Raw genomic sequence first — 72,089 nt, 5'->3', positions numbered from 1 at the left:
CCTTCTTACCTCCAAGCATGACATTACCCCCGCGTTAGGAAGGCAATGCCATTGTGGCAACCGGACTCCTGGGGTGCCACACCAATTATCAGGCTCATCGTCCACACATGGCTCGGAGGGTGGGTTCCTGTACCAACAGCGGCCAGGTGCGCAATTGTCCAGCCAGGGGACAGTTTTGGAGGATAAACTGTGTTCACAGATGGGTGGCACTGAAAGCAACTCACGGGCATCACTGGACCGTGACTGATGTGATACAGAGGGCCCAGACGATACACCTCCCACTGAGGACAAATTTTTGTTGCTTCTGTGCAGCCCGGCACACATGCGTAAATATATGGTGCTGTGCCTGCACAATGATTGCTAAGTAGCCTGTATTGTTACCAGTGCTGATTGCTGGGTGGCCACCCTAATGGATCCCTGCTACAAGGACAACTTACCATCTTTACTCCCATCACTGGAGTGGGATCAGAAAATGTGATACAGGTAACTTGGCGATCGCTCTGCAGGCACAGCACCAGGTATTGACAAGCGCACTCTGGTAGACACACTACTGGTGGCGTTCCCACCTGACAGTGGGGACTCAGTGGAAGAACAAGGCAGAGGAGAAGGAATTTGCACACAGATGTGGCACCAGCAACGCCTTGGAAGAGAGAGTTAGCCTGGCCAAAATGTGGAAAACCTTCCTCAGCATACCACAACGTCCGGCACCACCATCTGATATGATTCGTATTAGCAGGAGTCAGCGTTTGAACAAAATGGTGGAAGAGTAGGTGTCCACACGTCTCCACATACTGTGTGATGGGTCTTCCCAATTTAACTTCTGGATGTCAAAGTTTGACACAGGGCCTGAGCTTGCACTTTACGCCTCGGATGTGCAGGTCTGGCCAGTAGCAAGTGTACTGTTATAACGTGTGTTCATCATGTCAGTTTGTGTGATCTATCCTAAGCCAATGTTGGCACGCTCACATTCACATGAGGAAGCTAGTGATGTTGGCTTTCCATTAAATATTAAAGGCTTAGCAATAATGTATGTTCAAAATAAAGTACTAGATGAAACGCTAATTTTTAGTTGTGTTTATTTAATTCATTTGTGTGATATTATGAAACAACGGAGTATTACCGAGTGGCCTCTTAGGAAGTCCAATTAATTTGTGCACATCCCTAGTCAGTAAGAATGGGACAGGGAATAGCTTCTTCACACAGGACGAGGTTGATAATCTTTATAAATGGGACAGCAAGGTTTGCAATATAATAAATGGAGGTATATACTGTAGGGAAAGGTTTGTTGTTTTACTGCTGAAATTTCCACATATTACTTATATCTGTGTATATTTCAAAATGTGAAAAGAATTTTCTTGAGATCATGTAATGCCACTTTGTGATATTTCCTGATCATTCCCATTGTTATTTAAATAGTCTTTTATGTTACTTGAATCAATGATAATTATAAAGAATGGGGAGCATGAGTAAAAAGAAAACGTTTGAAGGAGCGATGCAGTAAGGAAGGTTTGTGGGAAACAAAATAGCGCTGTTGAATGAAAAGATCAATCTTCTTCTGAAAACAGGACGTCTGAAGAAGTTTGGTTATTCCAAAGGTCATTTCTGTGTCCAAAAATTTTAAGTGGAAACAAAATGAACCAACCAAAATAGAATCTATAGTCAGGGTGCTACTGCTTCCTTTATTTATAAACACAAAAACCTCAATGACATTTTATAAATGTCACGTATAGGGCTATGCCATTAGCCCATATGTCAACAGACCAAAACAAACCGGCTCTAAATTGTATATCTCAAAAACGGAGATAAATTTAATTTAATTTATTTTAATTTAAAATGTAAATTTTCTATTTTTATTATACCTGATTTCTCTCATGTTCCTCTGTTTTGAGTGCTTCCTTTATTTGTAGTTGTATGTGCAAAGCTTCCTTTACATGGAGTTCCTGCAGCCATGTACTATTGAACCACAAGGGCTTTATGTACTAATAAACAGCTCTTCATTATGGGGTACTTCTGAGGGAACAAAGTCTTACTTTGGAATCTAGAGGTACAAGAGGGCCCAGTACAGGTGTATGGGTGCTGTATTATACATCTTTACAACTCATGAGATTACCGTGTACATGAGCTCTTGGCTGTGCTAGGAAGCTTGCAGAAGTGAATAAGCTATATCAGAGATGCAAGTAGTTTGCACATTGTAAACTGCACACTTTTGGCAGTGTCTCTAGGTAAAGGTATCCTAGATCTACTGTAGTGCAGTAAATTAAGGCATTGTGATGTGTATAGTAATATTCCATGTGCCTGCTTTTTTACTATTAGCTTCATGTGTTGTGAGAACTGGAAAATTAGTGGAAGATGAACGATAGGTGAGTGTGCAGAATGGCTACACATGGCTAAATATTATTTTATACTTCTGTGCTTTGCAATAGCTGAATATACCTGTTATTTGTATAGTATTGGCTATGTCATCATAAATGTGTGACGGTCCAGTGCATACATGTAATACATAGGGTATTTTCAATCTAGTTATTACTATTTATTTAGGCTACATAATGTTTTTTTGTTTTTTTTTACACAGGAATATTAAGAAATTTGTCAATAATAGATATATTCAAACTGATTGACTATTATTTATAATGTTTATATAAATAGGTTGTCAGTTCTGTAATGTTTGTGATGTCATATAAAATAATAACATTACTAATTTTTGTCATTCTGATGCATGCTCCTAATAATAGCACTTTCTAGTGCTACTATGAATCAAACCGTTACCGTTTTTGTTATTTTGGGATTTTCACACTTGGAATCATTGCGATATCCTATCTTTGTAATTTTACTTTTTCTTTATTTTCTAATAATTACTGGAAATTTAACCATAGCTGTTATTGTCTGGGTTGAACCACGTCTGCATACTCCCATGTATATGTTTGCGGCAATGTTGTCCTTTTTAGATTTATGTTATACTGCAGTCACAATTCCACAAATCCTAGTCATATTTTGGGTGGGACGCATCTATATTACCTTCAGTAGATGCCTTTTACAAATGTATGTTTTTCATTCTCTGGGGATAACTGAAAATTATCTTTTGACTGTGATGGCTTATGATCGCTACATCGCCATTTGTAGCCCTCTCAGATACTCTACTATCATGACTTCTAGATTCTGCAAGCATCTTGTATTCATTTGTTGGTTATGTGGTTTTATGAGTCCAGTTACAAAATTAATTTTGGTAAATTTTTTACCATTTTGTGGATCGAATGAAATACACCATCTTTTCTGTGACCTGTCTCCTCTTCTACACCTCGCTTGCGCAGACACTTTTCTTAATGTTATTACAGATTTTATCATCAATTCTTGTATCATTATTTTTACTTCTGCGTTTATTGCTTTGACCTACACTAAAATCCTGATTACAATAATTATGATGAACAGTGCGGAAGGACGCAGAAAGGCTTTCTCAACATGTGCAGCTCACATCACTGTTGTGTTGATATTTTTTGGAAGTGTAGCATTCATGTATGTAAGACCACAGAGAGTATATGCACCTGAATATGACCAGCTGGTAACCATTAACTATACCATTTTGACTCCGTTGTTAAATCCCACGGTTTATAGTTTAAGGAATAAAGAGGTAAAAAAGACAATTAAGAAATATCTTCATCTCAAAAGTACTAGTAGTAAATTGTAAATTATTTGATCTTCGACTTTTGTTGGCTATGAGGAAAGAACATCTTGAAGAACAGTGAGGGTTAAGAAAATTGAGCTCAGCTGAGGAGAAGACCAAAAGGGCTAAATGAGTTGAACTATTTCACAGTATCATTATGTTCTAAATTGTTAATAAAAATACTTGATACTAATTTCCACAATATTGTTTGTCTACAGTACACTGTGTTCCAAATTATTATGCACAAAGAGTTTAGGAGTGATAAGGTTAGATTTTTTTTGTTTGTCATTTAAACTCATTGATGGTGATGTGTGTCAGGGCTTTTTATATCACTGAAAGAAATTGCAGATACCTGTGCAAATTAGTTTGGCAGGGGTGTCCAAATAAAGGCAAAACAACTTAAGAAGGCTGTTCCACATTTGTAAGCAGCCTACATTTTTTGCCAAAATGGGAAAGAAAAAAGATGTGTTGGCTGCTGAGAAGCAACAAATTGTAGAGTATTTAGGTCAAGGCATGACTACAATCAACATTGCCAAGACACTTCATCGTGATCATCGCACAATCAAGAAGTATGTAGCTGATTCCCAGCACACACGTGTGCGTGCTGATAAGGAAAAATTGAGGACTCTTTCCAACAGGCAATTGCGTAAGGTTAAAAGAGCAGCTGCAAAAATGCCTTGTCATAGCAGCAGACAAGTTTTTGAAGCTGCTGGTGCCTCCAACGTCCCCAGAACAACAAGAAGCAGGGTCCTCCAGAGGTTTGCAGCTGTGCCTAAGCCATCCTGTCGACCACCTCTATCCACTGCAACAAGCAGAAATGGCTCCAGTGGGCCAAACGATACATGAAGACTGACTTCCAAACTGTTTTGTTCACCGATGAGTGCCGTGCAACACTCGATCGTCCAGATAGATGGAGTGGAGGATGGCTGTTTGATGGACACCCCATGAAAACACGGCTAAGGCGCCAATAAGGGGGAGGTGGAGTAATGTTTTGGGCCGGAATCAGTGGGAGAGAGATTGTCGGCCCCTTTATGATCCCTGAAGGGGTAATGATGAACTCCATAATCTATGTGGAGTTTCTAAAACAACACTTCCTGCCATGGTTCAAGAGGAAGAACCGTGCTTTCCGCAGCAAGATCATTTTCATGCATGATAATGCACCGTCTCATGCTGCAAAAAACACATCTGCATCTCTGGCTGCTATGGGCATAAAAGAGGACAAACTTATGGTGTGGCCACCATCTTCCCCTGACCTCAACCCCATTGAGAACCTCTGGAGCATCATCAAAAGGAGTGTCTATGATGGCGGGAGGCAGTTCACATCTAAGCAACAGCTCTGGGAGGGTATTCTGTCCACATGCAAAACAATTGAAGCAGAAACCATCCAAAAACTGACAAATTCAATGGACGAGAGAGTTCAGAAGCTTCTTTCGAACAAGGGGTCCTATGTGCAAATGTAACATCACCTAGAAAAAAGTTTTCACTTGAAAACTGTTTGATTTCATTTTGTAATAAGCTGATAATGCTTATAACTTCACAATTGACCATTTTTTTTTGTTCAAAAAAAAAAAAAAAGGTTGAAAACTCTGCTGTGCATTATAATTTGGAACATACATTTTGAGTGTTTATTTTTTTTAAAAAGATAATGTTTTCATAGGCAGTTTGTTCCAAAACATTGCAATTATACTAGAATAGTAGATGACTGGAAAATAACAATGACTGCAATTCAGATAGGTAATTTAGAGAAAATATGAGGAAATATTATTTGCATAATAATTTGGAACACAGTGTATATAGGTTGATACAATGAGGACCTGGTCAGTACTTCTAAACTTGAATACCTGCAAGAATAAGTAAAAATGCAATATTAAAATAATTGGTATACTAAATGTGAGTCTCAAGGGGCACCTGTTATCTGAGTAATTTGCCCAATTCATGGACCACATGAATCAGAGTTCAGCTGCGTCATTGACCTATTTATATTTGATTCTGAAATGCTGCTGCATTTCAGAGGAAACATACTTCTGAGGACTATGCATCTTGGATAGCTTGTTTGAGGCAGGTCCCTAGCATCTCCTTGCTTGATCTCCTTGACCTACCAGTCAAGGAGAACAAGCAGGGAGAAGCCGCTTGGGACCTGTCTTGGACAAGTCAAGTGAGATGCAAAGTCGGCATTCTGACTATTCTAAGTATGTTTTCTCTGTGAAGGCACAGTACATCAATTAACATCACTGGGACTAAAAAGCAGACCTTCCTTACTGCGCAAAATATTAATTTATTTAACCCCTTCAGCTCCCAAGCCTATTTTCACCTTCATGACCAGGACAAATTTTACAATTTTGACCAGCTTCACTTTTTGAGGTAATAATGCTTTAATAATGGAATGCTTCAACAGATCCCACTGAGTCTGAGACTGCCTTTTTATTACATATTGTAGTTCATGATAGTGGTAAAATTTTCTTCAATATGATGTTTATTTGTGAGAAAAACAAAGATTTGGCAAAACATTTGCAATTTTCAACCTTTTAACTTTTAGGCCCTTAAATCAGAGACTTATGTCTCACAAAATAGTTAATAAACATTTCCCATGTTTCTACTTTACATCAGCACAATTTTTGAAATTGGTGCTTTATAGAAATTTATAACATAGAGATGTGAAAATAAAGAAAAACAAAATATTTTTAGCCCCAAATTTTGTATTTTAGCAAGGGTAACAGGAGAAATTGCATCATAAAATTTGTTGTGCAGTTTCTCCTGCGTACACCAATATCCAATATGTGGGGAAAACTACTGTTTGGGCGCATGGCAGTGCTCTGAATGGAAGGAGTGCCATTTGACTTTTTGAAAGCAAAATTTGCTGGAATAATTAGCAGACCAATGTCTCGTTTGGAGGTCCCTTTATGTGCTTAAACACTGGAAACATTGCACAGTTTACACCATTGTGAAAACTAGACCATCAAGAAACTTATCTTGATCTGTGTTGAGCACATTAAACCCCCAGGAGCTTCACAGAAGTTTATAACATAGAGTCGTGAAAATAAAAAATTACATGAAAATTTTTGATTGCTTTCTATTCTAATTTTTGGGAATCAGAATAAACAAAAAACAGTAATTCAGGAATTCTTTTTGTACTCTTGAGGTCAGTTCAATTACAGTGATACCCCACTCATATCTGTTTTTTATGTTTTGGCACTTTTACACAATGAAAACTATGTTATAGAAAAAATAATTATTTTTTATTTTCCACTGATGGAGCTGTTTGGGGCCTTTTTTTCCCTGGACAAGATGATGTTTTCAGCTATACCATTTTTATGGTGTATTGCCCCCTCTGTCATTGATGGTAGAAGGGGCAATACATGGTATTATGAAATGGTGTACGTAAACTTTTGATTTTGGTCATTTGGATGTTTTCAGTTGTCATTATGACTAAAAAAGAGAAAACACAGTAGTTTGACAGTAAGTGGATCACCCAACCGCTAACCATGAGTGGAGAAAAGTTTTAGTGTTATCATTCATATTCTTTGAAAAAAAGCCAAGAAAACAAAAATTCTGCACGTGAATGTAAACTTTTGAGCACAGCTGTATGTACTTTTTTTTCTCAGAAAAATATTTATTTATGGGTACAATACACACTGCTCAAAAAAATAAAGGGAACACTAAAATCCCACATCCTAGATATCACTGAATAAATATTCTAACTAATATCCCACAGAGGTCTGGAGTTGGAATGATTCTCAAAATCAAAGTTGAAAATGAAGTTACAGGCTGAACCAACTTCAGTAGAAATGCCTTAAGACAAGGAAATTATGCTCAGTAGTGTGTGTGGCCTCCACGTGCCTGTATGACCTCCCTACAATGCCTGGGCATGCTCCTGATGAAGCGGCGGATGGTCTCCTGAGGGATCTCCTCACAGACCTGGACTAAAGTATCCGCCAACTCCTGGACAGTCTGTGGTGCAACGTGACGTTGGTGGATTGTGCGAGACATGATGTCCCAGATGTGTTCAATCAGATTCAGGTCTGGGGAACGGGTGGGCCAGTCCATAAGTTTAATGCCTTCATCTTGCAGGAACTGCTGACACACTCCAGCCATATGAGATCTATCATTGTCCTGCATTAGGAGGAACCCAGGGCCAACCACACCAGCATATGGTCTCACAAGGGGACTGAGGATCTCTTCTCGGTACCTAATGGCAGTCAGGCTACCTCTGGCGAACACATGGAGGCTGTGCGGCCCTCCAAGAAATGCCACCCCACACCTTTACTGACCCACTGCCAAACCGGTCATGCTGAACGATGCTGCAGGCAGCAGATCACTCTCCACGGCATCTCCAGACTCTGTCACGTCTGTCACATGTGCTCAGTGGGAACCTACTTTCATCTGTGAAGAGCACAGGGCGCCAGTGGTGAATTTGCCAATCCTGGTGTTCTTTGGCAAATGCCAAGCATCCTGCATGGTGTTGGGCTTGGAGCACAACCTCCATCTGTGGATGTCGGACACTCAGACCATCCTCATTGACTCAGTTTCTAACCGGTTTTGCAGACACATGCACATTTGTGGCCTGCTGGAGGTAATTTTGCAGGGCTCTGGCAGTACTCCTCCTGTTCCTCCTTGCACAAAAGCTGAGGTAGCGGTCCTGCTGCTGGGTTGTTGCCCGCCTGCGGCCCCCTCCACATCTCCTGTTGTACTGGCCTGTCTCCTGGTAGCGCCTCCAGCCTCTGGACACTACGGTGACAAACATAGCAAACCTTCTTGCCACAGCTCACAATGATGAGCCACCCTGGATGAGCTGCACTACCTGAGCCACATTTGTGGGTTGTAGAGTCCGCCTCATGCTACCACGAGTGTGAAAGCACAACCAACATTCAAAAATGACCAAAACATCATCCAGAAAGCATTGGTACTGAGATGTGGTCTGTGGTCCCCACCTGCAAAACGACTCCTCCATTGAGTGTGTCATAATAACTGCCAATAATTTCCATCTGTTGTCTATTCCATTTGCACAACAGCATGTGAAATTGATTGTCAAACAGTGTTGCTTCCTAAGTGGACAGTTTGGTTTAACTGGTTTCCAATGTACTTGGAGTTATATTTTGTTGTTTAAGTGTTCCCTTTATTTTTTTCAGCAGTGTATGTATAAATATATATATATATAATTTTTAGATTTTATTTTATATATATATATATATATATATATATATATATATATATATATATATATATATAATATATATATGTATATATATATTTTAAATTTTTTTCACTTTTTTAAACTTTTTTTTATTTTTTTTTAACTTTGTCCCACTATGGGACTTTGACTTTTTGCAGTAAATATCCCCACACACAGTAAATACACGATCCAGTAAATACACCCATACAATCCAGTAAATACCTCTACACAATCCAGTAAATATCTCAACACTAAATCCCCTCCCCCACCCCATCACATTAAATCTCTGTGTCTTCAGCTCCATTAGTGCGGATTACTTACCAAAAATGCAGTGAGTGATGCCAGCAGTGTGATCACATGACTGAGTCACGCTTCTAATGTCGTCTGAAAGACACAAGTACAATTGATCCCTGGCAGCCGGTGCAATGCATGTTCTATGAGCTGGCTGTCAGCTTGACAGCCGGCTCAGAGAACAGCAGACTCCAAGTCCCAGGGGTGGCAAAATACAGCTGCCGCAGGAGACATTTCGGATTGCCTCATTAGGAGGCCTGACTGTGCCCCCCTGCCGGCTTCCCCAGGGGAACATGCCCCTTCTGCCCCCCCCCCCAGATATACCTCTGGATCTCTGGACAGGTCAATGTGGTGATAGATTCCCTTTTAGAGATTACTGTACCATTGTAGACAGTGCCTTACAGTTGACGTTCTATCTGATGGAGTTTCACATCTTTTCCTTCTGGCCCAGACCGGCATGACAACTTCTGGGCACAACTTGTCTGCAGATTTTACAACAAAGACGCATTGGTCTTCTCACATTTCAACACTGTCCCCCACTATTCCGAACCTGTACAAACTTCTCATCCTACTGATACTACAGTGCTGGTTTGGGTGATGCCATATTTGTCCCTATTACTAGACTTGCTGTGTGACACTTTAAAGTTACTCCCTTTAGTGCCCCACATAGTAATGCTGCCAAATATGCCCATTACATAGTAAAACATCCTTTTTTTGTCCTCTAGATGGTAAAACTGCCTCTTAGAAAATACTAATGCTCTTTGTGAGTGTTCGAGAAAGTAATTTCTTACCTGCTTTTGTGCCTGTTTGATTGTTACAATACCTCTTGAGTTCTCACTGTTCATTTAAGTTTTGTTACAGATACACAACAATTCATTGTCCTCCACTATATTAACTGTAATAGTGATCATGTTGTGTATGTGATTAAATGTGTTACATGTGACAAGTTGTAATGTGGGGTGAACAGTTTGAAAGCTTAAAAAACGCATCTCTGTGCATTTATCTGATGTCTATAATCTGTCTAATCTGTCTGATGCTTACTGCGCAATAACTTACGAATTTAGGTACTTTATCCACACAACCGAGACACTTCCTCCCTGCAGATATTCAGCATAGAAAAGTGTTGGCTAGCCCGAGGAGTGGAGACATTAGAAGGCATCTACTTGATCTGGAGGCGTTCTGGATTTACAACCTAAATACATGCCATCCTAATGAACTAAACAACTGCCAAGAATTTATGTTCCACTCTTATTATATGTCAAGTCTGGGGTTATTTTTCTTCACTTAGAAGTTTGATTTTTTTTCTTTATTTTGCTCTATTACTGATTTTATTATTAAATGTGTTTTTTTTTTAACTGTGCCATGTGACTACCTTTTGTAATCCCATTGGCATTTAGCTCTATAAATAGGTTTGTTCTCAGTATGTGTATTATTATTATTATTATTATTATTTATTATTATAGCACCATTTATTCCATGGTGCTTTACATGTGAGGAGGGGTATCTACTTTATAATTATCTAAGGGTCACTTCCGTCTGTCGGTCTGTCTGTCATGGATATTCATTGGTCGCGGCCTCTGTCTGTCATGGAAATCCAAGTCGCTGATTGGCCGCGGCAAAACGGGCCCACGACCAATCAGTGACGGGCACAGTCCGGCGGCAAAATGGCCACTCCTTACTCCCCACAGTCAGTGCCCGGCTCCCGCTCCATACTCCCCTCCAGTCACTGCTCACACAGGATTAATGGCAGCGGTAATGGACCGCGTGATGCCGCGGGTAACGCACTCCGTTACTGCTGATATTAACCCTGTGTGATCAACTTTTTACTATTGAGGCTGCCTATGCAGCATCAATAGTAAAAAGATCTAATGTTAAAAATAATACAAAAAATAAAAAATAGTTATATACTCACCGTCCGTCGGCCCCTCGGATCCAGAACCGGCCTTTCCTGCTCCTCGCAACGCTCCGGTGACCACTCCATGCATTGCGGTCTCGCGAGATGATGACGTAGTGGTCTCGCAAGACCGCTACGTCATCATCTCGTGAGACCTCAATGCACTCTTGGGACCGGAGCACGAGGAGCATCGGTAAACGCTTCGCCTGGATCCAGGGCCAACGGAAGGTGAGTATATAACTATTTTTTAATTCTTTTTTTTAACAGGGATATGGTGCCCACATTGCTATATACTGCGTGGGCTGTGCAATATACTACATGGGCTGTGCAATGTACTATGTGGGCTGTGCAATATACTGCATGGGCTGTGCTATATACTACGTGGGCTGTTCAATATACTATGTGGGCTGGGTTATACACTACGTGGCCTGTGTTTATACACTACGTGGGCTGTGTTATACACTACGTGGGCTGTGTTATACACTACGTGGCCTGTGTTATAAACTACATGGCCTGTGTTATACACTACATGGCCTGTGTTACACACTACGTGGGCTGTGTTATACACTACGTGGGCTGTGTTATACACTACATGGGTTGTGTTATATACTGCATGCATGGGCTGTTATATACTACGTGAGCTGTGTTATATGCTACGTGGGCTGTTATAAACTATGTGGCTGTGTCATATGCTATGTGGGCTGTTATACACTCCGTGGGCTGTGCGATATACTACGTGGCTGTGCTATATACTCCATGGGCTGTGCTATATACTCCTGTGGGCTGTGATATATACTACGTGGCTGTGCTATATACTACGTGGCTGTGCTATATACTATGTGGCTGTGCTATATACTGCGTGGCTGTGCAATATACTGCGTGGCTGTGCTATTTACTATGTGGGCTGTTATATACTACATGGCCAGCCGCGAACAATCAGCGACAGGCGCAGTCCGGAATTTGAACCACGCTTCGCTAATTGGACACGGCCGGCTGAATCCTGTGTATTCAATGTATTATTCTAAAATCTTCATAAATAAACTACATACATATTCTAGAATACCCGATGCGTTAGAATCAGCTACCATCTAGTACATAATAAAAACAAGTACAATAATCTTAAACAATACAAGTCACGCCTGGTGCAGTAGGAGAGAGGAAGCTGCCCGCATGGGCTCACAATCTACAAGGGATGGGTGATGATACAATGGGTGAGGGTAGAGCTGGTCATGCAGCGGTTTGGTCGATCGGTGGTTACTGCAGGTTGCAGGCTTGTCGGAAGAAGTGGGTCCTCAGGTTCTTTTTGAAGGTTTCAATGGTAGGCGAGAGTCTGATGTGTTGTGGTAGAGAGTTCCAGAGTAGGGGATGATGCGAAAGAGAACTCTTGTATGTTATTGTGGGAAGAGGAGATAAGAGGGGAGTAGAGAAGGAGATTTTGTGAGGATCGGAGGTTGCGTGCAGGTAAGTACCGGGAGATGAGGTCACACATGTATGGAGGAGACAGTTTGTGGATGGCTTTGTATGTCATGGTTATGGTTTTGCACTGGAGTCCCTGGGCAATGGGGAGCCAGTTAAGGGATTGACAGAGGGGAAAGGTCGAGGAATAGTGGGGGGACAGGTGGATTAGTCAGGCAGCAGAGTTTAGAAAAGATTGGAGGGGTGTGAGAGTGTTCGAGGGGAGGCCACAGAGCAGGAGGTTGCAGTAGTCGAGGCGGGAGAAGATGAGGGCATGGACTAGGGTTTTTGCAGATTTGCGTGAAATATAGCTCTGATAAAGACGCAGTGTGAGCGTTCAAAATGAATTGCTGTGTTTATTCAAGATCATGGATCAATTTTACTGTAGCTATTTGGATTAAAGTTTGGAAATCAATGAAGCTGCAATCCTTCCTTTTTTCTTATTTAATATTGTTCTTTGAGTGTACTTAAAAAGTTATGATGTCTCCTGAGTATCCCATTAGCAATTAATAATAATATATCATAATAATAACAATAATGAATAGTAATAATTCACTCTAGGGGCTGAACTGACTGCACAGGTCAGCTGCAATATTTTGATAGTGACCTTACAGGGAGGTGAAGGAGCTGACCCTTTGTATCTTTCCGAACCCTTTCACAGAATATGGCTGCATCCCTTCCCACAAAGAGCCACTGACAATTGAGAGGATATTTTTCTTGCTTCTATAGTGGCCACTATTTAATCAATAATTTGAAGCTAAAACATTAGACTAGATGTGAATCTTTCAATAATAATTTCTCTCTGTGCAGGTTCCACTCCTGATTTTGGCTTAGAAATAATGTTGCAAAATTTTGCAGCACAAAATTACTGAGGCCTTATTTAGACACCCCTTTTTTGGCATGTAAAAAAACAAATGGACTATACTACGTCAGTGTGCTTATCGTTCATTTTTGGTCCTCGTCTCCATTTTTTTAATGCAACAATCAGGCTGCACTTAGTTGACATATTGGTTGCATCTCATTATCATGGATCTCATTATTTTTGAATAGGCAAATTTAATCAGTGACTTAGACATTCCATTGTTTTTGTATTAGGGAAATTCTGTCCAGAAAAAAAGGACATGCCCCCAAAACTATAATGAGTACGTATTCTATCTAGGCACCATTTGGCAGGCAAACATAAATGGGGCCATGACCCATGGGCCAGTGCTGTATGCTCTAGGCTAAAATTTCACACCCAGCCCTGACCTCTCTTACCACATGGCATCAGTCTCTTCAGTGTCAGATCACTATGCAGTATGACCAGGCACAGTTATGGGAATCTATTGGACATGTCGGTCCGCCACTGAAAGTGAACCATCATTCTAACCACAAGATCAGCAAGGGCACTCTTACAGATGAAAATGCAATGTACAATTACAATTACATGACACTATTTTTAATTTATGTGCAATATACTGCTACTTCTTTTCACTTGCTCTTTTGAGTTTTGAAGACTATTTACATGAGACAACCCCTTTAAAGGGACTCTGTCACCTGAATTTGGAGGGAACAATTTTCAGCCATAGGGGCGGGGTTTTCAGGTGTTTGATTCACCCTTTCCTTACCCGCTGGCTGCATGCTGGCTGCAATATTAGATTGAAGTTCATTCTCTGTCCTCCATAGTACACGCCTGCGTAAGGCAAGATTGCCTTGTGAAGGCATGTACTACGGAGGACAGATAATGAACTTCAATCCCATATTGCAGCCAGCATGCAGCCAGCGGGTAAGGAAAGGGTGAATCAAACACCCGAAAACCCCGCCCCTATGGCTGAAAATTGTTCCCTCCAAATTCAGGTGACAGAGTCCCTTTAAGGATCACTGCTTAATAGCAATACAAACCCCTGATGTGACTCTATACTTTAAAGGGGTATCCCCATCTTATAAAATGAAGGAGTATTGCTATGATATGCCATCAATTCAGGATTGTTTGGGGTCCATCTACTGGAATCCCCATGGTTTCTGAGAATAAAGGACCACATCAAGTTTGCTTATGCATCTTTTTTTAATTCATCACAATAGTACAAAAAAAATAAATGTAGCCGTATATTGCAAAGCATTAAGGAAGATTCATTACAGGTACTGTAGCTGCGATTACAAGGATTTGCTTTATGGTATGTCAAATAGATCTGATCTTAACCTTTTTTTTTCTCTAGAAATTAGCGTGCCAAGTCCACAGAGGAAGAATGTGATGCTATACCACACACATTCACATTGCGCCTCATCTTCACATAACCTTTATCACCCCAGTCTTCACCCCAGCTGTAGGAAAAACAGTGAAAGGAAGACATTAGAAAAAGTCTACATTTAGGCAAGCAAACTAATCCAAATCTCCAGTCTCTGCTGATAACACAATTATCTAAACATAGCGCTGACTACTAAGGCCTCTTTCACACTTCAGTTGTTTGGCGTCAGTCTAAATCCGCCATTTTCCTCAAAAAACGGATCCGTTTTTTTTTTCGACGGATCCGTTTTTTTCCCCATAGACTTGCATTAGCGACGGATTGTGACGGATGGTCGTCTGTTCCATCCGTCATGCGACGGATCCGTCAAAATTTGGCGGACGTCATCTAGACATTGACGGTCATTGCAACGTTTTTTGTCTCCGTTGAAATGACGGATCGCGACGGATCCGTCGCGTCCGTCATTCCATAAAATGGCCACCTATGGGCGACGGATCCGTCGCGAGCGTTATTTCGACGGATCCGTCGCCCCAATCCGTTTTTTCAATTTTTTTCAATTGTGCATGCTCCAAAAAGTATATACAACCCCCGAGTAACGGATCCGTCAAAAAAACGGATCCATTGCATCCGTTTTTTCAACAATTGTGACGGATCCGTCGATCCATCACTTTGTCGGAAGTGACTGACGCCAAACGACTGAAGTGTGAAAGAAGCCTAAGATGCTAGAAACAACTACATGTCTACATCTCGAGGTCTAGGAAGATGTCAAATAATGCACAACATCTCAGAACTTGGCAGCTTTATAGTGAATTCCTACACTGCAGATATTGTTGAAAAAATTTCTGTGACTGGAAGTTGTTCCACTCATATGAATATGGTTGCATGAGATGAATGCAGAACTTTCCGCAACGCAATCTTCAGTAAATACTCAATGCCAATGGCCTTGATTTATCAAAGGAATTTTGCCAGAATTCTGACATAAATTGCTTTGAAAAGTTTTGTGACTTTTGGTAGAGATTAGGTGGGACCAGGGGTGCGGCAGATACATGACGCTATAGCTCATCTAATTCATGACAATCTCTGCTGTTACTTACTCCAGAAATCTTACTCCAGTCCAGTCAATGACTGAAGTAAGATTTCTGGTGTGGAGCATGAAGGTGCATGTCACTTGTCATATGCTGCTGATTTCTGACTCCTACATGCGCCCTCATCAAAACTGGTGAGAAAATTGCTGGTCTTGATGATTCGGGGCCAATGTGTGAACATATTCTGTGGCCCCAGAAATGTTACTCCAATCACAGGTTGGAGTAGCATTTCCCATGTAAAGTATGCTATGTCTGATAATGAATTAGTTGGTGGGGCATTGCCGAGCCAGCACCACACATTTTTTTGGCGTTGGGTGGGAAATTCATAAAAACACCAAACATTGAAAAAATATAGGCAACTTCACACTGTGCAAAAATTTGGTGACTCTTCAATGTCTTCTCGTAAAAACTATTATGTATGGGCTGCTTAGAGCACTGATTTTACATTGTAACCCAGGTGCTTCAATCTACACCTATACATTTACCCTGAAAGCTTTATTACTAAATTAACTTGCTTTTACAATGCCACAATCTACACTTTAATCTTACATATCCTTACATTCATTAGTTCTTTTAAAAATTTAAAGACACTGCTTGATTCTGTATGGCCTCTGTGAAAGCATTTACCTGTTCCTTACTATCCAGTAATCTATATCTTCGTTGGACTGCTCGTCATGTTCTGTACCATATCCCACAATAATAACGGCATGATTTGGATACGGACTACAATCACCTTCAAAAATGCCTAAAATCGTAATATAAGTTATCGTTTGTTTCACAAGGATTATTCTATTGATATACAGAATAGTTTACACTCACAGAAAATATTCCTAAGTATTTCATCAATTTATGATGTGAAAAGCTTAATACAAACTGAAAGTTTACAGATTTTCTAAAAATATTTGTGCTTTTTTAAAACTAGTAATTATAAGTTGTTAAAGGCGGTTGATTTTGATTTCTTTTACCAGCTCTAACTTACCATTACAATATTGCTGAAAGTCATGACTTGCATCAATTCCAACTGCTATTGGTCCATTAAAAGCCACGGATAGCGCCATATTGTCTTCTCCAGGCAGCAAGTAATATTTGGTCACATTGAAGTTGACAGCATTATCAGGCTTGTATAAACATTGATCTTGCTGGATAATATAGAAACAGATTTGATTGGCTGGTTATAGATGTGATTCGTTTAGCACAATGAATTATTGGGATACTCTGTTCTCTTAGAATTACAGGCTTCTTTTCTACTGTGATCATTATAAACATGGACTGCATTGGATAATATTTGTAAGTACAAGGAAGTATGAATCCACCAGAATGGGCAACCAGTCTTCTTACAATCAAGTAAGTATAAACTAAAGGATATGTGGTAAAAATTCATGTTAGAGCAGGGAAAAGATCAATGCGTTTCAGGTGCTTGGAGCATGCTTAATCATGATGCATCCTTCCTTGTTCATAGTATTGCACTGTGGCAGAATTGCTATTCATGCTCCAGACTGCAGAGGAAAAATTAACGATGAGCTGGATACTTTCCAATTCAATAATATTTGTAAACTCCTTTTTGCCAAATGCATTTAACTACTGAATTTAAGCACAAACTACTACAAACCTCTCACCGCCCTCTCGCTGCGGCCACCCTCTCCACCTCAATCCGACAACTCGATTACACCTGTATTTGTATAATTCCTTGGGTTGCAGATACTGATGAATAGAATGGTGGAGGATGGAACCATGGGGTCTGGAGGATGGATGACATCATTAGATCAAGGATACCTTTATATTTCTCTCATAGAGAACACCGAATTGGTCAGCTCAATAAGTGCTTCCGTGTATGGGAGAAACAGATGAGATTTTTCCTGGCTTATTAATCGGTCAAGCCATCATCTCGCCGACAGCCATCCAATGTTTATGGTGGGATTTACAGTGCATGTGCAAGGTTAACCCTGGCCTGGAAATCCCCTTTAAATTGTCGGGATGGACATATATTAATTCTACTGACTTCTCAAACAGGGGCCCCATAGTTTTTCTTAGCTGTGTGGTCTCCAGTGTCTAAATCCACCTAGAGTATTTTCAAATAATAAATCCTTTGTTTTCCATAATTAACAATCTTCATATCTTTAACAAGAATCTATAAAATATAGAAAAAGCTTACCTTCTCTAAATATTCATACTCTTTGGCTTGCATGACACCATGACTTGTAATATATGCCATTGCTCTCTCTGGTAATCCTCCACAGCAGCCACTATCTCCAGGGTCGCAGTCTACAAGCTGCTGCTCACTGAATTCAACCAGCTCTTTGGTCTTAATACAATGATGTGTCTCAAATACACCCACCTTAAACATAAAAAGTAATATCTAAGGCTATGTTGTCCTATGGCAGTTCCAATGTGTATTTTACTAACTCATTTTTTTATTTTATTCATTCTTATTTTTTTAAAAGCTCAGTGGTAGAATTTGTAGACTAATACTCATATTTCTACTACAGATGTGCCACTGATGAATAGGACATTAGCACAAACAATAGCCCTATCGTCATTAAAAATGTGTAAGCTTATTAGAACACCAATTCAAACATAGTTGGGAACCCATGTAAGATGTAAAGAAAACAAGAATGCAATGATTTGAAAATCTCCTATAACCATATTTTAATTACTACAAGGTGTTTAAGCTGCCCCATGCCATAGGCACTTATGCAACCCCATAAGATCACAGATGCAGGTTTTTGATCTGTGCGCTGATAACAAGCTGGATGGTCCCTCTTCTCTTGAGTCTGCAGTACACGGCATACATGATTTGCATAAATAATTTCAAAGTTTGATTCATCTGACTACAAACAGTTTTTCATTGTTACTCAATGCATTTTATATGAGCTTTGGCCCAAATAAGACAGCAGCTTTTCTGGATTGTGTTGATAAATGGCTACTTGTATGCATGCTGGAGATTTCTGGAAGCATTCCTGAGTCCAGGCAGTAATTTGTCCTACCAAATTGTACCTGTTTTTATTGCAGATTGCCCATAGCTCACAAGATCCAACACACCATGTTCCAAATTATTATGCAAATTGGATTTAAGTGTCATAAAGATTTAATTGTTTTGTTTTCCAAATAAACTTGAGGATGGTATTGTGCCTCAGGGCTCAATGGATCACTGAAATCAATCTTAAACACATGTGATAATTAGTTTTCCAGGTTATTCTAATTAAAGGAAAACTACTTAAAAATTATGTACCACATTATTAAGCAGGCCACAGGTTTCAAGCAATATGGGAAATAAAAAACATCTCTCTGCTGCTGAAAAGCGTTAAATAGTGCAATGTCTTGGACATTTATGAAAACATTAGGTATTTCATGAAATCTTAGAGTGATCATCATACTGTGAAGAGATTTGTGACTGTAACAGAGCACAGACAGAGTTAATGCAGATAAAGGCATAATGAGGAAGGTTTCTGCCAGACAAATTCATTGGATTAAGAGAGCAGCTGCCAAAATCCATTACAAACCAGCAAACAGTTATTTGAAGCTGCTGGTGCCTCTGGAGTCCCTCGAACCTCAATGTGTAGGATCCTTCAAAGACTTGCTGTGGTGCATAAACCTACTATTTGGCCACCCCTAAACAGTGTTCACAAGCAGAAACAGTCTTGTTTACTGATGAGTGTCGAGAAACCCTGGATGGGCCAGATGGGTGGAGCAGTGGATGGTTGGTGGATGGCCACCATGTCCCAACAAGGCTGCAACATCAGCAAGGAGGTGGAGGAGTCATGTTTTGGGCCGGAATCATGGGGAAACAGCTGGTAGGACCCTTTAAGGTTCCTGAAGGTGTGAAAATGACATCTGCCTGCAAAGTATATAGAGTTTCTGACTGACAACTTTCTTCCATGGTATAAAAAGCAGAAACGTGCCTTCAGGAGCAAAATCATCTTCATGCATGACAATGCACCATCTCATGCTGCAAAGAATACATCTGAGTCATTGGCTGCTATGGGCATAAAAGGAGATAAACTCATGGTGTGGCCACCATCTTCCTCTGACCTCAACCCTATAGAGAACCTTTGGAGTATCATCAAGCAAAAGATCTATGAGGGTGGGAGGCAGTTCACATCAAAACAGCAGCTCTGTGAGGCTATTCTGACTTCATGCAAAGAAATACAAGCAGAAACTCTCCAAAAACTCACAAGTTCAATGGATGCAAGAATTATGAAGGTGATATCAAAGATGGGGTCCTATGTTAACATGTAACTTGGCCTGTTAGGATGTTTTGGAGTTAAAGGGAACCTGTCACCTCCCCAGGCGTTTTTAACTCAAAGGCCGGCTACAAGGTAAGCACTCCCGCCGCGTCATGGCGCTGGCCGGTGGACGCGGGTTGTGCCCGTGACTTACACCAGGTGGCTGTGCATGCTCTCACTACATTGCCGCGTGCTGAAACCACGGTTTTCTACTATGTATTTGTTCTCATTGAAATTTTTGCTATGACCAGTTACTCATACTGTCTTTTTATCTCCATAGTAACCCCATGAATAAGACCCTTGTGGGTCGAAACGTTGGGTTTGGTCAAATCTGAATTCATTGTGTTTCTGTTCACTGCATGGCAATCTTTTTTCTGTAATAAACGTATTGAACACTTTTTTGCATCATACCTAATCAGAGTGTGCGGTAATTTCCTGGCTACATGACCCTTTGGACCCTCGGGTCTGTCTTACCAGCACCTCGCACTACTTTTGATCAGAGTGCATACCATTATTTTCTCTATATGACTTTTTTCTTGGTATAGCACCGATCCACCAGATGTCGTCTGAAACATTTGCATACGACACTGCAACAAGTTCCAGTATCCTTTCCCAGGTTACTAATTCAAGTGAGTTTCTGAAAACCCCCGTCAACGAACTAAGAACAAGGGACTATGAAAAGGAGCGTAAGAAATTACTTTCCTATGATCTACACACCATAACATTGGCAGAATATCATAAACAGGGGAAAATCCCCAGGGGCCTCAGATAATAATAATAATAATAATAATAATCTTTATTTATATAGCGCCAACATATTCCGCAGCGCTTTACAGTTTAACAGTTTCAAACACAACAGTCATAGGTAACAATGTTAACAATACAGCAATAAAGCAAAATAAGACGACCCTGCTCGTGAGAGCTTACAATCTACAATGATAGTGCAAAGTCTGCACATATTTCAACCCAGAGTTGTAAAAGGTTCCTCTATGATGAGGCATCACTGGAAGGCGATTGGGGTTCTGTCTTATGTAGGGGCTTGTGCTTTTGGTCCACACAACTCAGATGCAATCTGCGCCCCACTATTTTTTCTGATGACTCTGACTTCTGTGATAAATATAAGAAAATTTTAAACAAATGTTCATTGGACATTATCATCTTAACGATTGAATTTTTGCAGAAGGCTATTGCGGACTCTAAGGACAATATAAGGGCTATCGAGACCCAACTATCATCAACCTTATCAGCTTCAGACTGGACCAGCCTAAAAGAAAAAACGGACAAAACCCTTCTTGACCACCAAAAGTTTCTACAAGAAAGAAAACGCCAAAAATTCCAACGTGACAACGACGACTACACCCACAACAGAGTCTACAAATGGAGCGATACTTCAGGAAACAATCCCTGGCGTCGTCCTTATCAACGGAAAACTGGCTCATTCAGCACGGAAAGCGACTCCTCCACTGGTTCCAGCAGGCCCCGTTTTGTATCCAAAAGCCGCAGGGGAGGACATCAGCGTATCGACTGACCAGAAGATCAAGAAAGAATGGCAACCCGGTCACAGGTAAGATACCTAATCTAGTCATCAACATTTCGGGTTATACGCTCTCCCCTGCAGAATTGAATCTACTCCAGAAAGGACTCTCCTTCTGTCCCACTCCCAACTGGGATAGCTTCCAGCTGGAGAGGGACTTACAACGTTTCTACCGGCTGGTGAGACTTAAGACTCATTTCGGGACTCTGGCGGGAAACTCCGAGAACAGAGTGTCTCCACAGAGGGACGTCTCTGTTGCGGAGATCCCCCTCTCATCATTGGGGTTGAGGAACCCCAGTTCCTTCAACCCACCACAATCGTTTCACGCAACTGAAACTTTCATTTCTTTTGTGGATAGAGAGATTAAGGATTTATCACACCAACATCGACTAGGCCTTTTTCCAACACGCACAAATCTCACGCTGTCTGAGAAACAAGCACTTACGTCTTTACACAACAATAAATCCATAATCATCAAACCAGCGGACAAGGGTGGGGCTACGGTCATCATGGACCGCTCCCTGTACTCAAACGAAATACTACGCCAACTAGCAGATACCAATACATACAGGATCATCCCTAGGGACCCCACCTTTGATATCCGCAAGAAAATTCAGTCCCTACTCAACACCTATGTGGACAATGGCACCATTGACCCACAGACAGCCAAATTTCTTTCAAACCCTCATCCCGTAACCCCAGTATTCTATATACTCCCGAAAATTCACAAATCTCTAATTAATCCTCCGGGCCGCCCCATTGTGGCTTCTACTAATTCTATACTTTCACCACTTTCGGTCTTTCTTGAAAAGATTCTCACACCCCTGATAAAGACCACCAGGTCTTTTCTCCTAGATACGGGACATTTTCTCCATGTCATTTCACAACTCAACACCATACCACTTGACAGCCTCTTGGTCACAATGGATGTCAATAGTCTGTACACTTCTATCTCCCATGAAAAAGGCATTGCAGCAACTAAATCATTACTTGAGACCTCAACTCTCTCTATTAATTCCACACAATTATGTCTTGACCTACTAAGGCTGGTCCTATATGAAAACTTCTTTTTATATGAAGATACCTACTACATTCAGCAACAAGGGATCGCCATGGGATCAAACGTGGCGCCCGCGTATGCTAATGCGTTCATGAATGCATTTGAATTGGACTTCGTCTACACTGACGACCGATTCATACGGTACGTACAATGCTATCACCGCTACATAGATGATATATTTTTTGTCTGGACAGGACCCACAGAAACACTGTCAGCATTCCACCAGACCCTCAATGACATTTACCCTGAACTCCAATTTACAATGCACCATGACCCCAAACAGATCTCTTTCCTAGACACCCTGGTATGTAAGAATGACCAGGGCCACCTGTCAACTGATCTATACTCCAAACCAACGGACTGCAATAGCCTCCTTCACTATTCTAGCAGCCACCCCAAGTCAACACGCAACAGTCTCCCCCGTTCCCAATTTACCAGGGTGTCCAAAATCGTTTCTGACCCTGATATTCTCCCCATGCGCCTCGAAACTATGTCAAACAAATTTCGCGACCGGAACTATCCCCAACATCTACTGGATCAGGAGAAAACACGGGCATTGAATCCTCAACCTCCACCCCTGAGAGAATCTAATACTGATAGGGTACCTTTCGTCCACACTTTCCACCCTTTCATGCCGAAGGTTGAAGCAGTCATCAAAAAACACTGGCCTCTTCTAGCAAGAGCCTACCCCAACATAGACAGCTTCTCCCGTCCGGCCCTTATGTGCAACAGACGGGCACCCAACGTCAGAGACCGACTTGTTCGGGCCGACATTGGCAGTACACGCCCTACCACCAGCCAAAGGGTACTCTCCACACGCCGCCACGGGACATTCCCCTGTCTTAATTGCGCCTCATGCTCCAACATCATCAAATCCGACAATGTTACACACCCAAGAACAGGAAAATCTTACCCCATACAGGGTTATTACACTTGTGACTCTAATTTCGTGGTATACGTCATAAAATGCCCCTGCGGCCTGCTTTATGTTGGAGAGACCACTCAGCACATCAAGGATAGAATAGCTAGCCATAAGTCCACTATCCGTTGTGGGAAAACTTGGCTCCCCATCCCAGACCATTTTTCCAAAGCCAGACACACGGTAGCTCAATTAAAATACCAGATCATTGAACAGGTACCCAGACCGAGAAGAGGTGGTGACCATATTAGATCTCTTAAACTTAGAGAAGCTTTCTGGATCCACAAACTGGAAACACTGACTCCAAAGGGACTAAACAGAGAAATTGACTGGCTGTTATAATACCTTGTTAACCTGCTACAAATACCCTATCAACTTATCTTTCTCTTACAGACCCGTTGAACCCACCTCCCTCTAGGTGATTTTCCATCCACATTACTTACTAATACAACAGAGACATGTCACTACCACTCGGCAATACCATCCGCTATTTTTTATTATTTTTTATTTAATTATTTCTTAGCTTATCATTTACCCTGCCCATATATCCGGTCACTCATTCCTCTATGTTAGCCATTCATACATTTATATTAGCTCCACCGACCCGTTCCATTACATTACTACATCCATCTCCCTTATTTTTGCCAGGCGCCGCTACTGCTCTATACACGCCATCACAGGGACGCTCTATCCCTGATCTAACTGCCTCTGTTACACTCCAGGCCCCCTCCCTATTGAACGTCCTCCTGGCAGACTCTGCCCATACATCAGCGCTACTTTAGCTATTACTGCGCATGTGCGTGACGCCACTTCCGGTTTCGCGGCCACACTTCCGGTGTAGCGATACCGCGGGCATTATTTAACTCTGGCCACGAGTCCCCACACTGCACATCACTTCGGGCAAGGCACGGGAGTGCCGCTCCTACACTCCAGTACACCGGATCCTTCAGGTATGTCCCCACTACTAGACGCTGCGCCGTTGGACGCGGGTTGTGCCCGTGACTTACACCAGGTGGCTGTGCATGCTCTCGCTACATTGCCGCGTGCTGAAACCACGGTTTTCTACTATGTATTTGTTCTCATTGAAATTTTTGCTATGACCAGTTACTCATACTGTCTTTTTATCTCCATAGTAACCCCATGAATAAGACCCTTGTGGGTCGAAACGTTGGGTTTGGTCAAATCTGAATTCATTGTGTTTCTGTTCACTGCATGGCAATCTTTTTTCTGTAATAAACGTATTGAACACTTTTTTGCATCATACCTAATCAGAGTGTGCGGTAATTTCCTGGCTACATGCGTGCTGAAACCAGGCGGTCACCTGAGCTCATACTCCTGTATCCTGCTTTATGTTGAAGGAGCGGATATATAACGGCAGAGACACAGGAGCGGGCAGAGGAGATGCTGCTCATGTGAGCATGTGCTGCCTGTATGTGGGTGCTTGTCCTGGTGGGAGGGGCACGCGGCATTGCTGGAAAGTGACGCGGGGTGCGAGAGCGCCTCATGTTACGGCTCTGCGCCGCCGCCACATTGTGTGTAAAGCTGGGAGCCCCAGTGGGACATTAATGAAGGCAGAGGAGGTGGAACCCTGCACACAGAGTATTGAGTGATGGCTGGGAGGCGTTTCTGTCTGGGGGAAAAGACATGCCCCCAGGTCTAATTCGAGGTATGAGGGACAAATTATAAAAGCGATTATTTAGGCGTTTGCAGGGACCCGAACTAAAAGAGCCACCTTGTCAGAATGCAGCATTAGTGCTGCACAAGTTGGCTCTTTAAGCTAAAAATGCCTGGGAGGGTGACAGGTTCTCTTTAAATAGCTTTTTTGTTCAGTGAATGTGACCTCCTAATTCTGCAAATTCCACAAATTAGCATTTTCAGTTCTTTAAAACATATCAAATGTTTAGAAATTCTACTGTGCCTAATAATTTGGAACAGGGGATTTTGAGTTTTTATTCATTTTGGAGATTATACTGTTATCATTGGGAGGTTTCTTCAATAAAATTCGATGTATACTCTAACGAGTGATGACTTTTATTAGACTGACTGTCATTTGCACCACCATTTATGAAAATCCAAGAAAAATGTCATTTGCATAATAATTTGAATCTTTTGATGATCTTATGTACTATAGTCGGTGGGATATTCAAAGTCTTTCCAATTTTATTTATTGGAACTTTTTTAAATGTTCCACAACTTTTAGATGCAGTTATTCTCAGATTGGTGAACCTCTTCCCATCTCTGCTTATGAGAGACTCTGCCTCCTCTCTAACATACTATTTTAATACACAATCATGTGACTTAATAGAAAATCGACCCTCTAGTTGTTTTCATTAGCATCACTTACTTTTCCAACCTTTGGTTCACCATGTCCCAAACTCTTTGAGATTTGTTGTTGCTGTCAATTTCGCAATTTGTTAATTTTATTAAATGAAATGGAAAAATGTCTAACTTTCAAGTTCTGATTCGTGTTCTATGTTCTGTTATGAATAAAATATTGCTATATGAGATTTCCAAATCATTGCATTGTTGTTTTCTTTACACCTGACACAACATCCCAACTTTTTGGAATTGATGTATTTTTGTGAATGATTTGTTTCAATTACGCAGACAAAATATATTGTACGACTTGTTGTCACTTTTTAACCATGCTTGCTTTAGTATAGACTAGCCCTTTGTGAAGTGTCTTTAATACACACAATAACTCTGGTCCAAAGTATTCACACAAGTTTTTAGCACATAATTCTGTAACATTTAGGTTTTTAAACCCTTTACAATGTATGACGTATAGGTATGTCATAGGTCGCTTCCCCGGCTTTGATAAGTTCTCCGGTTCTCTCATCAGCTGTCATGTGCCTCTAACAGCTGCAGGTGGAATCGAGATCCATCCATGGCGGATAACCAGTTAAATGTCGCTGTCAATCTCCAACAGCGGCATTTTATATGATTGCGACAGAAGCGCTTTATTGGCTCTACCCATCAGCTTCCCTTGTCACATAATCGTGGGGCGTCAATAGGTTGTCATGACAACCTGGGGGTGCAGGACACCCCTGTGGTTGACATTGACGATCTGCTATGAGTGCAGCCCCATGGCCGGCGTTCACAGCAGATGATCAATTCTGCTACACATAGCAGAGCTGAAGCCCTTCTATGTCTAGCACAAGTGAGCAGAACATCACAACTTCAAGTCTCCTATGGAGACTATTGAAGCAGGTAAGAAGTGTAAAAAAAAAGTTTTTAAAAATATTAAAAAAGTAAGAAATTTGAAAGTTCAAATCAACCCTTTTACACATATGTGGTATCGCTGCATTCAGAAACACACAATCTATCAAAATATAAAAAGAACTAATCAGTTTAGTTTGGTAAATGGCTTAACGAGAAAAAAAAATCAGAACTCCAGAACTACGTTTTTTTGGTCGCAACAAAATTGCAATAAAATACAATAACAGGCCATGAAAACATTGTATCTATAAAAACATGGTATCAATAAAAATGTCAGCTTGGAGCACAAAAATTAAGTGCTGACCAGCCCCAGACCATGAAAAGTAGAGACGCTATGGGTCTTGGAAAATGGCGCCTTTTTTTTTTTTTTTTTTTTTTCACCACTTAAATAAAAAAAGGACCTATATGTGTTTGGTATTTGCGAACTCATAATGGCCTGGAAAATCATAATAGCAGGTAAGTGTTAGCATTTAGTGAAAATGGTAAAAAAAAATAAAAATTATGGAATTGCACTTTTTTTAAAAAATTTCAGCGCATTTGGAATTTATTTCCCATTTTCCAGTACACTATATGGTATCAATGGTATCAAAAGAATAACTCATGTCGCAAAAAGCAAGCCCTCACATGGCCAAATTGCCTGAAAAATAAAAATAATTATGGCTCTGACAAGAATTGGAGCAAACAAATATGCAAAAGGTGAAAAATCCCAAAGTCAAGAAGGGGTTAAAACTGTCTAAAAAATCATGTTACGTTACGTTATAGTCTGATAGTACATTAAAAAGTTTTCTTACAGTGGCAAATGCCCAGCAGGATCCACAACGACCTTGATTTTTTACACGACCCACACATTTTGAATCTCTCCAGTCAACTGCCTCTGGTATGTTGAGATTTCTGGAGTAATCCTGCACAGGGACATAGTTCTGGGACTTTTCATTTGAAAGAAAACATTTCCTAGAAGACCGTTCTTCTGGTGTCTGAAATTAGAAAAAAATTATATGGCTGTACCAAAATTATTCTATACAGTAGGAACAAAATCATTAAAAACAACAATTGTTACACACGTAGGTGGCGCACGTAGTTCATGGACCCACTGTGCCACGGGGCCAGTCTTTCCTAGAGGAGGTGTAGCTAAGCAGCTACCTGGAGTTCACTGGAGTTAGGCTTTAGCTGCAGGTAGCCGCCAGGAACCACTCCTAGGCAGTTGCTAGTACTGCAGCTGCTGACCCCAGGGGTCAAACACGCAGACACGGAGAGGACTCGGGCTCTGTTCAGACCACTATTTTCTGAAACCTTTGCAGAACGGTTATGCATACTGACTCAGGCTCTGTTCAGACTACTAGGTTCAGGATCCACGGATAGGATGGTTACTGACACGGAGTCTCAGACAGGGCTGATTCGGAGACAGGTTTTAACTGTTTGGATACACAGAATACTCGACTACTTACACGTTCAGATGCATGGATCTCGAATATAGATTCAGGTAGGCTGAAGTGGCTTAAGGATTCAGGACTTGTCATGCAAGGACCAGGGACTATGGGTTCAGAACTGGCCACACAAATACCAGAGATTTCTGTTTTAGGACTGGCCACACAAGAACAAGGAACTTTGGGTTCAGGACACTGCTCACACCAGTACAAGAGTGCCTCACAAGAACTCAGTGGGGAGCACCTGACTCTCAAATGATACAATGTTGCTTTGGCCCCTCTCTACAGAGGAGGGTGCCTTTTATACAGGATAGCTGGGAACCATCTTGTAGATGCATGCGCTGGCCCTTTAAGCACTAGGCACACCTCCGGGCACACAGAGAGCCAGGAAGAAGGAAGCACGTCGGATGACATGCTGCATAGCTGGTACACTGAGCATGTCGGGGTTCCTGCATGGAGGGGAACGGGAAGCTATGCAGGGACAGCGGCAGTGATGTTGCAGTACCCCTAGTCATGCCCCCTCTTCTTCAGAACTCTTCAGAGAAGTTGGAGACCAACACCTCTAGACTGACTCCCATGACTTCTCTTCAGGACCACGACTTCTCCTGTCCACTAGAAGAAAAGTTACATCTCTCACCATCTTCAGGACTGGGATGCTCCTCTCCATCAACTTATCCTCAATATAGGATGAAGCAGATGTAGTACCTGGAACTTGGCATTGGAAAGTCTGTCTGATTAGAACAGCTACCATCCTGGAGGATTCAAGCACCAACTGGAGTTTCTCCACCTGGTTGGTTGATCACAAAAACTTGGAAGATGCCAGCGCCTTAAAGTTTTCATTAAGGAACCACCTAGAAACTGAATATACCTTCTCCAGGTCCAACATTAGCCTGGTCTGCAAGACAACACATCCTCAATGCGGGGAGGTTCCTGGTAGCAGATCATTGGAACAATCATTGAGACTGTGTGGGGACATCGCCTCCGCTTCCCTTCCTTCAAAAACACCAGTACATAGCAAGTTGGAGAATAGCAGAGCTAGCCGAGAAGATGACAACACTGGTGGTTAAACTGGAGGTTTAGTCATGCCAGGAACAGTCTCTCCTACTGGCCCTAGGCTTTGAAATTTTTTAGAATTGTCTGTACAAAGACCATCGAAATGTTCCACACAACCACAGTGATATCGCAATCACTTCACACAACTGAGTTCCGGCTGCTGCTCAGCCAGATAACTACTGTCAACCTTAATGGATTTCATACAGGTAGCTGCCTCTGCAGGCTAAGGAACAGGTGGATTCTGGAAGGATTGATCCAGATGTGATGGTCTCCTCACACACATCACTTGTCTGGTCTGTTCCTATAAACTGGGAAGGGAAGTATTTGCAGAAGATTCTAGATTCAGCTCATCGAAGATCTTTTGGAAGGCCACCAAGAATGCCTGCAGGTCCAAGGTGACATAATCCCCTCTCTCCCATAGGGAATTGATCCAGGCTAGGGCATGTCTTGCTTGGTAGGTCATTAGGAATCCCATCTTGACCCGATCTGAAGAAAACTGATGGCCCAACACTTCATAATGCCGCATGCACTGCTCTAAAAATATTTAGAATTGAGAGTCCTCAGTTGTTGACACCTTTTAACGGCTAACTGAAAAGATGGTTACAAATTGCAAGCTTTCAAGACTACTCAGGGCTCTTCATCAGGCACAGACTCTAGGAACCTACAACACTGCTTTTCATCCCCATAGTAATGAGGCGGATCAGACAGGATGGGTCCCACTCCAGAAGTATAAGCTTCAGATTGAATAGGCACAGTCGTAGGTACTGCAACTTTGGCTGACACAAGAGACATCAGGGCTTCCAATCTGGCATCTAGTGTCTGCAGATGAAACAAAATCTTATCCTTGTTCTTTTGCTAGAGGATCAACTGTCAATACAGCCCTTTGCATAGAGAAGTCTGGGAATCAGTGGGGCACACAGCCAAAGCAAACTGTTATGCACGCAGATGGTATACATGGTTCATGGACCCACAGTGCCACGGAGCCTGGCTTGACTAAGACCAGTGTAGTTAAGAGGCTACCTGATATTCACTGGAGCTCCTGATCATGGAGTCAGGCTTGAGCTGCAGGTAGCCCCCAGGTATCTCTCCTAGGAAGTCCCCGGTACTGCAGCTGCTGACCCTAGGGGTCAGGTATGCAGACACGGATAGGACTTGGGCTCAGTTCAGTCTACTAGGTTGTGAATCCTCTGCAAAACTGTTATGCACATGGACTCGGGCTGATTCAGAGACAGGATTTAGCAGTCTGGATACATGGAATACTCAGATAGGCACACGTCCAAATGCACGGGTGTCAGATATAGATTCAGGAACCTCTGGAGTGGCCAGGGTTCAGGAATAGCGACACAAGGACCAGGGACTTTGGGTTCAGGACTGGCCGCATTAGGATCACGGACTTCAGGTTCAGGATTGGCCGCACAACGACCAAGGACTATGGAATCAGGACTGGCCACACAAAAACCAGGGACTTCAGGTTCAGAACACTGGTCACACCAGGACCAGGGAGCATCACAACTCACTAGAAGAGCACCTAACTTACTAATTATTTATTTTACTCATTTATATGGCGCCATTAATTCCACAGCACTTTACAAACATTATTGCACTGCCCCCATTGGGGATCACAATCTAGAATGAAATATGTTGCTCTTAGCCCTTCCCTACAGGGGAGGGGGCCTTTTATACAGGATGGTTCCCAGCTATTGGCTGGGAGCCATCTTGTAGGTGTGCGTGCTGGCTCTTTAGGAACAGGGAAGCAGGTGTGCGCCGCTGGAAACACAGAGACCCAGGGAGCACACCGGATGACATGCCGTTCGGCCGGAGTGGTAAGCATGTCAGTGTGCTTGCATAGAGAAGTAAGGGAAGCCATGCGGAAACGCCGACAGCAGCGTTACAGGAACTATTACACTCTACTCTAATACGGGCACACATTCTATAGACTTTCTATTAGCATTCACCAGGAGGAAAAGTTATATGTGCAAGTTTATGACTAGGTAAAGTTCCTAGGCAAACTGTAAGCCAGGTAACATAAGGTCATAACTTCATAAGTTCATAGTTCTGTAAATCCTATGCCGCTTCTTCATCTACTTAAATTAGGTTTTCAGGGCTTAGATATTTATGACCTAAGGATGAGTCATCAATATCAGACTTGTGGAGGTCTAACACAGCTCTCAAGACGGTTGGATGTACATAAACAGATCAACAACAACGCAGCTCTTTGCAGTGTGCATTGGCCATTGTGTTGTACTGCAGCTCTTTGCAACCACAACACATTGCATGGACCTTTGCAGTGCAGGCACTATACACAATATACTGTATATCTAGCAGCCACAGTAGCTGCATAAAGCTGATCTCTGGAGGTATCAGTCAGGCTGCTACTGATCTGATACTGATGACCAACCTAAAAAAACATTTTAATACTTTTTACATTGTTTTAGGCTACTTTTATAAACTCACCATATCAGCAAACTTATTCATGGCCATTCTGTATCTGGATAATCCCTGGTCGGCCAGTTGATTGTGTTTCTGTACTTTCTGCCATGTTGCCTCCCACGCTTTCCTCCTGAATATCTCATCTCGAAAATTACTGTACTCCTTTTCTATTTTGAATTTATGAAATAAAATCAGTAATTAGATTTATTGTGTGAATATATGGATTAATACAAGTTGCACATGTAACATAGCATTACAATTAAAACTGGTCAATACTATATATAAAGAAATCTTCTCTTCGTGTGTCAGGTTCTCATCCAGGCTCCCAACCCTTCCCCCCCACTGACATGTACCTGGCAGTAAAGGTACCTTCACACTAAGCGACGCTGCAGCGATATCGACAACGATGCCGATCGCTGCAGCGTCGCTGTTTGGTCGCTGGAGAGCTGTCACACAGACAGCTCTCCAGTGACCAACGATGCCGAAGTCCCCTGGTAACCAGGGTAAACATCGGGTTACTAAGCGCAGGGCCGTGCTTAGTAACCCGATGTTTACCCTGGTTACCAGTGTAAATGTAAAAAAACAAACACTACATACTTACATTCGCGTCCCCCGGCATCCGCTTCCCTGCACTGTGTAAGCGCCGGCCCTAACAGCAGAGCGGTGATGTCACCGCTGTGCTTTGCTTTCCGGCCGGCACTGACACACTCAGTGCAGGAAGCTCTGAGCAGCAGCGCGGACGCCGGGGGACGTGACAGACATCAGAGGGTGAGTATGTACTGTTTTTTTTTTTACTTTAAGGCTGTGTTCACACGTTGCAGATTATTCGCGTTTTTTCCCTATAAAAACACTATAAAACCGCAAATAATCTGCATACATTATGCATCCTATCATTTTTAATGAATTCCGCATGTTTTGTGCACATGATGCGTTTTTTTCCGCAAACAAAACGCATACCGCACAAAATCCGGACATGCTCTATCTTTTTGCGTTTTTTTTGTGGATTTCCCACTCCAAAATGCATTGGGAAGTGTCCGCAAAAAACCGCGGCAAAAACGCGGCAAAATCGCGGCAAAAACACATGCGGTTTTCTTGTGGATTTCTTGCAGAAAATGTCCGGAATTCTCAGGAATTTTCTGCAAGAAATCCTGAACGTGTGCACATAGCCTTACAATGGTAACCAGGGTAAATATCGGGTTACTAAGCACGGCCCTGCGCTTAGTAACCCGATATTTACCCTGGTTCCCATTGTAAAACATCGCTGGCATCGTTGCTTTTGCTGTCAAACACGACGATACACGGCGATCTGACGACCAAATAAAGTTCTGAACTTTCAGCAACGACCAGCGATATCACAGCAGGATCCAGATCGCTGCTGCGTGTCAAACACAACGATATCGCTATCCAGGACGCTGCAACGTCACGGATCGCTATCGTTATCGCTGAAAAGTCGTTTAGTGTGAAGGTACCTTAAGACAACTGGCTGCAGCCGAAGCCTCCCATTCTGTACCCCAGATTAAAACATTGATAAGTCTCACCCCATGACTAGGAGCGCTGCCTTGATTTCCGTTTGTTTGTGTCAACACTTGATCATACCTATAAATGTTTAATATGTATGAATGTAAGTCAGCAGAACCTAAGTCCGCAAGGACAGGGTCCTCTCCCCACTTTACCAGTCTGTGATTGTAAATTTGTTTACTGTAAACGATATCTATAACTCTGTACGTAACCCCTTTTCTCATATACAGCACCAAGGAATTAATCTATCTATATAATCGTCTAAGGGTCACTTCCGTCTGTTTGTCTGTCACGGAAATCCCACATCGCTGATTGACCAATCAGCAACGGGCACAGTCCGGCCATTAATTCGCACCTTCCTACTCTCCGTCAGTGCCCCCTCCATACTCCCCTCCAGTCAGCGCTCACATAGGGTTAATGGCTGCATTACACCACATTATGCCACGGTGTAACGCAGTCCATTAATGCTGCTATTAACCCTGTGTGACCAACTTTTTACTATTGATGCTGCCTATTCAGCATCAACAGTAAAAATATCTAATGTTAAAAATAATAAAAAAAATAAAAAATCATTATATTCTCACCTTCCTGTGCCTTTCCCACTCCTTGCGACACTCTGGTCCCAAGAATGCATTGCGGTCTCACGAGACCGCTACTTCCTCATCTCGCAAGACCGCAATGTATTCTTGGGACCGGAGCATCGCGAGGAGCATCGCTAAACACCTGGCCTGGATCCGGGGACCGATGTAAGGTGAGTATACAACTATTTTCTATTTTAATTCTTTTTTTTTAGCAGGGTTATGGTGCCCACATTGCAATATACTATGTGGGCTGTGTTAGAAAGTGTCCCCAAGTGCAGTGGCAAAAACCATCAAGCGCTACAAAGAAACTGGCTCACATGAGGACCGCCCTAGGAAAGGAAGACCAAGAGTCACCTCTGAGGATAAGTTTATCCAAGTCACTAGCCTCAGAAACTGCAGGTTAACAGCAGCTCAGATTAGAGACCAGGTCAATGCCACACAGAGTTCTAGCAGCAGACACATCTCTACAACAACTATTAAAAGGAGACTTTGTGCAGCAGGCCTTCATGGTAAAATAGCTGCTAGGAAGCCACTGCTAAGGACAGGCAACAAGCAGAAGAGACTTGTTTGGGCTAAAGAACACAAGGAATGGACATTAGACCACTGGAAGTTAGAAGAATGGCGGCTGACAGCACTACTGCAGAAAAGTGGTTGCCCGTCCTAACTCCACAGGATCCAGAATGGAGAATTACATACCAACAGTTCAAAGTGAAGGACAGCATCCAATCCAGGTGAAGATTATAAACACTTTATTGTGCCATAAATGCAACGTTTCAACCCCTGGGGGTCTTTGTCAAGCATACATCACAGTCAAAATGACGGTCTTAAATAGGAAGTAGATAACTACCACCAAACAGGTCCGCCCATAAAATTTGCATACAACATATCCGGTGATCATAATTACAAAAAATGTGCAAAAGGTATAATATATACAGTTAAAAACACATCATAATGTCAATAGAAGACACATTACTTGATAATTCCATTCATGATCAACTTAGTGAACACATGTGTCAGGTTCAAACATAAATAAACAACGCTAGCTGTCAGTTCTGAGCCTATCAGCGCAGTCATGCATACCGTTAGGCTGCCAATAGCTGCGCTCGTATCTCACCCCCTGGTAACCCACCATTAAACACCCATGTTACAAAAAGGCCAATCCCATGTCCAAGTACTTTTATGTTAGAGCCAATCCTGGCTGTATACCTACGTTACCTCCAACCACCCACAGGACCTGATGACAACATCCACACTTGTTCACATGACCAACCGGAAGCAAGACCCATGTGTTACCCATGGGTTACCAGGGGGTGAGATACGAGCGCAGCTATTGGCAGCCTAACGGTATGCATGACTGCGCTGATAGGCTTAGAACTGACAGCTAGCGTTGTTTGTTTATGTTTGAACCTGACACATGTGTTCACTAAGTTGATCATGAATGGAATTATCAAGTAATGTGTCTTCTATTGACATTATGATGTGTTTTTAACTGTATATATTATACCTTTTGCACATTTTTTGTAATTATGATCACCGGATATGTTGTATGCAAATTTTATGGGCGGACCTGTTTGGTGGTAGTTATCTACTTCCTATTTAAGACCGTCATTTTGACTGTGATGTATGCTTGACAAAGACCCCCAGGGGTTGAAACGTTGCATTTATGGCACAATAAAGTGTTTATAATCTTCACCTGGATTGGATGCTGTCCTTCACTTTGAACTATTAGACCACTGGAAATCTGTGCTTTTGTCTGATGTGTCCAAATTTGAGATCTTTGGTTCCAACCACCATGTCTTTGTGCTATGAAGAAAAGGTGAACGGATGGACTCTACATGCCTGGTTCCCACTGTGAAGCATGGAGGAGGAGGTGTGATGGTGTGGGGGTCCTTTGCTGGTGACACTGTTGGGGATTTATTCAAAATTGAAGGCATACTGAACCAGCATGGCTACCAGAGCATCTTGCAGCAGCATGCTATTCCATCCGGTTTGTGTTTAGTTGGACCATCATTTATTTTACAACAGGACAGTGACCCCAAACACACCTTCAGGCTGTGTAAGGGCTATTTGACCAAGAAGAAGAGTGATGGGGTGCTATGCCATCCATAGTCACCAGACCTGAACCCAATCGAGATGGTTTGGGGTGAGCTGGACCGCAGAGTGAAGGCAAAAGGGCCAACAACTGCTAAGCATCTCTGGGAACTCCTTCAAGATTGTTGGAAGACCATTCCTGGTGACTACCTCTTGAAGCTCATCAAGAGAATGCCAAGAGTGTGCAAAGCAGTCAGCAAAGCAAAAGGTTGCTACTTTGAAGAACCTAGAATATAAGACATTCATTTCAGTTGTTTCCCACTTTTTTGTTAAGTATATATTTCCACATGTGTTAATTCATAGTTTTGATGCCTTCAGTGTGAATGTACAATTTTCATAGTCATGAAAATACAGAAAAATATTTAAATGAGAAGGTGTGTCCAAACTTTTGGTCTGTACTGTACGTGGCTGTACAATATACGTGGCTGGGCAATATACCATGTGGCTGTGCTATATGCTACATGGGCTGTGCTATATACTACATGGCCTGTGTTATATACTACGTGGGCTGTGTTATATACTGCATGGACTGCACTTTATATTACATGGGCTGTGCTATATACTACATGGGCTGTGTTATTCACTGCGTAGGCTGTGCTATATACAGTGGGGCAAAAAAGTATTTAGTCAGTCAGCAATAGTGCAAGTTCCACCACTTAAAAAGATGAGAGGCGTCTGTAATTTACATCATAGGTAGACCTCAACTATGGGAGACAAACTGAGAAAAAAAATCCAGAAAATCACATTGTCTGTTTTTTTAACATTTTATTTGCATATTATGTTGGAAAATAAGTATTTGGTCAGAAACAAACAATCCAGATTTCTGGCTCTCACAGACCTGTAACTTCTTCTTTAAGAGTCTCCTCTTTCCTCCCCTAATTACCTGTAGTAATGACACCTGTGTTGTGAATTTGGATTCTGGGCTCCCCCGGTGGCTACTGGTGGAATTGAACTGGTGTCTTCATCTTCTCTGTTCACCTGTTCCCATCAAGATGTGGGAGTCGCTATATAACCTTGCTGCTCTGTTAGTTGCTTGCCGGTCAACAATGTTATCAGAAGCCTCTCTGTGCTTGTTCCTGCTCCTAGACAACTACTAGATAAGTTGGACTCTTGTCCATGTTTGTTTTTGCATTTTTGTTCCAGTTCACAGCTGTAGTTTCGTTACTGTGTCTGGAAAGCTCTTGTGAACAGGAATTGCCACTCTGGTGTTATGAGTTAATGCCAGAGTTTTAAAGTAATTTCTGGATGGTGTTTTAATAGGGTTTTCAGCTGACCATGAAAGTGTCCTTTCTGTCTCCTTTCGGGGTATTTCTCTAGAGGTGAGCTAGGACTAATATTTTCCTCTGCTAGCATTATTTAGTCCTCCGGCTGGTGCTGGGCATCTAGAATCAACGTAGGCATGCTACCCGGCCACTGCTAGTTGTGCGTTAGGTTTAGTTCATGGTCAGCTCAGTTCCCATCTTCCAAGAGCTAGTTCCTATATATGCTGATGCTATGTTCTCTTGCCATTGAGAACATGACAGTTTGACCGGCCCACTAAAGGGTTAAAATCCTTGGCTGAGAAAGGAGAGAAATAAGAAGTCTGCTGAGATTTTTTTTTTTTTTTTTTCTCCTTCTAATCTTTGAATGGCTCTGTGTCCACCTGTTTGTAATGGATCTTCAGAGTGTAACTGCAGGTTTGAATAATCTCGCCACGAAGGTACAAAATTTGCAAGACTTTGTTTGTCATGCACCTGTATCTGAGCCGAGAATTCCTTTGCCGGAATTTTTCTCGGGGAATAGATCTGGGTTTCAGAATTTTCGAAATAATTGCAAATTATTTTTGTCCCTGAAATTTCGCTCTGCCGGAGACCCTGCACAGCAGGTCAGGATTGTGATTTCCTTGCTCCGGGGCGACCCTCAAGACTGGGCTTTTTCATTGACACCAGGGGATCCTGCGTTGCTCAATGTGGATGCGTTTTTTCTGGCCTTGGGGTTGCTTTATGACGAGCCTCATTTGGAGCTTCAGGCAGAAAAAACTTTGATGTCCCTATCTCAGGGGCAAGATGAAGCGGAAATTTACTGCCAAAGATTCCGTAAATGGTCTGTGCTTACTCAGTGGAATGAGTGCGCCCTGGCGGCGACTTTCAGAGAGGGTCTCTCTGATGCCATTAAGGATGTTATGGTGGGGTTCCCTGTGCCTGCGGGTCTGAATGAGTCCATGACAATGGCTATTCAGATCGATAGGCGTTTGCGGGAGCGCAAACCAGTGCACCATCTGGCGGTGTCCACTGAGAAGTCGCCAGAGAGTATGCAGTGTGATAGAATTCTGTCCCGAAGCGAGCGGCAGAATTTTAGACGGAAAAATGGGTTGTGTTTCTATTGTGGTGATTCTACTCATGTTATATTATCATGCTCTAAGCGCACTAAAAAGCTTGATAAATCTGTTTCCATTTGCACCTTACCGTCTAAGTTTATTCTATCTGTGACCCTGATTTGCTCTTTGTCATCTATTACCACGGACGCCTATGTCGACTCTGGCGCCGCTTTGAGTCTTATGGATTGGTCCTTTGCCAAACGCTGTGGGTATGATTTAGAGCCTTTGGAGACTCCTATTCCTCTGAAGGGGATTGACTCCACCCCATTGGCTAATAATAAACCACAATACTGGACACAAGTAACTATGCGTATTAATCTGGATCACCAGGAGATTATTCGCTTTCTGGTGCTGTATAATCTACATGATGATTTGGTGCTAGGATTGCCTTGGCTGCAATCTCACAACCCAGTCCTCGACTGGAGAGCTATGTCTGTGTTGAGCTGGGGATGTAAGGGGGCTCATGGGGATGTACCTGTGGTTTCCATTTCATCATCTATTCCCTCTGAAATTCCTAAGTTCCTGTCTGACTATCGTGACGTCTTTGAAGAATCCAAGCTTGGTTCGTTACCTCCGCACCGAGAGTGCGATTGTGCCATAGATTTAATCCCGGGTAGTAAATACCCAAAGGGTCGTTTGTTTAATCTGTCTGTGCCTGAACATGCTGCTATGCGAGAATATATAAAGGAGTCCTTGGAAAAGGGACATATTCGTCCATCGTCATCTCCCTTAGGAGCCGGTTTTTTCTTTGTGTCAAAAAAAGACGGCTCTTTGAGACCATGTATCGATTATCGGCTTTTGAACAAAATCACTGTTAAATATCAATACCCATTGCCGTTGCTGACTGATTTGTTTGCTCGCATAAAGGGGGCCAAGTGGTTCTCTAAGATGGACCTTCGTGGGGCGTATAATTTGGTGCGAATCAGGCAGGGGGATGAGTGGAAAACCGCATTTAATACGCCCGAGGGCCACTTTGAGTATTTAGTGATGCCTTTTGGTCTTTCAAATGCTCCGTCAGTTTTCCAGTCCTTTATGCATGATATTTTTCGCGATTATTTGGATAAATTTATGATTGTGTATCTGGATGATATTCTGATTTTTTCGGATGACTGGGACTCTCATGTCCAGCAAGTCAGGAGGGTTTTCCAGGTTTTGCGGTCTAATTCTTTGTGTGTGAAGGGTTCTAAGTGTGTTTTTGGGGTACAGAGGATTTCCTTTTTGGGATATATTTTTTCTCCCTCTTCCATTGAAATGGATCCTGTCAAGGTTCAAGCTATTTGTGATTGGACGCAGCCCTCTTCTCTTAAGAGTCTTCAGAAATTTTTGGGCTTTGCTAACTTTTATCGTCGATTTATTGCTGGTTTTTCGGATATTGCTAAGCCATTGACCGATTTGACTAAGAAGGGTGCTGATGTTGCTGATTGGTCCCCTGACGCTGTGGAGGCCTTTCGGGAGCTTAAGCGCCGTTTTTCCTCTGCCCCTGTGTTGCGTCAGCCTGATGTTGCTCTACCTTTTCAGGTTGAGGTCGACGCTTCTGAGATCGGAGCTGGGGCAGTGTTGTCGCAGAAAAGTTCTGACTGCTCCGTGATGAGGCCTTGTGCCTTCTTTTCCCGTAAATTTTCGCCCGCTGAGCGGAATTATGATGTTGGGAATCGGGAGCTTTTGGCCATGAAGTGGGCTTTTGAGGAGTGGCGCCATTGGCTTGAGGGGGCCAGACATCAGGTGGTGGTATTGACTGACCACAAAAATTTGATTTATCTTGAGACCGCCAGGCGCCTGAATCCTAGACAGGCGCGCTGGTCATTATTTTTCTCTCGGTTTAATTTTGTGGTGTCATACCTACCGGGTTCTAAGAATGTTAAGGCGGATGCCCTTTCTAGGAGTTTTGAGCCTGACTCGCCTGGTAACTCTGAGCCCACAGGTATCCTTAAGGATGGAGTGGTATTGTCAGCCGTTTCTCCAGACCTGCGGCGGGCCTTGCAGGAGTTTCAGGCGGATAGACCGGATCGTTGCCCACCTGATAAACTGTTTGTTCCTGATGATTGGACCAGTAGAGTCATCTCTGAGGTTCATTCTTCTGCGTTGGCAGGTCATCCTGGCATTTTTGGTACCAGGGATTTGGTGGCAAGGTCCTTCTGGTGGCCTTCCCTGTCACGAGATGTGCGAGGCTTTGTGCAGTCTTGTGACGTTTGTGCTCGGGCCAAGCCTTGTTGTTCTCGGGCTAGTGGATTATTGTTGCCCTTGCCTATTCCTAAGAGGCCTTGGACGCACATCTCGATGGATTTTATTTCAGATCTGCCTGTTTCTCAGAAGATGTCTGTCATCTGGGTGGTGTGTGACCGTTTCTCTAAGATGGTCCATTTGGTTCCTCTGCCCAAGTTGCCTTCTTCTTCCGAGTTGGTTCCTCTGTTTTTTCAAAATGTTGTTCGTTTGCATGGTATTCCTGAGAATATCATTTCTGACAGAGGGACCCAATTCGTGTCTAGATTTTGGCGGGCATTCTGTGCTAGGATGGGCATAGATTTATCTTTTTCGTCCGCTTTCCATCCTCAGACGAATGGCCAGACCGAGCGGACTAATCAGACCCTGGAGACATATCTGAGGTGTTTTGTGTCTGCTGACCAGGATGATTGGGTTGCTTTTTTGCCATTGGCAGAGTTCGCTCTCAATAATCGGGCCAGCTCTGCCACTTTGGTGTCCCCGTTTTTCTGTAATTCGGGGTTTCATCCTCGATTTTCCTCTGGTCAGGTGGAATCTTCGGATTGTCCTGGAGTGGATGCTGTGGTGGAGAGATTGCATCAGATCTGGGGGCAGGTGGTGGACAATTTGAGGTTGTCCCAGGAGAAGACTCAGCTTTTTGCCAACCGCCACCGTCGTGTTGGTCCTCGGCTTTGTGTTGGGGATTTGGTGTGGTTGTCTTCTCGTTTTGTCCCTATGAGGGTCTCTTCTCCTAAGTTTAAGCCTCGGTTCATCGGCCCGTATAAGATATTGGAGATTCTTAACCCTGTTTCCTTCCGTTTGGACCTCCCTGCATCCTTTTCTATTCATAACGTTTTTCATCGGTCATTATTGCGCAGGTATGAGGTACCGGTTGTGCCTTCCGTTGAGCCTCCTGCTCCGGTGTTGGTTGAGGGTGAGTTGGAGTACGTTGTGGAGAAAATCTTAGACTCTCGTGTTTCCAGACGGAGACTCCAGTATCTGGTCAAGTGGAAGGGATACGGCCAGGAGGATAATTCTTGGGTGAATGCATCTGATGTTCATGCCTCTGATTTGGTTCGTGCCTTTCATAGGGCCCATCCTGATCGCCCTGGTGGTTCTGGTGAGGGTTCGGTGCCCCCTCCTTGAGGGGGGGGTACTGTTGTGAATTTGGATTCTGGGCTCCCCCGGTGGCTACTGGTGGAATTGAACTGGTGTCTTCATCTTCTCTGTTCACCTGTTCCCATCAAGATGTGGGAGTCGCTATATAACCTTGCTGCTCTGTTAGTTGCTTGCCGGTCAACAATGTTATCAGAAGCCTCTCTGTGCTTGTTCCTGCTCCTAGACAACTACTAGATAAGTTGGACTCTTGTCCATGTTTGTTTTTGCATTTTTGTTCCAGTTCACAGCTGTAGTTTCGTTACTGTGTCTGGAAAGCTCTTGTGAACAGGAATTGCCACTCTGGTGTTATGAGTTAATGCCAGAGTTTTAAAGTAATTTCTGGATGGTGTTTTAATAGGGTTTTCAGCTGACCATGAAAGTGTCCTTTCTGTCTCCTTTCGGGGTATTTCTCTAGAGGTGAGCTAGGACTAATATTTTCCTCTGCTAGCATTATTTAGTCCTCCGGCTGGTGCTGGGCATCTAGAATCAACGTAGGCATGCTACCCGGCCACTGCTAGTTGTGCGTTAGGTTTAGTTCATGGTCAGCTCAGTTCCCATCTTCCAAGAGCTAGTTCCTATATATGCTGATGCTATGTTCTCTTGCCATTGAGAACATGACACACCTGTTTAAACTTGTTATCAGTATAAAAAGACACCTGTGCACACCCTCAAACAGTCTGACTCCAAACTCCACTATGGTGAAGACCAAAGAGCTGTCAAAGGACACCAGAAACAAAATTGTAGCCCTGCACCAGACTGGGAAGACTGAATCTGCAATAGCCAACCAGCTTGGAGTGAAGAAATCAACATTGGGAGCAATAATTAGAAAATGGAAGACATACAAGACCACTGATAATCTCCCTCGATCTGGGGCTCCACACAAAATCCCACCCCGTGGGGTCAGAATGATCACAAGAACGGTGAGCAAAAATCCCAGAACCACGCGGGGGGACCTAGTGAATGAACTGCAGAGAGCTGGGACCAATGTAACAAGGCCTACCATAAGTAACACACTACGCCACCATGGACTCAGATCCTGCAGTGCCAGACGTGTCCCACTGCTTAAGCCAGTACATGTCCGGGCCCGTCTGAAGTTTGCTAGAGAGCATTTGGATGATCCAGAGGAGTTTTGGGAGAATGTCCTATGGTCTGATGAAACCAAACTGGAACTGTTTGGTAGAAACACAACTTGTCGTGTTTGGAGGAAAAAGAATACTGAGTTGCATCCATCAAACACCATACCTACTGTAAAGCATGGTGGTGGAAACATCATGCTTTGGGGCTGTTTCTCTGCAAAGGGGCCAGGACGACTGATCTGGGTACATGAAAGAATGAATGGGGCCATGTATCGTGAGGTTTTGAGTGCAAACCTCCTTCCATCAGCAAGGGCATTGAAGATGAACTATATGAACTATAGGAGACAAACTGAGAAAAAAAATCCAGAAAATCACATTGTCTGTTTTTTTAACATTTTATTTGCATATTATGGTGGAAAATAAGTATTTGGTCTGAAACAAAATGTCATCTCAATACTTTGTAATATATCCTTTGTTGGCAATGACAGAGGTCAAACGTTTTCTGTAAGTCTTCACAAGGTTGCCACACACTGTTGTTGGTATGTTGGCCCATTCCTCCATGCAGATCTCCTCTAGAGCAGTGATGTTTTTGGCTTTTAGCTTGGCAACACGGACTTTCAACTCCCTCCAAAGGTTTTCTATAGGGTTGAGATCTGGAGACTGGCTAGGCCACTCCAGGACCTTGAAATGCTTCTTACGAAGCCACTCCTTCGTTGCCCTGACAGTGTGCTTTGGATTATTGTCATGTTGAAAGACGCAGCCACGTTTCATCTTCAATGCCCTTGCTGATGGAAGGAGGTTTGCACTCAAAATCTCACGATACATGGCCCCATTCATTCTTTCATGTACCCGGATCAGTCGTCCTGGCCCCTTTGCAGAGAAACAGCCCCAAAGCATGATGTTTCCACCACCATGCTTTACAGTAGGTATGGTGTTTGATTGATGCAACTCAGTATTCTTTTTCCTCCAAACACGACAAGTTGTGTTTCTACCAAACAGTTCCAGTTTGGTTTCATCAGACCATAGGACATTCTCCCAAAACTCCTCTGGATCATCCAAATGCTCTCTAGCAAACTTCAGACGGGCCCAGACATGTACTGGCTTAAGCAGTGGGACACGTCTGGCACTGCAGGATCTGAGTCCATGGTGGCGTAGTGTGTTACTTATGGTAGGCCTTGTTACATTGGTCCCAGCTCTCTGCAGTTCATTCACTAGGTCCCCCCGCGTGGTTCTGGGATTTTTGCTCACCGTTCTTGTGATCATTCTGACCCCACGGGGTGGGATTTTGCGTGGAGCCCCAGATCGAGGGAGATTATCAGTGGTCTTGTATGTCTTCCATTTTCTAATTATTGCTCCCACTGTTGATTTCTTCACTCCAAGCTGGTTGGCTATTGCAGATTCAGTCTTCCCAGCCTGGTGCAGGGCTACAATTTTGTTTCTGGTGTCCTTTGACAGCTCTTTGGTCTTCACCATAGTGGAGTTTGGAGTCAGACTGTTTGAGGGTGTGCACAGGTGTCTTTTTATACTGATAACAAGTTTAAACAGGTGCCATTACTACAGGTAATGAGGGGAGGAAAGAGGAGACTCTTAAAGAAGAAGTTACAGGTCTGTGAGAGCCAGAAATCTTGATTGTTTGTTTCTGAGCAAATACTTATTTTCTACCATAATATGCAAATAAAATGTTAACAAAACAGACAATGTGATTTTCTGGATTTTTTTTTTCTCAGTTTGTCTCCCATAGTTGAGGTCTACCTATGATGTAATTTACAGACGCCTCTCATCTTTTTAAGTGGTGGAACTTGCACTATTGCTGACTGACTAAATACTTTTTTGCCCCACTGTATATACTACATGGGCTGTTATATACTGCATGGGCTGCACTATAAACTACATGGCCTGTGTTATATACTACTTGGGCTGTGTTGTATACTGCATGGGCTGTACTAAATACTACGTGGGCTGTGCTATATACTACATGGGCTGTGTTAAACACTGCGTAGGCTGTGCTATATACTACGTGGCCTGTGCTATATACTACGTGGGCTGTGCTATAAACTATGTGGCTGTGCAATAAACTACGTTCCTGTGGTATATACTATCTGGCTGTGTTATATACTACGTGGGCTGTGCTATATACTACGTGGCTGTGCTATATACTATGTGGCTGTGTTATATACTATGTGGGCTGTGTTATACACTGCGTGGGCTGTGCTATATGCTACGTGGGCTGTGCTATATACTATATGGGCTGTGCTATAAACTATGTGGATATGCTATATACTACGTTGCTGTGCTATATACTACGTGGCTGTGCAATATATGTGGCTGGGCAATATACTACGTGGCTGTGCTATATACTATCTGGCTGGGCAATATACTACGTGGCTGTGTTATATACTATGTGGCTGTGTTATATACTACATGGCCTGTGCAAAATACTATGTGGGCTGTTCTATATACTATGTGGGCTGTGCTATAAACTATGTGGATATGCTATATACTACGTGGCTGTGCTATATACTATGTGGGCTGTGTTATACGCTACGTGGGCTGTTATATACTAAGTGGCTGTGTTATATGCTACGTGGGCTGTTATATACTACGTGGCTGTGTTATATGCTACGTGGCTGTGCCTGACAGTAGGATGAAGCATGTGGGATATCAAAATGTTGGGCGGGAATTTGTCACATTTAGGCTGTGTGCACACGATGCAGATTTAGTGCAGATTTAGTGCAGATCTGCAGCGTTTTTTTCTGCTGCAGATCTGCACTGTGATTTACAGTACAATGTAAATCAATGTGAAAAAAAGCGCTGTGCACATGGTGCAGAAAAATCCGCGCAGAAACGCTGCAGATTTCAAAGAAGTGCTTGTCACTACTTTTGTGCGTTTCTGCAGCATTTCTGCACCCCTCCATTAATAGAAATCCGCAGTGGTAAAAACTGCAGAAAATCCGCAGAAAATCCGCATCAATTCCGCACAAAAAACGCACTAAAACTGCATAAAAAACGCAGCTGCGGATTCTGCCAGGAGATGCGGATTTTGTGCAGAAAATTCTGCACCTCTTTTTTAACGTGTGCCCATAGCCTAACAAGCAGTCTGATCTGTCAGCTATATGTTATAGAACAGGAGAAGCTGCCTGTCATATTAATTTATTTCCTTAAATCCCTGCCCATTCTAGGTTTGGAGCTCATTTGGGTTGTCAATCTGTGAATGACAGCCATCTATGTATCTATGTGCATACAGGGAAGACTGTCAATCATTTATTAGCCTACTCACTGGACCTTTAAGCCTCAGTCTCTCCACAGTATCTATATACCAGTTATCAGCCATCACTTGTTATGTTCAATAGTCTGCTGTTTTTTTTTTACATATCAAATCAGCTGATCAATTCAAACTTTCTCTCCTACCCCAAGACTTGGCATTGTGTTCTGTTTCCCTTATCACCGATAATCCACTTGTCCTCTGATATCCCCCCTTTTCTGTGCTCACAGTAAAACTCACTGTAAGGCCTCATGCACAGGACTGATTTTCTATCAAACAGCACAGAAGAAATCCTCCAGCGATGATGGATTAGTCTAACCTATGCTTTTCGGCGTAATACCTCATTCATGATAACATGAATAAGGCATTACACTGAAAGGCGTAGGTTAGAATAATCCCTATGGATTTGCCTGCATTTCCCTGCTTTTAGCATGCTGGAAAAAACGTCTAGTTTTATACTCACCCATCATTGCTGGAGGATTTCTTCTTTGCTGTTCAGTTGCATCCAGGGCCGTATTTAGAGTTTCTGCTGCCCTAGGCACTTTCAGTGCTGCCTCCCCCTTTGGTGAATATGACACTATCGGCAGTGACTTTGGCAAGAATCGTTGATGTGAAAGTCGCCTTTTGCAGCAGATCCGGCAGTTTTTCTGCATGTGCCGCGTAACGGATCACTTATAGCAACACTGCATTCGGCCTCATTCATTCCGTATGGGATTTGTGGCACTTGCCATGATCTGGCAAATGCAGTACCATACCTCCCAACTTTTGAAGAAGGGAAGGAGGTATAAAGTTTGCGGTGCGCGTAGTGCGCCACGGCAAATTTTAGGCCACGCCTCTGACCACACACATTTCACAACTAGTCACACCCATATCCACGTCCCAACCACAGCCATTTAGTACTGCTGATCACACTGTTTTATATACAATAATTATAAACAAAAAAAGAATATGGCCACACAGTGCTCCATACTGTATAATGGCCATACATGATGCTCCATACTGTATAATGGCCACACATGATGCTCCATACTGTATAATGGCCACACATAATGCTCAATACTGTATAACGGCCACCACACATGATGGTCCATACTGTATAATGGCCACACACAGTTCTCCATACTGTATAATGGCCACACATGATGCTCAATACTGTATAATGACCTCCCCCTCCTGTATGTATGGCTTATCTCCCTCCCAACCCATATGCATGGCTCATATCCCCCCTCCTGTATGCATGGCTCATATTCCCCCTCTTGTATGCATGGCTCATATTCCCCCTTCCTGTATGGATGACTCATATTCCCTCCTGTATGCATGGCTCATATTCCCCCTCCTGTATGCATGGCTCATATTCCCCCCTCCTGTATGCATGACTCATATTCCCCCCTGTATGCATGGCTCATATTTCCCCTCTGTATGCATGGCTCATATTCCCCCCTGTATGCATGGCTCATCTCTCCACCCCCCCGCTCCCATCTTGCATGGCACGGCTTACCTTCCTCCTTCATTCCCCCTCCCCTGTCCCCCCGTCCCTCATACTCACCTGTCCCACACCGCGCGGCCGCGCCGACATCCCTCTGGCTTTGTCCCGACTCCTGGCGCAGCACCTTCTTCCTGCGTGAGTGGTCATGTGATACCGCGCTCATTAAGGTCATGAATATGGCAGTCAGTCGAGAGGTGACCCAGGACTTATATATAAAAAATAAAATCTTGCTCAGGTGCCGCCCCCTGCATTGTCCCAGCCCTAGGCACATGTCCTCAAGTGCCTAGTGTCAAATACGGCCCTGGTTGCATCAGCCCTGACCAGAGTGTCTCATGCGATGCTTCTCAGTTGGAGGCTCACGAGAACACTACTTTGGCGAGCTGACTCTCCCTTGGTGTTTAACTATGATAGTCTGTGGGGCCAAGTTCTTCATGGGAAAAATAAGAGACATGTCTGATTTTCATCTGAATGTCGGATCAAAACTGGCAAAGCATGTCTATGGGTCTTTGAAAAAAAATCAGACTGCACTAGGATGACATCCGAGTGTGGTTCATTTTCAAGGACTGACAGTATGGAGAAGATGGAGAAACTTTTTTACTTTCTCTTGACGTTCGAGAAAAAATGTTGCCACTCTGATCAATCAATCAATCAATCAAAGTCTGATCAGAGTAATCGGACTGTTGTTCGCTAATGGTCCAATTACTCTTAGCAGACTTAAGTGAAAAGTAAGCAGCAGTGTGTACTGTGGGTAAATATTATAATGCAGTGCATTTTGGGAATTAATGGAAAAATAGGCATAAGTACATACTGCTGACAAGCTCAGAGAGAACAGGACATGCCCGCTGCTCTTCAGACAAATGTAAAAAGCATTTTCTGTGGGTTAGGCTACAAGGAGCAAAGACTGGAATAGCACAGGTGTCAGGTACAATATGGAAATGTGCATTTTAATTACATGAGTTAATTACCAAATAAACCTGTTCCAACAATACTACAGCTCTGGCAAAAATTAAGAGACCACTTCAAAATTTTCAGTTTGATTGATTTTTCTCGTTATAGGTATATTTTTTAGTAAAATGTAAATTGTTCTTTTATTCTATAAACTACTGACAGCATGTCTCCAAAGTTCCAAGCAATACATTTTGTATTTATTTTCTGAAAATGAGAAATAGTCGAAATAGCAAAAAAATGCATGGCTTGCAGACCTCAAATAATGCAAAAAAAAACCAAGTTCATAGTAGAAACAACAATACTAATGTTTTAACTCAGGAAGAGTTCAGAAATCAATATTTTGTGGAATAACCGTGATTTTTAATCACAGCTTTCATGCGCTATATACTATGTGGCTGTGTTATATACTATGTGGCTGTGTTATATACTATGTGGCTGTGTTATATACTACGTGGCCTGTGCTATATACTACGTGGGCTGTGCTATATACTATGTGGGCTGTGCTATAAACTATGTGGATGTGCTATATACTACGTGGCTGTGCTATATACTATGTGGGCTGTGTTATACGCTACGTGGGCTGTTATATACTACGTGGCTGTGTTATATGCTACGTGGCTGTGCTATATGCTACGTGGGCTGTGCTATATGCTACGTGGGCTGTGTTATATACTACGTGGGTTGTGCCATATACTACGTGGCTGTGCTTTATTTCTCTGCTGTATCTGTGCATCATGAATAGTGGTATGTGTTAAAGAGGGGGCCCACGGAGGCCCTCAAAAACCAGGGGCAGGCCCTTGCTTCACTGATTGGTCATGCCCAGCCACGAACAATCAGCGACAGGTGCAGTCTTGCCACAAATTGGCGTGGAATTTGAACCACGCTTCGCTAGTTGGTCACGCCCGACCCGGCCGGCCGAATCTTGTGTATTCATTGCATTATTCTGAAATCTTCATAAATAAACTACATACATATTCTAGAATATCAATTGCATTAGAATCGGGCCACCATCTAGTGGTGCTATATAAATAAATAATAATAATATGAAGGTGCCTCACAGTAGGATGAGGCATGTGGGATTTCAAAATGTTGGGAGGGAATTTGTCACAACATCAAGTAGTCTGATCTGTCAGCTATATGTGTCTATCCATCTTCCTATTGATTACATTCCAGAGGTTTTCAATGGGGTTCAGGTCTGGAGATTGGGCTGACCATGACAGGGATTTGATGTGGTGGTCCTTCATCCACACCTTGACTGACCTAGCTGTGTAGCATGGCGCATTGTCCTGCTGGAAAAACCAGTCCACGGAGTTGGGGAACATTGCCTGAGCAGTAGGTATCAACCGTTTTTTCCAGGATAACCTTGTATGAGGCTTGATTCATATGTTTTTCGCAAACAATAACCTGCCCAATTCCAGCCTTGCTGAAGCATCACCAGATCATCACCGACCCTCCACCGAATTTCACAGTGGGTGCAAGACACTGTGGCTTGTACGCCTCTCCAGGTCTCCATCTAACCATTAGACGACCAGGTGTTGGGCCAAGCTTAAAATTAGACTTATCAAAGAAGATTACCTTACTCCAGTTCTCTAGGGTCAAATCCTTATAGTCATTGGCAAACTTCAGCCTGGCTCTCCTTTGCTTCTCATTGATGAAAGGCTTTTTTCTAACTTTACATGACTAGAGTCCTGTCCCTAGGAGCCTGTTATGAATTGTTCTTGCCATGCACTTCACGCCAGCTGCCATTTGCCCTTCCTATTGTGGTTCACTTAATGTCATCCGGTGGTTGCTGAGTGACATTCGAATAAGATGATGGTCATCCCGGTCAGTGGAGAGTCATTTTCACCTTCTGCCAGTCTGCAGCTTTGTTGTCCCCAATGTCTGCTTCTTGACCTTGTTATAATGGACTGCTGTCTTAGAAATTTTAAGGATGGAGGCAACATGATGCTCACTGTGTCCCTCTGCTTGAAAAGCCAGAATTGAGCCCTTCTTTTCCTCACTCAAGACTTTTCTTTTCAACTCCTTTGGCATGGTTAAAAGTTATTTTTTCATTCCTATTACTTTTGGGATATTACTAGCACTTGTTTTGTCATCCAGCTTGTCCTATTGCAAGAGGATTATGAACACCACAGCAATGTTTTTTAATACTTTCCTTCATTAAATAAGATTTGGTTCAGGTGATCACCTAATCAGCAGCACATTAAATAGAATTAGGTGTACTACAGTTGGAATTAAACTGACACTGGAATGGAAGTCAGACATGTAGAGAAGCTGATTTTTGTAAAACTGTGCAGTGGTCTCTTAATTTTTGCCAGAGCTGTATATATCAGTCTGTACAGTTCCTCATGCTCTATGACTAGTGTTGAGCGATACCGTCCAATACTTGAAAGTATCGGTATCGGAAAGTATCGGTCGATACCGGCAAAGCATCGGATCTAATCCGATACCGATACCCGATACCAATACAAGTCAATGGGACTCAAGTATTGGAAGGTATCCTGTTGTGAACTATATTTCTTGGCTCCCTCTTGTGGTCATTAGCGGTATGGCACTTGGAGTGTCTTTCCCCAGGTTGGCACCCACCTGGTTTGTTTGGCCTTGGGTGTGCCTATTTAAACTTCCTGGATACTCGGTATTGTGCCTGGCTCGTTGTTATCAGACCATGTCTGTTTTCTCCTGTCTCCTGGTCTCCTGATTTTGCAAGATAAGCCAAGTCCTGCTTTCTTATTTTTGTGCATTTGAATTTTCCTTATTTTGTTCCAGCTTTGTTTAAAATGTGATTCCTGATTTTGCTAGAAGCTCAAGGGGGGCTGTTATTCTCCCCCCACACCGTTAGTCGGTGCGGGGGTTCTTGGATATTCAGCGTGGACATTTTGCAGGGTTTTTTGCTGACCGTATAAGTCATCTTCCTATTTTCTGCTATTAGTCAGTGGGCCTCTCTTTGCTAAATCTAGTTCATTCTTACGTTTGTCATTTCTTCTTACCTCACCGTTATTATTTGTGGGGGGCGTGTATTATACTTGGGGGTCTTTTCTCTTCAGACAAGAGAGGTCTTATTTTCTCTGAAAGGGTTAGTTGGTTCTCCGGCTGGCGCGAGACGTCTGGAGCCAACGTAGGTACGTTCCCCGGCTGCTGCTAGTTGTTTGTGCTGGGATCAGGTGTGCGGTCAGCCTGGTTACCACTTCCCTATGAGCTGGTCTTTTGTGTTTGCAGACTTAGCTGGTACTCCTGAGATCCTCTGCCATTAGGATCATAACAGTAAGCCAGGCCCAAGTGCATTGCTGAAGCGGGATTATAAGAAAAGAAGTCTGAGGTTTTTTTTCTTCCTCCCCTTTATCTCTGAGTGGCTTGAAGCTCTGCTGCAGACATGAATGTTCAGACTCTGATTACTAGTGTGGATCAGCTTGCTGCACGTGTGCAGGGCATTCAGGATTTTGTTATTAGCAGTCCTATGTCAGAGCCTAAGATACCTATTCCTGAGCTGTTCTCTGGAGATCGATTTAAATTTGGGAATTTTAGGAATAATTGTAAATTGTTTCTATCTTTGAGACCTCGTTCATCTGGAGACTCAGCTCAACAAGTTAAAATTGTTATCTCCTTCTTGCGTGGCGACCCTCAGGATTGGGCTTTCTCATTGGCGCCAGTAGATCCGGCATTGGCAAATGTTGATGCGTTTTTTCTGGCGCTCGGATTGCTTTATGAGGAGCCCAATCTAAAAATACAGGCAGAAAAAGCATTGCTGGCTATCTCTCAGGGCCAGGATGAAGCTGAGGTGTACTGCCAAAAATTTCGGAAATGGTCCGTACTTACTCAATGGAATGAGTGTGCTCTGGCCGCAAATTTTAGAAATGGCCTTTCTGAAGCCATTAAGAATGTGATGGTGGGTTTTCCCATTCCTACAAGTCTGAATGATTCCATGGCTCTGGCCATCCAGGTTGATCGGCGTTTGCGGGAGCGCAAAACTGCTAATCCTCTGGCGGTGTTGTCTGAACGGACACCTGACTCAATGCAATGTGATAGAATCCTGACTAGAACCGAACGGCAAAATCATAGGCGTCAGAATGGGTTGTGTTATTACTGTGGTGATTCTACACATGTTATCTCGGCATGCTCTAAACGGCCATCAAAGGTTGTTAGTCCTGTCGCCATTGGTAATTTGCAGCCTAAGTTCATTTTGTCTGTGACTTTAATTTGCTCATTATCTTCCTACCCTGTTATGGCATTTGTGGATTCAGGTGCTGCCCTGAGTCTTATGGATTTGTCGTTTGCCAAGCGCTGTGGCTTTGTCCTAGAGCCTTTAGAAAATCCTATTCCTCTTAGAGGAATTGATGCTACGCCATTGGCGGAGAATAAGCCGCAGTATTGGACACAAGTGACCATGTGCATGTCTCCTGAACATCGGGAGGTGATTCGTTTTCTTGTTTTGCATAAAATGCAGGATTTGGTCGTTTTGGGTCTGCCATGGTTACAGACCCATAATCCAATGTTGGATTGGAAGGCAATGTCCGTGTCAAGTTGGGGTTGTCAGGGAATTCATTGTGATTCCTCGTCGGTGTCTATTGCTTCTTCTACTCCTTCTGAAGTCCCTGAGTACTTGTTGGACTATCAGGATGTATTCAGTGAGTCCAGGTCCAGTGCCCTTCCTCCTCATAGGGACTGTGACTGCGCTATAGATTTGATTCCTGGTAGTAAATTTCCTAAGGGACGACTATTTAATCTGTCTGTACCTGAGCATGCCGCGATGCGTGCTTATATTAAGGAGTCTTTGGAGAAAGGACATATTCGTCCATCCTCTTCCCCTCTTGGTGCGGGATTCTTTTTTGTGGCCAAGAAAGACGGGTCTTTGAGACCGTGTATAGACTATCGGCTTTTGAATAAAATCACTGTCAAATTTCAGTATCCTTTGCCACTATTGTCGGACTTGTTTGCCCGGATTAAGGGTGCCAAGTGGTTCACCAAGATAGATCTTCGCGGTGCGTACAACCTTGTGCGCATTAAGCAGGGAGATGAATGGAAAACTGCGTTCAATACGCCCGAAGGTCATTTTGAGTACTTGGTGATGCCTTTTGGGGTTTCTAATGCCCCCTCAGTGTTTCAGTCCTTTATGCATGACATTTTCCGGAAATATCTGGATAAATTTATGATTGTTTATCTGGATGATATTATGGTTTTCTCTGATGATTGGGATTCTCATGTAAAGCAGGTCAGGATGGTGTTTCAGGTTTTGCGTGATAATGCTTTGTTTGTGAAGGGCTCGAAGTGTCTCTTTGGAGTGCAGAAGGTTTCCTTTTTGGGTTTTATTTTTGCCCCTTCTACTGTGGAGATGGACCCAGTCAAGGTCCGAGCTATTCATGATTGGACTCAACCCACGTCCGTTAACAGTCTTCAGAAGTTCTTGGGTTTTGCTAATTTCTACCATCGTTTTATTGCTAATTTTTCTAGCGTTGTAAAACCTTTGACGGATATGACCAAGAAAGGTTCTGATGTTGCTAATTGGGCTCCCGCGGCCGTGGAGGCCTTCCAGGAGTTGAAGCGCCGGTTTACTTCGGCGCCTGTTTTATGCCAGCCTGATGTCTCACTTCCCTTTCAGGTTGAAGTAGACGCTTCTGAGATCGGTGCAGGGGCTGTTTTGTCGCAGAAAGGCTCTGGTTGCTCTGTCATGAGACCATGTGCCTTTTTTTCTAGGAAATTTTCGCCTGCTGAGCGGAACTATGATGTTGGTAATCGGGAGTTGTTGGCTATGAAGTGGGCATTTGAGGAGTGGCGTCATTGGCTCGAGGGAGCTAGGCATCGTGTGGTGGTCTTGACTGATCACAAAAATCTGATGTACCTCGAGTCCGCTAAGCGCCTGAATCCTAGACAGGCTCGTTGGTCGTTGTTTTTCTCCCGTTTTGACTTTGTGGTCTCGTACCTGCCTGGTTCAAAGAATGTGAAGGCTGATGCTCTTTCTAGGAGTTTTGTGCCTGACTCTCCTGGAGTCTCAGAGCCAGCGGGTATTCTTAAAGAGGGAGTAATCTTGTCGGCCATTTCTCCTGATTTGCGACGTGTGTTGCAGAGATTTCAGGCTGGTAGACCTGACTCTTGCCCACCTGACAGACTGTTTGTTCCTGATAAATGGACCAGTAGAGTTATTTCCGAGGTTCATTCCTCAGTGTTGGCAGGGCATCCTGGGATTTTTGGTACCAGGGATTTGGTGGCTAGATCCTTTTGGTGGCCGTCCCTGTCGCGGGATGTGCGATCTTTTGTGCAGTCCTGTGGGATTTGTGCTCGGGCTAAGCCTTGCTGTTCTCGTGCCAGCGGGTTACTTTTGCCCTTGCCCGTCCCGAAGAGGCCTTGGACGCACATTTCCATGGATTTCATTTCAGATCTTCCGGTGTCTCAAGGAATGTCTGTCATCTGGGTGGTCTGTGATCGTTTTTCCAAGATGGTCCATTTGGTGCCCTTGCCTAAATTGCCTTCCTCTTCCGATTTGGTTCCTTTGTTCTTTCAGAATGTGGTTCGTTTGCACGGCATTCCTGAGAATATCGTGTCTGACAGAGGATCCCAGTTTGTGTCCAGATTCTGGCGATCCTTTTGTGCTAGGATGGGTATCGATTTGTCATTTTCATCTGCCTTTCATCCTCAGACTAATGGCCAAACGGAGCGAACTAATCAGACGCTGGAGGCTTATTTGAGATGTTTTGTTTCTGCGGATCAGGATGATTGGGTGACCTTCCTGCCATTGGCTGAGTTTGCCCTTAATAATCGGGCAAGTTCCGCTACTTTGGTTTCGCCATTTTTCTGCAACTCTGGTTTTCATCCGCGGTTTTCCTCGGGTCATGTTGAACCTTCTGACTGTCCTGGGGTAGATTCCGTGGTGGATAGGTTGCAGCGGATTTGGAATCTTGTGGTGGACAACTTGAAGTTGTCACAGGAGAAGGCTCAGCGCTTTGCCAACCGCCGCCGCGGTGTGGGTCCCCGACTTCGTGTTGGGGATTTGGTTTGGTTGTCTTCTCGGTATGTCCCTCTGAAGGTTTCCTCTCCTAAGTTTAAGCCTTGCTTTATTGGTCCTTATGAAATTTTGGAAGACCTTAATCCGGTGTCGTTTCGTTTGGATCTTCCGGTGTCGTTTGCCATTCACAATGTGTTCCATAGGTCTTTGTTACGGCGGTACGTGGTGCCTATGGTTCCTGCTGCTGAGCCTCCTGCTCCGGTGTTGGTTGAGGGCGAGTTGGAGTATGTGGTGGAGAAGATCTTGGACTCTCATCTCTCTAGACGGAGGCTTCAGTATCTGGTCAAATGGAAGGGCTATGGTCAGGAGGACAATTCCTGGGTGGTCACCTCTGATGTTCATGCGGCCGATTTGGTTCGTGCCTTCCACGCTGCTCATCCTGATCGCCCTGGTGGTCTTGGTGAGGGTTCGGTGACCCCTCCTTAAAGGGGGGGTACTGTTGTGAACTATATTTCTTGGCTCCCTCTTGTGGTCATTAGCGGTATGGCACTTGGAGTGTCTTTCCCCAGGTTGGCACCCACCTGGTTCGTTTGGCCTTGGGTGTGCCTATTTAAACTTCCTGGATACTCTGTATTGTGCCTGGCTCGTTGTTATCAGACCATGTCTGTTTTCTCCTGTCTCCTGGTCTCCTGATTTTGCAAGATAAGCTAAGTCCTGCTTTCCTATTTTTGTGCATTTGAATTTTCCTTATTTTGTTCCAGCTTTGTTTAAAATGTGATTCCTGATTTTGGTGGAAGCTCAAGGGGGGCTGTTATTCTCCCCCCACACCGTTAGTCGGTGCGGGGGTTCTTGGATATTCAGCGTGGACATTTTGTAGGGTTTTTTGCTGACCGTATAAGTCATCTTCCTATTTTCTGCTATTAGTCAGTGGGCCTCTCTTTGCTAAATCTAGTTCATTCTTACGTTTGTCATTTCTTCTTACCTCACCATTATTATTTGTGGGGGGCTTGTATTATACTTGGGGGTCTTTTCTCTTGAGGCAAGAGAGGTCTTATTTTCTCTGAAAGGGTTAGTTGGTTCTCCGGCTGGCGCGAGACGTCTGGAGCCAACGTAGGTACGTTCCCCGGCTGCTGCTAGTTGTTTGTGCTGGGATCAGGTGTGCGGTCAGCCTGGTTACCACTTCCCTATGAGCTGGTCTTTTGTGTTTGCAGACTTAGCTGGTACTCCTGAGATCCTCTGCCATTAGGATCATAACAGTATCCCTGATGGTTCCCAGGGTCTGAAGGAGAGGAAACTCTCCTTCAGGCCCTGGGAACCATATTAATGTGTAAAATAAAGAATTAAAATAAAAAATATTGATATACTCACCTCTCCGACGCAGCCTGGACATCACCGCTGGTAACCGGCAGCCTGCTTTGTTTAAAATGAGCGCGTTCAGTAACTTCCATGACGTCACGGCTTCTGATTGGTCGCGTGCCGCTCATGTGACCGCCACGCGACCAATCAGAAGCCGTGACGTCATCCCTCAGGTCCTAAATTCCTAGAAGGGAATTTAGGACCTGAGGGATGACGTCGCGGCTTGTGATTTGTCACGTGGTGGTCACATGAGCGGCACGCGACCAATCAGAAGCCGTGACGTCATGGAAGGTACTGAACGCGCTCATTTTAAACAAATAAACAAAATAACAACAAAGAAGCACATAGCTGAAAAAGATTTCAGTATAGAAGCCGTGAAGGCTAACCAATGGTTACAGCTACAAAGAGGTTATTTTAGTTTTTCTTTTATTTCTTGATTTTTATTTGCTTAATTCACTAATCTTGGTATTTTTGTGTTTTGTGTTTTAGGCTGAGTATAGTTAATTTCTGTTTTCATTCCCTTTGAATTTTGTGGACAAATGGATGTTGGTGCCATCGAGCGTTCCGTGTTCGTATGCTACTGAAGCCCCTAATACATCTTGAAGACGTCTGGAAGGACTATTTGGAGGTCTACTTGCATCTATACTGACTGTCAGTCTCCTACTTTAAGGGTACCATCTCACTATACGATTTACCAACGATCACGACCTGCGATACGACCTGGCCGTGATCGTTGGTAAGTCGTTGTGTGGTCGCTGGGGAGCTGTCACACAGACCGCTCTCCAGCGACCAACGATGCCGAGGTTCGCTGGTAACCAGGGTAAACATCGGGTTACTAAGCGCAGGGCCGCGCTTAGTAACCCGATGTTTACCGTGGTTACCAGCGTAAAAGTAAAAAAAAACCAAACAGTACATACTGACCATCTGATGTCCGTCAGGTCCCTTGCTGTCTGCTTCGTCAGACGTCACCGCTGTGCTCGCTTTCCGGCTGGCAGACGCTCACACAGTGGAGAGAAGCTGAGACGCCGGAGGACAGACACCGGAATGTAAGTATGCACTGTTTTTTTTTTTACGTTTACGCTGGTAACCACGGTAAACATCGGGTTACTAAGCGCGGCCCTGCGCTTAGTTACCCGATGTTTACCCTGGTTACAAGCGAACACATCGCTGGATCGCTGTCACACACAACGATCCAGCGATGTCAGCGGGTGATCAAGCGACGAAAGAAAGTTCCATACGATCTGCTACGACGTACGATTCTCAGCAGGATCCCTGATCGCTGCTGCGTGTCAGACACTGCGATATCGTAACGATATCGCTAGAACGTCACGAATCGTACCATCGTAGCGATCAAAATGGTACTGTGTGACGGTACCCTTAGGCACAGAATGTGATACTATTGAAGTCTGTGACATCTGGAGGACGTCCCAATGGATTTCTGGAGCTCTATTTACAGATATACTTAGTGGAATCTAATTAGGCATTACATATGTTCTTATACCATTGAAATTTCCAGAATATCTTGTGGGCACCTTGAAGGACTTCTCTGAGCTTTATCTATTTATATATATAATCTATAGTTAGATACTGACTGTCAGTCTTTTGTTCAATCTTTTTAAATTGTCCTACAGACCAAAAGTCTTCAATATGGAGCCTACGTAGGCAATGAATGTAATGGGATAGCTGAGGACATCTGAATGGACTTTTGGAGCCCTATTTTGGTACATCCATAGTGGAGATAGATCTCTAGGTACATCTCCCCCGTCTTTTTGGCCCTGCATCCATATAAGACATTTCCCAAATGTTTGTTTATTTGTTTATTTTGTGATTTATGTATAGTACTTTTGATTTTGTATTTGTCTTATATTCTTTGAATGTGCACTATTGTCTTCTGTCAGCTAGATACTTACCATTGTGTGGGCAGCGTCTACCCACTTGTGTGATGGCGGCTCTGGCAGTGCAGTTTATCCGCGCATGCGCACTCTCGCCTCCCTTTTCGGTCGGTGTTTGCACCGTATGAGCGTCCGCCGCCGGACTTCACAGGGCCCTGTGTTTGTCCGGGGGTCGGCGTGTCTGCGGCGCACACCCCGATCGATAATGTACCATCACACGGCCGCTGCAAGCTGTCTAGGGAAACATACAGCGGTTGTCATAGTTACCGCTAGTTACTTCCGGGTTGTTCCCGGTCACTTCCTGTATATGTGACTATAAAACTACGTGCCTAGCCTCACTTAACATGCCCCCTGAGGAAGGTGTAAAACCGAAACGTGCGTCGGGGAGGACGCACGGATCCTGCGGACATTCCACCCAGCTTTCCACTTGGAGGTAAAATTGTACTTTCTGTGCCCCGAATGGACATACTATATTGGATAGTTATCATCTTGTTTGCATTAGAAGGACCTGTCCTTAGGTCCAACTGAGGCTCTGTATAGTCCAATATGTGCAATATATTTATTCATCCATTAGATTCTGGTTGGCACATGCTCTGACTATTATGGGTGTGTGCATCCTGGGTTCCGTGCGCCCTTAATCTGTTTGTTTTTATTATTATGCGGTGTTGAGGCACACCTTGCAGCACCTGACACTCACCTGCACCTTGTATATGTAATGTATGTTATATTTTGTATGTGAATTTTGTGGAATAATAAAGCTATTGAATTTTTTATATACATTATCTTATTTTGGACATATTGGTCGTTGTTTCTGGGCCCTTGTGACCCACATCCTCTCATTTTAAACAAAGCAGGCTGCCGGTTACCAGCGGTGATGTCCAGGCTGCGTCGGAGAGGTGAGTATATCAATATTTTTTATTTAATTCTTTATTTTACACATTAATATGGTCCCGATACCGATTCCCGATACAACAAAAGTATCGGATCTCGGTATCAGAATTCCGATACCGCAAGTATCGTCCGATACCCGATACTTGCGGTATCGGAATGCTCAACACTATCTATGACATAATGCCTGAATGTTGGAGAACATTTTCATACTGCCTTTAATCACTTGTTCCCCATATACAGTAAATAAGATGACGGCGATCCTACAGAACTAAGCAGCACTATCTTTCCGTTGATAGGGTTGTAAGAGGAGATGGCTGTTTGTACAACATGAATTTAACTGACAGATACCTTATGAGGATAGCCAGCTTTAACTCTCTCTTAAAGTCATACCAAAAAGAATTATATCAGAAATTTTTAAACCTTTAATGTCTGCCATAATCTGTACAAATCCATTGAGAAATAACTGAAATAATTTTGAAGTTTGAAAACCCTCTCATAATTATAATAAGAAGACAATTGGCCATTGAGGTTGCCAAAAGGTCTACCGTACCAGTAATTGCTGCAGGAATTTCTGGCATGTACTAGTAGTGGACTACATGTGAAAACATTTTCCCATATTTTTCATATATCTGGCCTGTGTGGAAGAGTGACAAGACAGAAACCTTTTCTAAGAAAACAAACAAACATCCAGACTATGCTTTTTGGGCATAATTCCGAAAAATTTGTTTGGTGTAAAATCAAGGTGGTGCACCACTGAAAGAGAACCATACCCCCAGTGAAGTATGGTGGATATAGTATAATGCTTTTGAGCTCTTCCTCGGTTGCTGAACCTGGAGCTTTGGTAAAGGTGGAGAGCAGTATGAATAGTTCCTAATATCTGTCAATTTCGCAATAAAACATTCAGCTCTATGCTAAAAAGCTGAAAATAAAGAGGAATTTCATGATAACGACCCTAAGCATGCCTCCAGATCAACAAAACCAACCCTGCTAAATATGTATACATATATTTATACTTTATATATTTTTGCATGATGTTTATCCACTATATATATATATATATATATATATATATATATATATATATATATGTATGTGTGTATATATACCTTTGTGGTTAAAGGGAACTAGTCATTAGATTCATGCTACCCAAAGCACAGACAGCATGAATCAGATCCTGGCTTTGCTATTATAGCCAGATGTGTTTCATTCTGAAATTCTACAGTGCTCCTGTAATTTGAATTGGTCATTTCTCAGTATTTTTTTTCCAGGAATCTGTAGGGGACTAATGTGGGGACTAAGGATGTGGATTTGCCTCAATCTGCTTGCAAATGTAAACATATATTTGATTAAAGTTTAGTTACTCTTTAAATTATAGGACAACAATTTGAGATTTTTTTTGTGTGGATTGCTTAGTAATATTTTGTTTCTTTTGGGAGGGGGCACCATTTAAATTTTTGCGTCAGTTGTCAGAAAATCTAGAATTGGGCTTGCGGTGTATCATTTAGCTTTATTTTACCTAATAGTAGCGTTACCATATCTAACTAATAAACAATCCACAGTAATTTGTGCATAGGATTAAGGTTAGGTTCCTCTATATCTCCACATATTCTGTTGGTATATGCAAAAATTTGACAGGCAGAAATGTGTGCTTGTATAGATTTGCTCAAGCCAATAGGTGACGGTTGGGCACAGAACAATTGTCTTTTACCTTCCCTATGGTCAGATCCTGAACTGGAAGAACTATATCATACCGTGTTTGGCTTTCCATGCTTTCCATTCCTGGTCAAGAAACTCTGAAGAAAAAACACAAGCGATGACAGCACACAAAACCAGGAGAAATTTCTCTGCTTGCATCCTAGGAAAAAAGATTTGTAAACTTTAATTTTATATGAAGACCACTTGTATATATATATGATTGTCTACTTTAGAAATAAATTATCAATATATTGATAATAGTTGTCATAAATAAAAGACACACAATCCACTAACTGTGTTCACAATTTTCATACTAAATGTAGTCTAATAAAACAAATAAGTCATGTAATTTTTATACTTTAATATATAATTGATGAAAATCAATACTAAACTACTGTAAAAGAGCAGTTTAGCTGATTTTTTATTGATATACTCCAGGTGAGAACTTTTTTGTGGGCTGTTTTTGTCACTAGTATCCTATTCTGCATGTGTTAGTTTTCTGTTTTTAAAATAAAGGAAAATTGTTTTTGGAGCTATAATATTGTATGTAGCCACAAGGTGGCACTTTCCAATTAAAGAATGACCCATTACAATACAAAGCAAGACATGAATCTACATTTTTAGTAATTAATACCAGGTTCATATATTTTTTTAACGCTGTCCGAGTATCGTAAGATAGCACGGATCTCCTGACACAAACCTGACAGCCTCATATATGCCTGTGCGTTTTAATCTGGCCTATTATGAAGGAATACAGGTAGAGACTCGGCTGTCAATTGATATTTTTTCCTTTTAATTTACTACATAATAAAATATATGTGCTTAGGATATCAAGATTTTGCAGTTTACTCATAGTATTAATAGTGTGATTACTACTATTAAAAAAGCATATTAACCCAATAATGCTATTTGACATGTTTGGGGTCTAAGGGGTATCGTTTCTCCTTATGGAGAGTGACATACCATCTCTGGCTTGTCAAGGTAAGGAGGCTTATTTGCCGTACAATGCTCCTCTGGGAATTTAAATATGCAAATTGCCTCTTCTGAGAAAAAGAGGACTTAACTCCATAGCGCCACATGTTGGAAGCAGCGATCCTACAAGTCACAATCAACCCTCTAACGAGTCATGCAATATGACTTGGGATAAAAGCCAAATCAGTATCTCAATTTGACATGTTTAGCATAAATTAATGTACCCCAACAGATTTGTCAGAAAACCTTTAGTTTCCTTTCAGAATCAAGGGTACTATACTTCAAAATACACCCACAAATGTGAGCTATTTAATGCAAACAATATTTGTTATTTTTCTCACCCCACAAATTAGTTTTTCTAGCAAAATCATTCAAGGCATATTGCAAAAATGAGAATACCCCAATGAAAGCCTTAGGAGCAAAGCTAAAGTTGACTACAAGTTGACTACAAAATTTTAACAAGAATTCCACCACAGGTAAGACTAATTATTCATTAAACAGGTGTTCAGCAGACAGTTTACTATAAAATCGTAATACTCAACAAAGAAAACTCCTTCCCATTACATACTGTCTGAAATGGCACCACATGGAAGAGAAATGTCCCAAGATATAAAAAAGAAAATAATTTTTTTACACAAGAAAGGTGAAGGATACAAGAATATCAGCAACTCTTACTTATCAGTCAGAATACTGTAGTTAAAGTAATACAAACTGCAACCATCTCACAGAGATGTCCAGGCCAACCACGGAAGTTAAACATGTTGGTGGCATTGTCCTCATGAATGAGTGCTGCTGGTGTCTGCATGAGTGCAGCTGTTTATATATTTAAAAATGATACCTGTGAAAACTACAGGTTGTCTTGCAAAAAATAAGCCCTCACACAAACTCTGTCAATGAAAAGAAAAAGTTGTAAATATCAGAATATGGCAACCATCCAAAATATATATTTTTTATGTTTTTACATAAAAATATATAAATTTAGTATCATCATTATCATGTCAACTTGCAGGATAACATTAACATGTCAATTACACTGAATAGTGAAGATTTTTTTTTTCCAGAATTGCTGTTTCCTTTCTTCATTCCACTTCCCAAAAAGTGTAATGAAATGTGATAAAAAAAATTATAATTTACCACAAGTGGTGCCACTGAAAATTCCATCTTGTCATACAAAATATGAGACCGGATATAATTCCATTGAAGGATAAATATAATATTTATGGCTTTCAGAAAATGGTAACCCAAAAATCAAATCATTGTTTTTTCAAACAATGTATTTATTGTTCAAATGTAAAAAAAGTAAATAAAAACTGTAAATTTGCTATGGCCATAATTGCAATGTAACGCCGAATAAAGTTAACTCTTCATTTCTACAGCTTGTGAATAGAATAAAACTTAAAATGTCAAAAAACATAACAATTGCTGTATTTTTTTATATTTCTCCCTATAAAGATTTACGGTAATGAAAAGTGATGTAATAAATTATACAATTCATCCGACAAAAAAAGAAGCCCTCGTGCAGCTACGTTTATTAAATTTTTTTATATAATAAGTCTCCTGGAATGCAACAATAAATTAAGAAAAAGTTTTGCGATTAAACCCCATCGCTCAGTACAACTTAGTAGACGACTAGAACTGGTGTTGCTGTGCTGTAAAACCACAATAATGATGTTATTGTATTAGGTAGTATTAATGGTACATTTATCTGGGAAAGCATTAAAAACACTGAAGCAGAAACCTTAACTCCAAAACGAATTTTGGGCCATCCTCTATGTACATCTGAATATCATAATAATAATTACTTTTAATACCTCCTATACTATCACTAAGGTTTGTATGAAACACCTATAGCCAAATGGATGATTGTATGAGGTTAGGAAAAAATATGTTAATACTTGATTTTTAGACAATGTGTTTGAAAAAAAAGGCAAAGAAAGAAGTGTCTAATAATACCAGAATATTTCTTACATTAATGTTACCTCTAGGCAAAAAATGTTAAAAAAATTGTAAATCATTCTATATGGTACAGTTGCTTATTAAACATTTTACTGCAGAATTGCTGCCAGATACCAAGGCAAAGAATTATATTGCTGCATTACCCTCTGTATTAATACCCTGTCCAATTGGTCCCTGGCATTCAGCATCCAAGCACTCACCCCCTCCCCCACAATATGAACATAAAGACATAAAATATTAATGCCAATGCATTGCTGCACTCACTTGAATGATGTGTGGAAGATAGCACTGACATATTTACCAAGTATATATACACTATCAGATTTTCTCATCGATGATATTATCAGCCTCACATGATAAGTAAAGTCACTGTTTGGTCCGTTAATTGGCCTCATAACTGGTAACAGTTGAAGTGTGGTGATAAGATATGAGTTGTACGTGCTTCACTTTGAAGCTCAAATAGGAATGTAAATACATAATTGATGAAAGTAGGAATATGTAAGGGCTTAATATAGCTTAATTACTTTCATGAATTTAACTGGTGTAGTTAATTATATTTATTGGTGAACACTAGGGTTGAGCGAAACGGATCGTTCATTTTCATAAGTCGCCGGCTTTTGGCAAAGTCGGCGTCTCATGAAACCGATCCGGTCCCTGTGTGGGGTCGGCCATGCGGTACGCGACTTTCGCACCACAGTCGCGTTTCAATTACGCTAAAAGCGCCATTTCTCAGCCAATTAAGGTGGATGCAGAGTGTGTGCAGCGTGATGACATAGATCTCAGTCCCCACCATCTTAGAGAAGGGCATTGCAGTGATTGGCTTGCTTTCTGCCGCGTCACAGGGGCTATAAAGGGGCGTTCCCGCTGACCGCCATCTTACTGCTGCTGATCTGAGCGTAGGGAGAGGTTGCTGCCGCTTCGTCAGAAGCAGGGATAGTGTTAGGCAGGGTACATAAAGCCACAAACCGCTTGTGCTGTAGCGATTTCCACTGTCCAACACCACCTTTTGTTTGCAGGGACAGTGGAAGCTACATTTTTTTTTCCTCAGCGCTGTCGCTCATTGGGCTGCCCTAGAAGGCTCCCTGACCCTGATAGCTGCATTGCTGTGTGTGTACGACGCTGTGCAAACCAACTGCTTTTTTCAAAGCACAAATCCTGTATTTCCTTCCTTTCTGCACAGCTATCTTGTGTGTTTGTCCACACTTTTGTGTGCAGCAGTCCTTTTTATAGCTGCCTGCCATACTTTTCTGAGATAACTGCAGGGAGATAAATATTGGCAAGTCTGCCTCTGTGCCATTGCTGTAGGTGGCATCTCTCTCTCATTGTATGGCACCGAAAATGAAAACCACTGTGTGATACTTGGCCATTTTTTTTTTTGGCTACATTCTCCCTTTTCCAAAAAAATAAATTAGTGGGAGATAAATATTGGCAAGTCTGCCTCCGTGCCATTGCTGTGGGTGGCATCTCTCTCTCATTGTGTGGCACCGAAAAAAACACTGTATGATACTTGGCCATTTTTTTTTTTTGGGCTAAATTCTCCCTTTTCCAAAATAAAAATTAGTGGGAGATAAATATTGGCAAGTCTGCCTCCGTGCCATTGCTGTGGGTGGCATCTCTCTCTCATTGTGTGCCACCGAAAACCACTGTGTAATACTTGGCCATTTATTTTTTTTATAAATTCTCCCTTTTCCAAAAAAAATAAATTAGTGGGAGATAAATATTGGCAAGTCTGCCTCCGTGCCATTGCTGTGGGTGGCATCTCTCTCTCATTGTGTGCCACCGAAAACCACTGTGTAATACTGGGCCTTTTTGGTTTTTTTGGGTAAATTCTCCCTTTAAAAAAAAAAATATTAGTGGGAGATAAATATTGGCAAGTCTGCCTCCGTGCCAGTCCTGTGTGTGGCATCCGTCTCTCATTGTGTGCCACCGAAAAGCACTGTGTAATACTGGGCCTTTTTGGTTTTTTTGGGTACATTCTCCCTTTTCAAAAAAAAATAGTTAGTGGGAGATAAATATTGGCAAGTCTGCCTCCGTGCCAGTCCTGTGTGTGCCATCTGTCTCTCATTGTGTGCCACCGAAAAGCACTGTGTAATACTGGGCCTTTTTGTTTTTTTGGGGTACATTCTCCCTTTTCAAAAAAAAATAGTTAGTGGGAGATAAATATTGGCAAGTCTGCCTCCATACCAGTCCTGTGTGTGCCATCTGTCTCTCATTGTGTGCCACCGAAAAGCACTGTGTAATACTGGGCCTTTTTGTTTCTTTTGGGTAAATTCTCCCTTTAAAAAAAAAAATATTAGTGGGAAAGATAAATATTGGCAAGTCTGCCTCCGTGCCAGTCCTGTGTGTGGCATCTGTCTCTCATTGTGTGCCACCGAAAAGCACTGTGTAATACTGGGCCTTTTTGTTTTTTTTGGGTAAATTCTCCCTTTTCAAAAAAAAATAGTTAGTGGGAGATAAATATTGGCAAGTCTGCCTCCGTGCCAGTCCTGTGTGTGGCATCTGTCTCTCATTGTGTGCCACCGAAAAGCACTGTGTAATACTGGGCCTTTTTGGGTTTTTGGGGTAAATTCTCCCTTTAAAAAAAAAAATAGTTAGTGGGAGATAAATATTGGCAAGTCTGCCTCCGTGCCAGTCCTGTGTGTGACATCTGTCTCTCATTGTGTGCCACCGAAAAGCACTGTGTAATACTGGGCCTTTTTGGTTATTTTGGGTAAATTCTCCCTTTAAAAAAAAAATAGTTAGTGGGAGATAAATATTGGCAAGTCTGCCTCCGTGCCAGTCCTGTGTGTGGCATCTGTCTCTCATTGTGTGCCACCGAAAAGCACTGTGTAATACTGGGCCTTTTTTGTTTTTTTGGGTAAATTCTCCCTTTAAAAAAAACCAATATTAGTGGGAGATAAATATTGGCAAGTCTGCCTCCGTGCCAGTCCTGTGTGTGCCATCTGTCTCTCATTGTGTGCCATTGAAAAGCACTGTGTAATACTGGGCCTTTTTGGTTTTTTTGGGTAAATTCTCCCTTTTCAAAAAAAATAGTTAGTGGGAGATAAATATTGGCAAGTCTGCCTCCGCGCCAGTCCTGTGTGTGTCATCTGTCTCTCATTGTGTGCCACCGAAAAGCACTGTGTAATACTGGGCCTTTTTGGTTTTATGGGGTAAATTCTCCCTTTAAAAATAAAAAATAGTTAGTGGGAGATAAATATTGGCAAGTCTGCCTCCGTGCCAGTCCTGTGTGTGGCATCTGCCTCTCATTGTGTGCCACCGAAAAGCACTGTGTAATACTGGGCCTTTTTGGTTTTATGGGGTAAATTCTCCCTTTAAAAAAAAAAAATAGTTAGTGGGAGATAAATATTGGCAAGTCTGCCTCCGTGCCAGTCCTGTGTGTGGCATCTGCCTCTCATTGTGTGCCACCGAAAAGCACTGTGTAATTCTGGGCCTTTTTGTTTTTTTGGGGTACATTCTCCCTTTTAAAAAAAAAATAGTTAGTGGGAGATAAATATTGGCAAGTCTGCCTCCGTGCCAGTCCTGTGTGTGTCATCTGTCTCTCATTGTGTGCCACCGAAAAGCACTGTGTAATACTGGGCCTTTTTGGTTTTATGGGGTAAATTCTCCCTTTAAAAAAAAAAAATAGTTAGTGGGAGATAAATATTGGCAAGTCTGCCTCCGTGCCAGTCCTGTGTGTGGCATCTGCCTCTCATTGTGTGCCACCGAAAAGCACTGTGTAATTCTGGGCCTTTTTTTTGGGGGGGGGTACATTCTCCCTTTTAAAAAAAAAATAGTTAGTGGGAGATAAATATTGGCAAGTCTGCCTCCGTGACAGTCCTGTGTGTGGCATCTGTCTCTCATTGTGTGCCACCGAAAAGCACTGTGTAATACTGGGCCTTTTTGTTTTTTTGGGGTAAATTCTCCCTTTAAAACAAAAAATATTAGTGGGAGATAAATATTGGCAAGTCTGCCTCCGTGACAGTCCTGTGTGTGCCATCTGTCTCTCATTGTGTGCCATTGAAAAGCACTGTGTAATACTGGGCCTTTTTGTTTTTTGGGGGTAAATTCTCCCTTTAAAAAAAAAATATATTAGTGGGAGATAAATATTGGCAAGTCTGCCTCCGTGCCAGTCCTGTGTGTGGCATCTGTCTCTCATTGTGTGCCACCGAAAAGCACTGTGTAATACCGGGCCTTTTTGTTTTTTTGGGTAAATTCTCCCTTTAAAAAAAAAAATAGTTAGTGGGAGATAAATATTGGCAAGTCTGCTTGAGTGCTGCTCCTGTGTGTGCCATCTGTTTCAAATTATTGGGGCACAGAAAACATAGTGTGTAACATTGGGCCTGATTTTCCTTTCAGTGTCAGGCACCTATAAAGGTATATATAAATCCTACAGAAGTTTGAGTTCAACTTATAAGTTGTTTTACAGTAACAAATAGCGTTACTTTGGTTACGTTTTGCAAACAATGAGGAAGTCTAGTGGAAGAGGTCGTGGCCGTGGGCGGTCATTGTCAGCTGGTAATGATAGTAGTGGTGGTGGAGCATCAGGTGGTCGTGGTAAAAGCAGTACAGCACCTAAGTCTCGAGTTGTTGAGCCTAAAACGTCGTCTGGCTACACAAGGCCTCGAACGCTACCTTTTCTGGGAGTAGGAAAACCGCTTTTAAAGCCGGAGCAGCAAGAACAAGTTTTGGCTTTCCTTGCTGACTCAGCCTCTAGCTCTTTTGCCTCCTCCTCGGAAAGTGCCAAATGTCAGAGCAGTGCATCATCAGTGGATGCTCCTGGTCAGGAACAAATCGCTTCCTTGTGTCCTTCACCCAGAACAACAGTGAAGGATGCGTCAGTCGACACAACAGGTTACTCCATGGAGCTCTTTACACATACCGTTCCTGGGTTAGACAGTGAAACAGTTAACAGGCCATGCCCATTAGAAGTTGAATCGGACATGGAGTGCACAGATGCACAGCCACAGCCAGATTACTATGCTGTTCCTTTGACTCAGACCAGAACATTGCCCTCGCAGTGTACTGAGGCAGAATCAAACCCAGCGGAGACTATGGTGCCCCGTCACGAACGCTATACCACCGGCTTACACGGTGACACAGACGAAGTTGCACACGACATAGAAGAGGAGGTCATAGATGACCCAGTTGTTGACCCCGATTGGCAGCCATTGGGGGAACAGGGTGCAGGCGGCAGTAGTTCAGAAGCGGAGGAGGAGGAGCCGCAGCAGGCATCAACATCACAACAGGTTCCAACTACCGTGCCCGTATCTGGCCAAAAACGCATGGCAAAACCAAAACCTGTTGGAGGACAGCGTGGCCATCCGGTTAAAGAAGCTCAGTCTGCAATGCCTGAAAAGTTATCCGATAGTAGAAAGAGTGCAGTCTGGCATTTTTTTAAACAACATCCAAATGATCAGCGCAAAGTCATCTGTCAAAAATGTTCAACTACCTTAAGCAGAGGTCAGAATCTTAAAAGTCTAAATACAAGTTGCATGCATAGACATTTATCCACCATGCATTTGCAAGCCTGGAATAACTACCAAATGTCCCTAAAGGTTGCAGCACCCTCGGCCAATGAAGCTCGTCAGCAACGCTACATCCCTTCCCTCACTGTAAACCCACCATTTCCCGCACCACCAGCAGTATCTGTGCAGCTTTCGTCGCCAGGCCAAAGCAGTCAGGGAATCACCAGGTTTGCAGTAGGAAACACTGCATGTAGGGCACCAGCAAGAATACCATCTCCAACCCTCTCTCACTCACCCATGTCCACCGGCACCACCGCTAGTTCCACGATCTCCAGCTCTCCAGTCCAGCTCACCCTACATGAGACTCTTGTTAGGAAAAGGAAGTACTCATCCTCGCATCCGCGTACACAGGGTTTGAACGCCCACATTGCTAGACTAATCTCATTAGAGATGATGCCCTACCAGTTAGTTGAAAGCGAAGCTTTCAAAGCGCTGATGGACTACGCTGTACCACGCTACGAGCTACCCAGTCGGCACTTCTTTTCTAGAAAAGCCATCCCAGCCCTCCAACAGCATGTAAAAAACCGCATCGTCCATGCACTCAGGCAGTCTGTGACTACAAAGATGCACCTGACAACAGATGCATGGGCCAGTAGGCATGGCCAGGGACGTTACGTGTCCATCACGGCACACTGGGTGAATGTGGTGGATGCAGGGTCCACAGGGGACAGCAATATTGGGACAGTTTTGCCTAGTCCACGGTCAAGGAAAGAGTTGGCTGTAGGCATTCGCCCCCCCTCCTCCTCTTCCTCCTCCTCATGCAGAAGCGAGAGCTCGTCCACACACCGCAGTCGCACATCCACTCCATCCGCAGCTGCCACTGTTGCACACCAGGTGTGCCATTATGGGACAGCTAGTGGCAAGCGTCAGCAGGCTGTATTGGCAATGAAGTGTTTGGGCGACAACAGACACACCGCGGAAGTTCTGTCCGAGTTCTTGCAGAATGAAACTCAGTCATGGCTGGGCACTGTACATCTTGAGGCAGGCAAGGTTGTGAGTGATAACGGAAGGAATTTCATGGCTGCCATAGTCCTTTCCCAACTGAAACACATTCCTTGCCTGGCTCACACCTTAAACCTGGTGGTGCAGTGCTTCCTGAAAAGTTACCCGGGCTTACCCGACCTGCTCCTCAAAGTGCGCAGACTTTGCTCGCATATCCGCCGTTCGCCCGTACACTCCAGCCGTATGCAGAACTATCAGCGGTCTTTGAACCTTCCCCAGCATTGCCTAATCATCGACATTTCAACAAGGTGGAACTCCACACTGCACATGCTTCAGAGACTGTGTGAACAGAGGCGTGCTGTTATGTTTTTGTGGGAGGATACACATACATGGGCAGGCAGTTGGATGGCAGACATGGAGTTGTCAGGTGTGCAGTGGTCGAAGCTACAAGACCTGTGTCAAGTTCTTCAGTGTTTTGAGGAATGCACAAAGCTGGTTAGTGCAGACAACACCATAATAAGCATGAGCATCCCCCTAATGCGTCTGCTGATGCAAAGTTTGACGCACATAAAGGAGCAGGCGTCTGCAGCCGAGGAAGAGGAAAGCCTTGATGACAGTCAGCCATTGTCTGGTCAGGGCCGTGTAGAGGACGCGGTAGCGGGCGAAGAGGAGGAGGAGGAGGAGGAGGATGACGGGGATGAGTACTTTTTGAATGAGGAAGCTCCTCCTGGGACAACAGAAATTAGTGGAGTTGCAAGGCCGGGTTCTGTTTTTTTAAGGGAGACAAGTGACGTAGATTTGCCTGTAACTGCCCCTCCAAGCAGAACAACCGCAGATTTGACAACTGGAACTTTGGCCCACATGGCGGATTATGCTTTACGTATCCTCAAAAGGGACACACGCATTATTAAAATGATGAGCGATGATGATTACTGGTTGGCCTGCATCCTTGACTCTCGCTATAAAGGCAAATTGCAAAATATTATGCCACATGAGAACCTCGAACAAATCTTAGCAACCAAACAAGCTACTCTTGTAGACCGTTTGATTCAGGCATTCCCAGCACACAGCGCCGGTGATGGTTCTCACACAAGCTGCAGGGGGCTACATGGCAGAGGTGTTAGAGGTGCACAGATCAGAAGTGGCGTTGGACAGAGGGGTTTTCTGACCAGGTTGTGGAGTGATTTCGCAATGACCGCAGACAGGACAGGTACTGCAGCATCTATTCAAAGTGACAGGAGACAACATTTGTCCAGTATGGTTACTAACTATTTTTCATCCCTTATCGATGTTCTCCCTCAACTGTCATTCCCATTTGATTACTGGGCATCCAAATTAGACACCTGGCCTGAATTGGCAGAATATGCTTTGCAGGAGCTTGCTTGCCCAGCAGCTAGTGTGCTATCATAAAGAGTATTCAGTGCTGCTGGTTCAATATTAACCGAAAAAAGGACTCGTCTGGCTACCCAAAATGTGGATGATCTCACCTTCATTAAAATGAACCACTCCTGGATTTCAAATTATTTTGTCCCACCTTTCCCGGCTGACACCTAGCTTTCCTATAAAAAGTGCTTGCTTGTGGACTGGTCTTACTGAGTGTTCCAATCTGTTAATTTGCAGCAGCTGTTTGTCCAG

At 42.9% G+C, this 72,089-nt stretch overlaps 2 protein-coding genes across 2 annotated transcripts; one reads left to right on the top strand and one right to left on the bottom strand.

Moving 5' to 3' along the window:
* The first annotated feature begins 2,299 nt into the window (after window positions 1-2,299).
* LOC143774965 (olfactory receptor 6N1-like) lies at window positions 2,300-3,682 on the top strand. The gene has a single exon (XM_077262776.1). The coding sequence runs from the start codon at window positions 2,717-2,719 to the stop codon at window positions 3,680-3,682; it is 966 nt and encodes a 321-aa protein (XP_077118891.1). The 5' UTR covers window positions 2,300-2,716.
* A 10,811-nt stretch (window positions 3,683-14,493) lies between these two features.
* On the bottom strand, window positions 14,494-61,240 carry LOC143775615 (cathepsin L-like proteinase). The gene is made up of 7 exons (XM_077263959.1): window positions 61,134-61,240; window positions 31,662-31,804; window positions 27,522-27,704; window positions 17,928-18,110; window positions 16,755-16,914; window positions 16,403-16,520; window positions 14,494-14,769 (listed from the first exon to the last, which is right to left on the bottom strand). The coding sequence occupies exons 1-7, from the start codon at window positions 61,234-61,236 to the stop codon at window positions 14,667-14,669; spliced, it is 993 nt and encodes a 330-aa protein (XP_077120074.1). The 5' UTR covers window positions 61,237-61,240; the 3' UTR covers window positions 14,494-14,666.
* Window positions 61,241-72,089: the final 10,849 nt, after the last annotated feature.

This window comes from Ranitomeya variabilis, chromosome 5, assembly GCF_051348905.1.
Source record: "Ranitomeya variabilis isolate aRanVar5 chromosome 5, aRanVar5.hap1, whole genome shotgun sequence".
Lineage (NCBI taxonomy): Eukaryota > Metazoa > Chordata > Amphibia > Anura > Dendrobatidae > Ranitomeya > Ranitomeya variabilis.
Note: the sequence above shows the minus strand (reverse complement) of the source record. Positions and strands in the feature narration are given on the sequence as shown.

Bases quoted from the DNA above. Each gene is read 5' to 3' on its own strand.
- LOC143774965 (XM_077262776.1), top strand. From the start codon at position 2,717: ATGCTCCTAATAATAGCACTTTCTAGTGCTACTATGAATCAAACCGTT.
- LOC143775615 (XM_077263959.1), bottom strand. From the start codon at position 61,236: ATGCAAGCAGAGAAATTTCTCCTGGTTTTGTGTGCTGTCATCGCTTGT. The intron at 31,805-61,133 runs GTATGATATAGT...AATTCAAAATAG, and splicing joins AGCATGGAAAGCCAAACACG to AAAAGGAGTACAGTAATTTT. The intron at 16,521-16,754 runs GTAAGTTAGAGC...TTACGATTTTAG, and splicing joins CTTTCAGCAATATTGTAATG to GCATTTTTGAAGGTGATTGT.